Here is a 72,089-nt window from a genome sequence, read left to right on the forward strand (position 1 = left end):
GTTTTTTTATACTTTGCTCAATAAACGTGCTTTGAGAACCGACGAACTATGACAAAGAAAATCCACGGTAGCTCGCAATAAATTCGCGAGTCACGTGTGTAGCAATGAAAAATTCCAGCTCCCGCGGAGTGAATCAGCTGCCCCTTTCTTCTCACATGCATACGAAAGTGTTTCACATTCTGAAACAGATGGTGTAGCCTACTGACGTTTTGTTCATGTCTTGCCTTATGGTCCATCTTAAAATATTTATGGAACATCATCTATTCAAAACCATTCAGAGCGAACATAAATCATCGGCTCGAACGCATTTGTAATACGTGTAACTTTTTTGTTACAACACTAAATTGACTTTGATTGAGCCAATTTCTAGATTAACATCACGTGTCAGTGGCTCGGCATTGGATCAAGATATAATTATTTTTATTTGGTAAGATATTACTTTGAAAGAGTGTGTATGGATGGATTAATGTTTCCGCAACACACTCGTTTCCTTCCATATATATCCTGAAACCCAATTAGCCTTAGAACTTCACAGTCAATCTCTCCTATCTGATCTCTCAAACACGCAATACACGCATCCGAACCCAAACTTTTAATCCGAAACTAATGATGTACGTGGAATCTCACTAAGTTTTATTTTCGTTTCAATCTATCAAGTTTTCCCAACTCTATATATAATATAAAAGTATACAATCATTACTAGTGCTACATAAAATAATCATTATATTATATTGATAATACTGTTACATAAAGAATTCATACATTGCAATAAGGGTTTCAAGGAGAGCTACACACTAATTTTATATGTTATTTTAATGCACTTTAATATTTATTGAACTAAAATAAATTATACGAAGCAAACCAAATTGTGATAATATAATATTAATAAATAGGTTTAGTTTATAACAGGGCTGTGGAGTCGGAGTCGGAGTCGGAGTCGGAGTCGTGGAGTCGTGGTGTTTTGGCCGGAGTTGGAGTCGGAGTCGGAGTCGTGAAAAATGAGCAACTCCGAGCATTTTTTTATATTATGAAATTTATGAATTTTTAATTGCGTAATAATGAATGTGTATAGCGCATGAATATTAAACGTGTAGAAAAACACCAAAAATACCTTATAAAATTAAACTTTTTGAGTCGGAGTCGAAGTCGGAGTCGGAGTCGGAGTGGAGTCGTGTTGTTGGTAAATATCGGAATCGGAGTCGGAGTCGGAGTCGTGTTTTTTTTTAACGACTCCACAGCCCTGGTTTATAATATAAAATTAATATGTTAATGCTTTCTTAAAACATACGATTTTGACTTAAAAAGTCTAGATTTATTGTGTAAATTGATAAACAAGTCTATAGCAGTTACTTTCACAATGCAACTAAGCAAGTCACGAGTGTTAAATTTCAAAATACCAGATGCTCACTAACTTAACATACATACATATTATGATGTTAAATGCGTCTGCAATAGTTCTAATTGATTTTGAAAAGCTATGCCTAATTGTAAATATGCTAACAAAACGCGTTTTAAGCCTCGCATTTTTTAAAAATTTAAATATTTGTCTAGCAAACTGCAAAACCTAAGACACCGTGAAAATTGCTTTAAAAGGTTTAAAATGGTTGGGAGTGGCAAAAAATCTCGGGCAATACGGCGTAGGGAAAAGTTGGGTAGTAAAGATTAAATGGGCGGAATAATCAGAAAACGTCTCGCTGGCTGTGTACGATAACCGACATAAATATTGTATCCTGTACCCTTGAGTCTTAATGGCGCAAAGTTTTGGATGCTGCCGCACGATCATTTCCTTACGTATCATAAAATGATGCTAATTTGCAAAGAAGTTCAAGACGTTTTGCCTCTTATTGCAAGGCCAAGTGCCCTTACACGAGGACGCCGTTTGTTTGCCAACTTCAGTCTCTCGGTTACTGTTCTCTTGTAATTGTACACCATTAAACGGCAAGTGTTGTACATATTATTCTTATAGGAAAACGATATTTATATAATAATAAGCGGAACATTCCAGTTCAAAATAATAACAATATTTACATATACATATTTTTTAAATATGCAAACTCATCAAGATCAACTATGTAATTAATACAATGAAAAATACTTGTCACATGTATGTATTAATGTACATGCATATATTTATATACGGCGTGTAGGTATTAACGCCAAACTAAACAATGACACATGTTTAAATAAAACTATACGACAATTTTCCACTTCTTAACTGCAAAAATAAGATTTACATGTAAGTTTTTATAAGTAAGCTCTTGAAAATCTTTCAGCGGATAATCTCACGCTTCTGTTAAAAGTTATTATTATTTTTATATGTCCTTATTTCATTTATTTACTAGATCATTCATGCCGTAATTTTACGTTGTAGAATGCCCGCTTTGTTTTAATATTTCTATTAACTAATGGTTGCTATTTAGGTAACTGCTGTGAGGCTGTGAGACTGTGAGTCTGCCAGGAAGCAAACTCTGAAGGCTTAGTAAACTCGAACAGAACCGTCTGACAGACTGGACTGAGCAGTCCGATTGAACTAAACTAATAATAAATGATATGTAAACTGAAGTCTTGGAATGTAAACTATACTAAATGATATGTAAACTGAAGTCTTAGAATGTTTACTCTCTTCGCTAATGAGAGCAAATATTCCACTTATCCTCTTCTTTTTTCGACTAAGAAGACAAATATGACGTAAAATGCCGTACATATTAGTATATAAATAAAAACAGTTTTTCTACGTCTAATGAATTGTGTAAATATATATAACAATGAGCTTATTGTATTTTACTTGATAAATGTGCTGACCTTTTTAAACAGACAATAATAGCTCAAAAATTTGTTTTTAATTATGTTAGATGCCTTTGTATAAATAATGTATATTTTTTTGCCTGGCATCGTCTTTGTATATTAAACAACGCTGAAGACTTATAATTTTTTTTTAAAATCCTCATAATGAATAAAAATAATAGTACAATGCATTTAATAAATAAATTATTCATAAAATAAAATAATTTATTGCTGCGTATTTTTACTTTTTTTTTTTATTATTAGTGCAACTTAACACTAAGCTTTTGGGTTATGAGGCCAAAATTGTATGACTTTGCATGTAAATAGACGTCGGAAAAACTCCTAACACATAAATGACAACATATATAAAGACATGCAGGCGGTGAAATTGAAATGGCAGGTCTTGGAAGTTGGAGTGTCTTCGCTGGCGTGTCGAGTTGTATTATTGACGGCTGTAGTTTCGCTGGGATCCGTGTTCTCTGGGCGATCCGCTGATGTATTTCGTATCAATGCAGTCTCCTGGCTTGTCTCTGTCTCTGTTACTCCGTGGACTCTCTTCTTCTGCGTATCTCACCACATCTCTCTCTGTGTGACCAAGTATTACTTTGAGTGCAAATTTACAGCCAAATGACGCCGGAAAAGTTAAAAGCAGTTTATTTTATAAATGCTTATAAATTACTACTTATATAGAGAAATGTAGATGCTGCTATTAGGTGTCTTCGCCGGTTGTTGAATTGTATTATTTTCAGCTGCGATGTCTGTGGAGCAGCTAGGGTTCGTCGTGATGTTTTCTTGCGATGCTCTTTGTGTGATCTACTGTCTCTCATATCGATGTAGTCTACTGACATTTCTCTGCTCGTCTCTGCCGCGTCTCTGTCATCTCCCCATGAGTCTTCCCCATTGTAATCAAGTATTACATATTTCATAATACCGATTTAAATACAATTCTGGCAAATCGTATATGTGAACGTTTGTTAGTCAATTTTATCACATTTTAGACACACACCTAAAATGTGTTCACAGCTGAATATAAACTATACAGTTAACCATTCAGGCGATTAGTAACCAAAGGTTTGAAGGACAATACTCTTGTTCGCAAGATAGAATGTATTGTCTTGTATTGCAACAGTTATAATTACTCTGCTGCCTCCGGTCGGTTAAAGAATATGTCAATATACTTCTTTTGTTATTATAATTATTAGGTGTTAAATAGCACGCAATAAATTAAGAAACGGCAATAAATAACAATGAAAACTCTTACATGTATTAACTATCATTTGTAATTGACCGTTTCGTTCAATTTTATCGAGATTAGTTTGTCGTTATCGGAAAATTGATTTTACATATAGTTTTGCCCTTTTGATTATAGTAATATTTTTTTAACAAAAAGATGTGAAATTTTAGCTATTTTTGATTTTTGTTAAAAATTAAAAATGTTGTCATTGTAATGTTTTAGAAAGTATATTAATGAAATTATTTCGACTATAATTTATATATATTTATATTAAACAGTTTTGGTTCGCGTTAAAAAAAAACAATATAGAACATAGAAAATTATAATAGTAAAAAATTACCCAAAAATGCTTAATTACCAATGGGGGTATTAGTTTGCATAATATTAAAAAACAATTTAAAAATATAATATTATATAAAAAAAACACTGACGTATATTAAAAATGCGCTAAGCCGATTAGGGTGCTTAAAAATATTATTTTATAATTCACGTGACGTGTAAATTGTACGGATTCACAAACGAACAGAATAAACTACATGGAAATCCATCAAAAAACAAAAAGTATTTTGCTTTTTTTACGTGTATTTTTATAACCGAAGTACGATACTATGAATTTGCTTTTTCATTGAAGTCTACTAAAACAAAAGAAAAACTACTTATTCAAATTACGTACTTGAAATCCATTTTTATTGATTATTAAAAATCGATAAATATACGATAAAATATTTACCGATTTTTATTAATCAAGATTATCGATATAAATGTAAAGCCGTTTTCGAATATTTATACTAATATTTTTATTAAACTTCTATTTTATTAGATATTAAGCAATAATGAATTTTAATAATTAATATAAGTTTTGCCGAAAAAAAAATATTTCGAATCCTTAGAAAGTTAGTTACAGAATGAATAAAAAAACTTGATGTGTATTATATAAGAAATACACTCATGGTTGAAAAACAGATAATATCATATGATATTATTTATAATCTACTAATGTAAGATTACACTTTCATGGTCATATATAAATACATAAAGTATATCGTGTTACAAAATACCAGTTATGAGAAAAGATGTAATGCTAAAAAATTTTATATGACAGAATTTTTAAAAATTAAAATATTAATTTAAATTATCATTGTATATGTATTATATTTTATTAATACTAATTATTTGAAACCTTAAAAATAATTTTTAATATATAATATATATAGTCTAATTATTTAACTTAACAACAAAAAGTATTGGAAATATTAAATTAATAAATAAGTATATATTCGCATAGCATATTAATTCAAAAATTAAAAATATATTTTTTTATATATAATATATTAATATATTAAATAAATAATATGTAGTACATATCTTATGAATTTCTTCTTGAAAATTGTATTTTAATTTGTACATAAATATATTTATATAATTCGCGTATTGTACTACAGATTATTTATATCGCAATGTTTATAATTAAACATAAATATTTTACTGAAATGTATTTATAACTTTTAAATATTAAATATTATTTTATATTGGAAACGGAAAATTCTCTAACTGTAAATATCTCTAAATTGTAGTCAAAAAATAATATTATAACAATATTATTCTTTAGATGTAAAGTTTAAAGCTTTATTGCAACGTTATTAGCAAGACCTGCATATTGCTGAAAGAAGAGAGGCCTCAATCGAGGCTTCCTAAGATCACCTACACGTTTTTTTTCATCGTTTCTCTTTTAAGTTCGCGCTACCCCATCCTTTTGTAAAATATGACATCAGCCATTTGCTGGCGCGTCATCGAAGGTCTGCGCCCCCAGATAATAAAATAATTAATGTGAATTTCAATTTCAATAATTGTTCTATTTAAATATGAAATGGCTTGAATCTCGTTTGATTTACTGGTACCCACGATTCCGAGAAAATTTATTAAGATTCTGTAGTTTTTAGAATAGTTTTATTGAATTTAATTATAATTAGAGCGGTTATCGTGTCCTTGAATTAAAAACCCACATATATGACAAAAAAAACTTATTTTTTCTAAATTTGAAATTGTGTTTTAATACGTTTTTATATTTTTTTTTTTGAAATTGTGTTTTGATACGTTTTTATATTTTTTACAAAGTTTCAAATTTTAATTTTTCTTGCTAACCGACATTTTACAACAAGGTGGTTAACAAATTTTGATTTTTACGAGTTCTATTTTTATGAAAAGTTTCATATTGTTCTGCCGATCAAGCTTGTATTGTATATTAGACTAAAGGTTAACTTTCTCGTCATACTGATAACATTTACAACAACATGATTAATAACAAAGTTAATGATAGTTCATTTAAGATAGTTATTACTTATAACGATTACAATATCTAACACATGATTACATATATACATTAATAATATGATTACTAAAAATGACTATAACGATTTACTAATAATGGTTACATATGATAATTTGGAATGATACATACTAATACATAACTGTATTAATTTATATGTAACTTTTTTGTTTATCTTTGAAGATAATAGACCAAAAATCAAACAGGTATCTAATGAAAGCTTATTTAATTTTAGTTTTATCGTCAATATTATGTATTGTATTATAATAAAAACTTTGGGACGTTTAGCATATTTTGTTCAGTTGACCTTTGAAAATGTATATCCACTCTCTTCTACCATTGCGCGCAAGTGGGATAAAATCGCAACACAAACAAAAAGCACACTAAGAAAACTATTATTATATTCGCCTGATTTAGTATGTAGCCAGTTATCGCACAACATTGCTGGCGACCGGTGATAATGCTGCAATCTTTCGTTGGTCCAGTAGTAGTATATTTATCGATCGGTAAAGACGTGCGCGCATGATGTACGCGAATATTCTAATCACATCCTTGATCCTATGCAGTGTTGATTCTTTCAAAATATTGGGAATCTTTCCTCATCCTGGCAAGAGTCATCATATTGTGTTCGAGCCGCTTCTGTTGAGTTTAGCTGAAAGAGGACATGAGCTAACTATTATTTCTCATTTTGCTCCAGAAAAAGTGCCTAAAGGATGGACTCAGATATCTTTAAAAAACTTTGAATTTTTTCATAAGGAAATCTTCGACTTGAACGACTTTGACCAAGGTAGCTTTATAACGGCTCACGTGAGGGAGTTTTTATTGTTAAAAAACCTTGGACACAATATGTGCGAATTACTCACAACGACTCCAGAACTTCAAGATCTAGTAACGAAAAAAGCAAAATTTGACGTGATCTTAACAGAGCAGTTCGTTAGCGATTGTGGATTGATCATTGCTAATGTCATCGGAGGACCTGTAATTGGCTTTCAATCGCACTACATGATGCCATGGCATTATGAGAGATTCAACCAGCCAATAGATACTGCCTACATACCAAACATCTTTTTGGGCTACGCTCCTACCATGAACTTTTTCCAGCGTACTGCTAATACAGTCCTAACACACATACATTTATTCTTACACAAATATTTTGTAATAAATGAAGATAAAGCAATCATTGAGAAAAACTTAAATATAAGTCTTCCACCAGTAGAAGACATGATTAATAATATATCATCGATGTTATGTCATACACATTACATGATAAACGGCGTGAAACCTTTAGTGCCCGGTATTTATGAAGTTGCAGGAATGTTCCTCAAGACTGAAAATCGATCTTTAAATCCAGTGAGTATGGTAATTTTAAATGATGTTAAAAAAAATGTTAATTTCTTATGAAAAGCTAAACTATTGTATAATGTAAAAAAATACTTTTCATCAACAACATTATTTTTTTCACAATAAAATATATCTCAAAAATAAACTATGCCCTTAATATATGGCATTGATAACAAATATTTTAATTCTACATTACTTTTTATTAGTGTTAATAGTTCATGATATTGTAAATATATCAACATTTAAAAAAATACTTTATTTATGTATGTACATATCACAAAATGTCTAAGCATAACAATAAATTATAAAATTGATAGGAAATAGAAAAGATTCTAAATGAATCTGAACATGGCGTCATATTATTCTCACTGGGATCGATGATTAAGGCTCACACATTTTCTCCAATAAAACTAGGCTATCTGTTCGATATATTCAAAAGATTGAAACAGAAAATCATATGGAAATTAGAAACTGATTCTATAGCCAATCTACCTGATAATGTGTATACGATGAAGTGGGTACCGCAATATGAAATATTACGTAAGTAGATAAAGTTACTAAGTGTAAAATCGCTCTAGTGCTAAAATTATACGTCACCAATTTAGATCATCCTAAAACAGTGGCGTTTATTGGACACGGTGGTCTTGGTGGTGTTCTAGAAGTATTACACGCAGGAAAGCCATCTTTATTTATCCCTGTGTATGGAGATCAAAACCAAAATGGAAATGCAGCTCAAGAAAATGGATTAGGAGTATCGATTACATATAAATCTATCACTAAAAATAATTTAGAGGATGCGCTGGATAAAATTCTCTCTCCAGAGTAAGTATCAATACATATATATTATATATTTTTTATATGATACTGATCTATTTATATTCCAGATATCAACAATCTGCGTCTAATTTATCAACGGCTTGGCGTGAAATGTACGAAAAGACCCAACCATTAAAATTTGCAATAGAGCATGTTGAATACGTAGCTCGCAATGGTGGTTTGAGACGTTATGGTTCAGCGAGTAAACTAAAATGGTATCAACGTAATTTGCTAGATGTATATTTATCACTCGTAATTTTATTAAGTAGTTTATTTTTCGTTGTCTATAAGACTATTAAGATTATAATAAGCAAAATCACAGTTTCTACAACAAAACACAAGATAAATTGATTTTTTTGATATCGTGTTGTAATTTAATAAAATGAATTATATTCTGAAAAATAATAAATATTATAAAATAATTGTTGCTTTTTCACACGAGATTTATTTAATTTAATTTAAAATCTTTGTGTGTAACACTTATTTATGTGTTTCAGTGAATGTATCTATATTACCAGTGAAGTTATTAATTTTACTGGCGATTCAGTGAAATCATATCGAAATACATTTTCACTAGTAGATATTTATTTCTGCTAGCGAAAATTTAATTTAACTGATAGGAGCTAGTAAAATTATATGCTGCTCTAAAGCGACTATGAAACTTATTTTGACAGTTTCGAAACGTCCATTTGTTGTTTAAATCCAAACCTAAACGAATTAACCAAATTCAACTTGATATAATGTATATTTATAACTTGCTATGTTTTTTAAAGTTTTATTTGGTTAATTTGTTTCGCTTTGGTTTATGTTTAGTTTGATCCATTTTAAATATACTATTTTCTCGCCAATGGAAAATAAATTTTTTGATACGTCTTCAGTGGCTAAGTTAGTAAAATTTATTTATACTAGTGAAAATATAACTTAACTGGTAATACACATTCACTATAAGATATTAATTTCATTTCTTGTTATAATAATAAGATTGTATTATGTTATTTACCAATTAATATGTATAGTTTAAAAATGTTTATTTTTTATTGGCAGACTTTCAATAATCAACTTAGTGAATAATCTTGTGATTTAACGACTTTTATTTATAGAAATATTCATTTGTATAATTATAACTTATTTACTGTTATATTGCTCTGTATAGTATTTACATTATACATTAATGTTCTGTATAGTAGTGAAAATACCAAAAATAATATAATATATAAATTTATGATATTTGTATTTTAAACATAATAAAGATACGTATGTTGTGATATTAAATCCTAAAAATAAACAATAAAATTGCATTTAAACCATATGTTTAAATAAATATACAGAATTTTAATTTAGTTAAAATAAACATTTGACAGTAAATAATGAACACGTATTATGTATAAAAAATAGAATAACGTTCTGTCTCATAGTATTTTACTTTTTTTTTATTATTACCACATATTGTCTAAAATAAATGATATTATCAAATAGCTCATGAATTATTTTTATTTATTTTAAGGAGCATTTAGGTTCAACTGATTTGTAATTATTAAAAAATACACTTGATATAAGTTACCTAACACATCATAAATGTTCACTTCTTACACGAAAACACACAAAATATATACATAGTCACAATAAATATATTGTTAAAAACAGTGTCCTAAATTATCTCTAAATAGAATAAGGGGCGGAATTTTTAATTGCAGCTCTAATAGCAGTCGTCTAAATGTGCTGCGGAACGCCTCATTTCTCACTATAAAGTTATTCTAATTGCTCCCCTTCAATACATTTTCAATTTGTCATCTAAAACTGTATAGCCGTTCCATCGACATTTGTTAAGATATTTGATTTAATTATTCGTGAAAATATCTACAAATACCATCGGCAGGCGCAAATGGGCCAACAACACGGTTTTCGCCAGCGTCGTTTTTCAGAGTATTTGGACAAATGCGGATTCGCACTCTTTACAAAAGAATGTAAAAAACTACTATTCACATAAAATTACTTGGTAAGCGTACATGCAACCGCAGACACACGATCAAAGACCACTTAGAATTTGAGAACACTCAAAAGCATTTTGTAGAGCGGATGACATTTGATAATAACCATTATTTATTTAAGTTTATAAATGCTATGGCACACCTATTTTTTTCTGAACTAACTTATATTTTTGTTTTTGAAAAAACCCTTAATTTATTCTAGCTTATACGAGGTGTGATAAAAAAATACGCTGAATAATTTCAGCACGAACAACGTAATAAGCTTACATCAAATTTGAATTAATCTCTTTGGCTAGCGATGCACTTATCTCAACGTCGATTCCATGATTGGAAGCATTTCTAGAAGGCTTATTTTGGAGCTTTGACTGGCGTGTCTTTTTAGAGCGAGGAGAGTCACTCGTTTTCTATGATTTTCATCCAATGCAATTTAAAATGCCTTTAATTTATTACACCTCTTTTTCAGTTGTTTTAATGTCATCCGCTATCATTTTTATTCGTCGGACAACAGTACGTCTTGACAAAGAAATGTTTTCTAAGTATTTTTTTTTGTATTCGGGACATATACTTGCAACATCAAGCAGAAACTCTTTTACAAATTTACCTTTATGCAATGACTTTGTATTCTTGGCGATTTTTTCGCTTAAACGTTTTTTTAACATAAAACGCCAAGCATGTGTTATCAGCAAAACCAAACATGTTAATATACAGTTCTTGTTTAATTTAATAATTGCTATAAATATTATTTAAAATAAAGTTAGTTTGTACTAAAATTATTTAACAAAATAAAAATAATAAATATACTTGTTAAGTCAAAAAATAATTGAGAAGTGCAGGAATGTTCTGCGCTTTGACATAAATCTCCCGACGGCAAGCAAACAAATTGATTCACGATTAACACCGTCTGAAGCGTGAGGCACCTTGCCCTAGCTATTTCTCTCTATCACATGTACTTGTGATAGAGAGAAATAGCTAGGGCATGCAAATCCGTGCAAAATAAAAGAAGATATACTCACCCATATTTTTTTTGCAAAATTTTATGACAAAGCGGTATAGTATGGGCGTGTAAAAGTTAAATGTGTTGTTATTTCGGGGTAATACAGAACAATCCATGTTTTTAACATTATTTTTAAAGTTTGTCTAATATTATGACTTAATAATGATAAAAAATGATATTATATATTTTTTTGATTATTGCGTAAATACAATTATAAATATTTGACATTTAAAATTATGGCCGTAAATTATAAACTGATTAGGACCAACACTCGGGTTGGTAGCATTGCATGTCAGAGAGTGATGTGGCCGCAGACATGATTCGTCTTATATATTCATTTAGTATTTTGTTAACCTTAGTATTTACTCTTAATTATGTCGAAGGAAACTTACCAGACAAAGTGCTTTGTAACGACGAAAGCTGCAATGGTAATTTCATCGCCGATTTCATATAAACCAGCTTGGACTTAACCTACTTTCCGTGTTCAATCATTATTGTACCGAATAAATACATTTACTGCTTTCCTTATATATTAATACAAAAACAAAGATTCATATGTCTCATTACATTATAGTTGTGCTAAAATATACTTCCTATACATTGAATGGTTTAGGTGAAATTAACGAATGACAACTAATGTCATTGGCTAATAAATTACATTTCTTTTTTTTGCCTAATTATTTTATTATTTTTAATTCGATCGCTTAATTTATTTTTTGTTTTTTTTTATAATGCACATTATCATTTGTATATTACCATATTATAGTACTTTGTAACATTCCCTTTGTCTCACTGTCATTTCAGAGCCAATATCATGGGCAACATCGTTAATAACCTATAATACACCCCAAGATTTTGGTGTATCGTTCAAAAAAAACGTCAAGGTGCTGGTTGTAGCAAAACCATACATCGGTGCTACTAATACCGACTCTTGGGGAATTGTAGTAAATGGCGTATTTGGATTTGCCCCTTTATCGGCGCTAAGAGAAGGGACTGTTTTAAAACATCCAAAAATTGTCGTCAATATTGAAACTTTATGGAAGCGTTACCGGCATAAACATGGCCCGAAAGAAGAATCACAAACACCTCAAAAGAATCAACCAGCTGAACAAATAGATGCGTTGCCAAGTGAACCGAAAAAAAATCACAATATAGAGTCCAAACCGATAATAGACGTTCAAACTCCACATGAAATATCACAAAACCATGTCAAGACAATTGATAAAGCACAGAAAGAAGATAATTTAATAGATAAAACTAATCCTGAAAGTACAGAACCAGAGTTGGACGTTATTTCGAATGTAGTTACTGAAGACAAGATTAATAGAGAATTTAGAGAGAATTTATACACCCAATCGGAAGATTTAAAGGATTCAAACCAAGAGCCGACTTTGGATGTAATACCAAACAATTCCGGCAGACATAATCATCAAAAACCTAGTAAAAGAAATGAAAATACAATCGAGAGTGACCAAAATCAATCAAATAGTACTTTTGTCAATATCGACTATGTAGAAAATTCAACGAATGATCATATGATAAATACAAAAATACAAAATAATATAAATACGGAACAGTCTGCCAATGTTAATGATAGCGTAAAACCAATATTACACAATCATGAAGATATTCATAAAGAAACAATTGATAATACGCATAAATCAATATCACATAATCATGAACAATATTCAAACAACGATAGTATAAAAGAAACGACTTTAAAAAATCAAGATTCTGCCAACGTTGATTATAATACAAAATCGATGGATAATACTCATAATCAAGCAGAAAGTTCGACCAACAATCATGAAAGAGAAGCTACATTAAATAATGATTCAAAAACTGAACATTCTGTCAATGTTGATAGTGATACGAAACCAATTGCTAATATGCATAAACCAATAACAAACAATAATGATCATGTAAAAGAAGCTACATTAAATAATGATTTAAAAAATGAAGCTTTTATCAGCGTTGATAGTAATACACAACAAATCGATAATATGCATAAACCAATATCACACAATCAGGTAGAAAGTTCGACCAACGATCATGGAAGAATATCTACGTTAAATAACGATTCAAAAACTGAACATTCTGGCAATGCTAATAGTAATACAAAACCAATTGATAATACGCATGAACCAAACAATAATGCAAAAGAAGCTATGTTAAATAACAATTTAATAAATGAAGATTCTATCAATGCTGATGGTAATACAATACCAATCGATAATACTCATAAAGAAAAGTCAAAAATGTATGAAAGTTCTAACAATGCTGATAGTTCAAAATCATTGGATAATACATATGAACCAAACTCAGATAATGATGAAAAAAATTCAACCAATGATCCAAAAATTCATAATTCTGAAAATACACAATATCATATCAATGTCTATGATAACTCAATAGAAAATTCAACCAATGATAGTATTGAAGAAGCAAAGATAAATACTCCAAATGACAATGTAGAAAGTATTGCTATGAATAATGTCATTGTTGATTTTGATCCAAAAATAGTTGAAAGCCCTCAAATCGTTGACAGTGTTGATGTAGAAAACATAAACAATTTATATAGAGGGTTACAAGACAATAATGTAGAATCGCCTCCTGATCAAATTCCTGTATCTTTACAAACAGAATCGATTACAAACCAACAGGAACACGTATCAAATGAAAATGTTCAAAAATACATCAATGAACCTGTTGTGACAGAACAATCTGATAATGAAAACGAAGTGGAAGCGTTTGATAGCACAGATGTTCTGAATGGAATAAATTCTTCTGAAAGTTTCTCTATGGATAACAACACAGAAGACGATACAAACGAGCAAAAGTATGAGAGTCCGTATCACCAACCGCCATCTAGTCCGCCGATGTTTCATGGATCTACAGGTCCACATTTATTTCATTACCAACCTGATTCTAAAGATATGTTGATTGATAAACCACATATAGACGAGCCGGTTACAACTGAAGCATTACATGTAATCGATGAACCGGAAGTTGAAATAAAACTAGAGACATCAACCGTACAATATGAAAAGGATGAAGATAATGTTTTGGACGACGATGACAAAAAATCCAGCTTTGCTTCTTCAATGTTCATATTTGGCGATCTATACGACAGCATTTTACATATCTACAGATCAAGTGTACTCGGACCAAGTAACAACGAAGAATTGAAAAGTAATCTCAATAACAACGATTACACAGAAAACACTCATAGCTCGCAAAACATTATGTCGTCACTATTCTCAGGTTTGTGCAATTTAGAAAAATATTATTAAACTTTCTTATATTATGTTTCAAGCTTATTTTTATTATTTATTTTTATGAGATATGTGAAAATTAATGTCGTATTTTATTTTAAACATTCTAAATTGTTCTCTCTGTGGTTATTTATTTGTATAAATAAATAACCAGAGTATCAGTTTCCGTGTATTAATTTCTACCATGATAGATCTTAATAAATCTGATTGATAGTTATCTCTCGTCTCAAATATCTTATATGTGTATCATCAGCATTTCTTTAATGGTATCTAAGAATTATTTTATTCAGTTCATATTCTCATCCATTGTGAACACTATTAAGCTTTCCAAAACTTTGTATATGTAATAATAGGCGTTTTTGATGCTCTGCTCGTGACGTGTCACTATAAAATGAACAATGAGGGAAGCATCTTTGTTATGGTAAAGACAAGGCAAATTAAGAATCAAAGCCGCTTGAAGTGAAAAAACAGTTTGTTAAACGCTTCCGTCCGAATCCTTGCCCCAATAACATGTGTAATGTTTTCATAACAAACCATGCTCTTTTGTAGTTTTAATGAATTTAAATTTCTTATCATCATAATTGGTCTATCAAACCTTAGGGTTAGTTTGTACTGTGGTAATCCACTTGGATTCAAAGAGTTTAAGAATAACTGCCCTTGTCATTTAAATAAAATGTACCTGTTAGAACTTGCATCGTCTACTGAATCAAGAAATTTATTTTAGTTATTTAAATTGATAAACATTTGTATTTTATTGTGTTCTAAAAAAATTGATAGTATTTATATTATTCAGAAAACACAAATAAATATCTCTTAGATACCACAGAATAAATACTGATGAAACATAATAAATAAAAATATGACATTTTATATGCACCAATCTGATATATTTTATCCCAACTTTATTAGCCATGATAAAGTATCATCTAAATAAATCTTACCTTTTAACAAAATTATATCATATTACATAAATCTACTTTTGATAGATTTTAAAATGTTTAATCGGCAATTTTAGAAACATTGAAATGCAGTGCTGATGAAAGAGTTAAACCAACATGGTCAGAAGTATCGAGCGATTTGATCTTTTGGCTCGTAACATCCGCCATTAGTGTTTTGATGTTTACGCTCGGATACTACTATTTGGAAAATAGGAAACAAGACGGTAAACTATTGGCAATGGTAAATACATTGCAAAAAGAATTGCTTTGTTCAACTAAGGTGCTTAATATTAATTTATAAATTAATATTAAATCTTGAAAGATGTTGTTCTTACGTTTGTTTCATTTTAGGAATGTATAATACTCAAAGAAGACTTGAATAGAACTAAAGAAATATTAACCGGCATCGAAGACAGCTCTTTTGGATCGAACGAGATGTTCGCATCGCTTAAGCAGGACTTGGCCGGATCGCAGAAGACTATCGAAGAACTTGAAGAAAAGTTGGTAAATACCGAAGAAGAATTGGCCAATTCGACCGAAGCAGCATTCGAGCTTCAGTCAATATTGAACGAACAACTTGTGTCGAACGAGAAGAGCAGTTCACTGGCTTTCACCGTCACTCAATTGCAGACTCAATTGGACGATCAGCAAAGTAGGTTGATAAAATAATATTTATAAATAGATTGATGATGAATTTTAAATATTGTATATTGTTTCAGGCACTATGAATATGACTAAATCTCAATTAGCGAGCAAAATGGAAGAGAATGAAATATTGATAGCTAAAATTGTCAAAATCAACGATAAGAGCAGTTCTTTAGAAACAGATCTTATTCATACACAAGAGTCCCTCTCGCGGACGGTTAAAGAAAACGAAATCAAATCAAAACAGATAGACGAATTGACTTTGAATATTGAAAAGAGCTTGAAGCAAGCCGAGGAGCAGAAGAAACTAGAATTGAGAGAACTACAGAAGCAACTAGATCAGTCTAAAATTGAATTGATTAAAGAGAAAGCATCGTTGAAGTCACATAAGCATGAAATACAATCACTACAAGTATGTGTTGTATTTATAATAAAAATATTCCATAGATTGATTGTTAATTTTATTTCAGGACGGCTTAAAAGCTTTACAGTTAGATGAAAAAAATATCAATAGTCTTATAGAAGCGACGCATACAAATGCAGAGTTGGTTTTGATTGCTTCGGAAAAGACTTTTCTTTCCGAGAAAGTTGAAGTAAATTAATATTTCATAATTTTATATATATACGGTGTGGCAATTTACATCCCAGATTGTGTTTTTGTCAGATGTCATAGAGCAATGAATAAATATTATAATTTAATATGAATTAATTGAAACAAGCGTGTTTGAAGGTTGGAGATGATGCTAGATTATCCAAATGTTTTTAGAAAAATCATTAAATAAAGTAAAGATTTGACATCTTTTTTATGAATATTCAACAAAATGGTAGTTGTTTTTGTTGTTGTATGATTTCTATTGTTTAGATTTGACAACACAGACTTTTTCTGTGTTTTCATAAATATCACTGTATTGAAAATAGTTTCTTTAGATGCATTTACTGAACTTTTATAATATTGCAATAAGAGTATAAATAAATTACATAAATTATGGATATTTTCATGGGGTCAATCCAGGAATTAAATTGCCAACGCTTTATCATGTATGTAAATATCAAGACTAAAATTATTTTATTTATAGGCTGATCATGCAACAATAGTAGAGCTTACTGAAAATATCAACAGACAGAATGGTAGTATTACCGAAATGAAGGAGCAATTGGTCACAGCTGAAAGAAATGCACTTGAAGCTACAACTAGACTAGAAGTACTAACAAAATATTTCAAAGAAAAAGAAGCAGAATTATTAAAGTAAGAATAACTTAGAATGTTTAAAGGGTTTACTTTATTATTTACGATTTTTCCATCGGTGATTCGATGGTTAAATAATTTATGTGACAATATATTTTATATTTACGAAATTAACTAACAGTAGCAATTTGTATCATTTAAAATTCAGTGAAAAAATAAATTATATGTGTTTAATACAAACTAATCACTTAATCAGTTTTATAACAAATGTTATCATGAGTAGATAGGGACAGATGTGGTAAATAAATGAAATGAAATCAATCATATCTATAAAACTAGATTTTATCGAGCAAAAATAATAGCATATTTGAAACCATCTTATAGTTTTACATCTTATCTTTGTTGTGATAATTTTTTTGTACAGAGGTCTTCCAATAAAAATTTACTAATTATTTTATTGTAATATTCAGAGAATTAAACAACAAAGAGTCAATGTGGCTAACTCAACAAGGAGAGGCTATGTCAATCACCGAGAAAATAGGAGTGTTTCAAAAACAAATTCAGCAATATAAGTATGTGATTCTTTCAATAGATTACCCATATACTTAACAACATACAACCTAATTCATATTTTAGAGAAACTTCAGAAAGCTTGCGTCGTGAAGTAGCAGAACAAGAGGCTGCATGGCGCGCCCGAATAGCAGCTTTAGAGCAACGCGCTCATGATGAATGGCTAGCTAGAAGAGCTGCTGAACGGTCAGCTGAAGCTTCGGCTCGAGAAGCACAGGCTTTGAGACAACGGCTTGCTGCACCATCACCAGATAAGCGTAATAAAGATACTAATCATAATCGTCGAAGCACCATCTCTCAAATTAACCTCTAATTATTTATTACCAAAGGTGTAGTATCTCCATTGACAACTGGAGAAGCGATCCCAGATCCTGCTTTTATGCCACAACTCGGTAATTTGCCTCCAATGATGCCGCCACCACCGTTGGGCTTTCTTCCGAATCCGCACGGAGGACCTATGATGATGCCTCCACCTTTTCCACTGCCGCCGCATCGTCCACCACCTTTAGGAAGGCTCAGCAGTCCGCCGCCAACGCAAATTCCTCGTCAGGATAGATCTTATTCGCCAGATTCAAGGTATGCATTTGAATTAAGCTTATGATGAGTTTGATAATTGACTAGCTCTACAAGTAATACAAAGGATTATCGGAAAGTATACTAGATTATTTTACTCAATGGGCTACAATGCCGTTTCTGCTAGGATCCACGTAACATGTTACACTAGTAGCGAGTAAAATCTGTTTCTTCTCTGCAAAAGGAGAAACTGCTGCTGAAATTCATTGCCAACTTGTTTGTTTTGGCAATGTTGTTATAAATTAGCGAATATGCGTTAAAATTTAAACCAGGAAGAACTGAAAGGAGCAGAATGATACTCATTCAAAAACTAAAAAATGTTTTGTTCCACTTTATATACAATGAAAAATATTCATTACTGGGGTTTTTTTTATGAAACCGTTACCGAAAGATTAGAATATCGGAAACTCCACATGTTGGGTGCCAATACTGAGACTTCAACGCCGTTTATAGGCTCACCAAATGCATCATGGTCCATATTCACTATGTTGAAGAATAAATAAAGCTTTCGAAATATTTTCTAAGACTGCATCTCTGCTTTCTAAAATTTCTCATGTATATGAGCAAACTCGAAAATTGATATTAAATCATATCTAAAAAATAAATTAAAACGATTTATTTTATTGTTTCAGGTACAGCCCCGATAGGGATTATAGAGCGAGATCTCCAATGTCAAATCAAGATCGCAGGAGATACAATGACAGAAGATATGATAATAATAGGTTATACATTTTTATAGTCAATTACATATATGTATTCTTTTTTTATAACCCTAGTTATTTGATGCAGATACTATGACAGTGAAGAAGAAAGAAGATCTCGAAGATATGAAACAGAGACTGATTTTAGCCCAGTAAACACTCTTCCGCCTTCACCTATTCCAAATCCTCGCAATCATAAAGGCTAGCTTTTTTATTAATTCATTACAATTAACAAATCCATCGTAAATGCATTCTAATTTGTACATATTTATATGTTTTAGGTATAAGTTCCGGTTCTGGTCATTCGTTTGAGTCGTTAGAACGATTTAAATAGTTTATTCTATCGGATTTGTAAAATGCTTAAAAATGTTTATAAACTTAGGAATATGGAGTTTAAAATTGAGTTCAATATTATTTTTATATTTATTACAGGACATTTTAACGAATGCGTCGATAATAGTACATATTTTCTATATTGTATAATCTAATAATATATTATTTTGTTATGAATAAGTATCAATGTAACTATCTATCACAAGTTTTCCTTGATTTTTTCGTATTTAGATAGTAGTTAGTATTTTTTTAATGGTTCTAAAATATCCTTGGTGCTGATACAAAATGTACCACTTTCATATTTTACACTTTTTTGTACATAAGCAAATTGAATGTCACGGGGTTCAGCGTTTGCTTAAAATCGCACGATTTAACAAGTCACTGGCAAGCGTCGAACCTTGAACCGAATCAGATTTTTTATCTAAACATTGTGATATAGCCATTCGTATAAGTAAAATAATAAAATGATTCATTCAGACATCAAGATTTTTTTTTTATTTATGTTACATTGGTATAGATTACAAATTTTTAATACACAATGAGTGCCTATTTCTAACAACATTTTATATTGTCTGCAAACGTTCCGACGATATTCATAATCGACTTTTAAGAATAGTACAACTATTATTTTTAACAACAGTGATTAAACAAACGGTTAATGTGCATAGCGTGTGCAGCAAATGAAAAACATTGAATTAAAAAATAGTCAAACGAGGCCAACATGAATATAGCACAAAAGTAATGGAATGATTATTACATATGATTTAAATTAAAATATCAATTCACAACTGATTAAATATCATTATTCTTATATACATTCATGTTTGTTAATATTATCGATATATAAATGCGTCACAGATGGAGTAAAACGATATACAATGACGTTTGTATATATTATGTCTTAAACAATATTTATCAATTGACTTATATAACCATTCTGAAACATTAATTAATAAAAATCTTACAAAATACAATTGATCATAATACTCAAATTATATATCACAGAACCGAAATGAGATTTAAAAGTGTCGTCTCTAAAAAGTGCATTGTCATTAAATTGAACAGTATAAAATCTATTGCAGTTAAACAATGATTGAAATTAACTCGTAGCGTTTATGCGAAAACTGTGCTCTGTATGAATATATTCCATGCAATTATTCACAATAATTAACTTGTCTCATTACGCATACATATTTATTATTTATATATGTATATATAAATTTGTGCTCCAAACCAAATAAAACGTCTATACATTAAAAAGAATCAACAATTGCAATTTGCATAGATATATCATCTTTTCTTCTGTATATCATATAATTCATATGTATAAACAAAACTATTTTCACAATACATATTTATAAATATACATTTTAATCAAAATATCATTTTCAATAAATAATACTGAATTACAATTTTAATACATCTATTATACCTATCGTATAAATATCTTTCAGTAATAATCATAAAAATCATAAAGCTATTATAATTACTAGGTACATAAAATTATACAATTAATTTAAATAATATGTCACAATTATTTGTTCACGTTGATTACTATAAAAAAAATGTTAAAATTATAAACAATGGATAGAAGCTCAGTTTAATTTCATGATACGGTAATACATACCTAAAAGTAAATAATCTATTTTTATTATGATGGATTGCATAAATTGTATATTATATATTTAAAAAAATTAAAATGATATTATTTATTAACTATGATGTGATAAAAACTCAATTAATAAAATTCATAATACTGAAAAATTGTGATAAAAACTCAATTAATAAAATTCATAATCCTGAAAGCTTTGAATTCATCAACCGAATACATAAATGGCATTAAGTACCGAATAGCGATGCAACAAATAAATAATTTAAAAATCAATCAATCCATTAAATACTGCAGGTCGATTTATAATAAATATCAAGGACTAGTTTCCATAAGATTTTTTAAATACATAATTTTAGGACTTGGTACAATTTTCATTTAAAATAAAATAATTTATTAAAGCGGAATGTTTTAGTTAAAATGCAAGCTTGCGTGTAAATATTATTTCTTTTTCACTCAAGCTAAATTGTCACTATATTTTTTGTACAAGATTCAATAAATACAAATTAAATTAATAAAACAATAAATACATAATAAAACGTCTTTTCAACATAAGTAGCAATTTAATTTTTAATAAATTATGGCAAATAATTTGACTAATGACTAATTTTTCTATTACCAATTTACAAATGTAAACTGTGGTTCAGTCAAGGGGTTCAATCAAATAGATATTGAATTAGTTTTAAAAAAATGTAAAAACTCATTCTCTATATTATTCATAATAATACGGAGGAGGGGGGTTATTAGTAATTAGTAACAATCTACACTTCATACATCATTATTACATATATAATATCTCAATTATATAAACCGATGTGATCATTATATAATTGTGTTTAATTTATTGTTATCGTTACCGTATCGTATTTATATATTAGCATTTATTAATAACGTAAAATTTGACTAGTTGATTTGGTATCTAAGCAGTTGAATCTACAGAGTCCGTCTGCTTGAGATCGGCATGGCACGCTTGGCATACGCGCACGGGGCGTAATATTCGCAAGCGCGCCACTGGCGCTTCATATCGCGAGCAACGACCGCAGAAGATCCTGCCGCAGTTGCGACAGTGATGACGGCGATCGTACATGGTAAACTTTGCACTGCAGGCGGCGCAGCTCGCGACACCGGAATCTCTTACCCAATGGTCGCCACCTTTACCGGTAGCGTCGCACACACCCCACCGGAAAATCTATTCATACAATAATATAATTTTATAAAAATTGAGTCTATAATTCTCATAGAAAGTACTAAGGACCTTTCATTTTTGACATTAATGATTATAAACATGCTGAAGACCAAAGCGAAGTAAGTATAAAAGACATGATTATTACATGATTTAAATTAAAATATTTTAAATAAAAATCTGATTCTAAAGGCGGCCACACACGTTACGGTAGTACGTGACGTACTTGAATGTCTCGCGTCGACCTGTACAGGTTCTGACATGCTCTCAGTTCTGTTGTAAGCGTCGAAGTGAGACATTCAAGTATGTCACGTTCGCTGAAAAAAAGAAAAATTTTGCGGAGCGCCTGTGAGCTTGTCAACTGGTTTCCGGTCGACCTGTGCAGGTCTACCGTAACGTGTGTGGCCGCCTTAAGTAGTGAGACACCAGACTGAAATCAGTCTAAATCGGTGACATATATTTTATTAATTATGAATACAGCCTACAATTAATATATGCAACTATGACTACCTCGATTATATTTTAATTATTTATCACAATATTCTTCAATGAGATTAGGAAAATCGAAAACATCGATCGGAAATATAATTATAAAATAATCACTAATTCTGATCTCCCAGACACGAGACCATACAGGATTCGAACCTAAGTCTATCACCAACTTATACTACTGGTCTATTAAGCTGGTAATATGTAGAAGGTAATCTCATAAATTATGCTGAAGATAGCTGTATTACTATCATGTATAATTCCCTGAATCTAAGTGTATTACTAAAGCATAAACCTTCAATGTTTATCTAATTATAAAGGAAAGTCCTAGCAATGTTTGCGACTGGTACATGTAAATACAAGATTTTTTCATTCCACTGCAATAAATCAACCCCAATGAGATGAGTGCTTTTCTCATAGTCAATTTTATGTGGCAATTTCATGAACAGTTTCCAAAATATTTGACAAAAAACACCATCAATTATGTTAAAGGATACAGAATAACTGAAAACAAAATCTGGGCAAATATGGGTATAAAAAATAAAAATAATTTTCTTACACGTCCTCTAGCATCACCGACAGCAACGCCTCTGCCATTCTTAGCAGATGTGACGCAAGTAACAGAAGCTGGACTTGTATTATCTTTGCGATCAAACGCTGTGTGCATTGTGAGCTTGCTTCTAAATACAAGTTGTCTTTGCCACTTCAAACCTGTATTATAAATAATAAAAACAGCCCATATTTAATATCACAGATGACATCTCGAATCAATATCGTATATGTAATTATTTAATAACAAATCTACCATCTCTTAATTGAGTTTGTGTCTGCAGTATTTTCCTTTTCATACTTGAATCGTCAATTTGAGCGACGCTAGTAGCAGGCGGAATCACGACAAACGAATCTGTCAAACTAGTATCCGATTTGCTGGTTCTCATACCACCGCTCGGCTGCGGGTAAGTTATATCGTCTTGCAAAATACCAGTAAAATCTGAATGCACAATCGATGTCGGCAGAGGACTTTCAACCGACAAAGGCGCACCACCAGAATCAGTAGAATCGCCCAAGCTACTACCACCTAAAAATAAGCAAACAATCATAAACATGATAAGAATTTAACGGACATAACCAATAAATAAATATGAATACCTTCGCTTTTACGGAACAGTGGATTTCCTCTCGATTTTCGCCTTAATATTACAGCACCTTGTTTTTGAAGCTGCCTAGCGTCTTCCACGTTTGTCTCGTTATCTCCGGTGGTTAATTTTTCTTCATCTTGACTTTGAATCGATAACGTTCTATTCCATTCGATTCCTTCATCTTTATCACTGTTCATGCTCTCCAATCTGACTTTGCAATTATCAGGCATTTCGTTAGATGGATAGTCCCAGTTGTCTTTTTCGTATACGTTTTCTTCATTGTCACTACATGTCTCTTTTTCTTCGTGCCTCTGTGACGATTCTTTGGCACTAGTCGTTTCGGCTGCGTCTGATAACGAACTTTCAGATCCAGATTTCGTCAGAGCACCTTTAAGCATTTAATAATTAAGAGCAATATATACATCAAACCTGAATCAAAAGTATACCTTGAGTGACCTTCGGGCAATCGAGATAGTCACACTTGCATTTAAAGGCAAAATAACCGAAAATATTAAACAAAACTCAAGAAAGTGCAGCAGTATAACAATTAGAACATTATGGCAAATTTCGTTAAAAGCCTTCTCACTAACAACCAAAAAAAAATTATGACTTTCAGCTCTTTACCAGCTTCAAGATGCCATGATTCAAATAAACAAAATTTCAACGTTTAGAAGAAATCAAAACAAACATGTAGAACCCAAAAAAATGAGTAAGTTTTTAGCTATATATTTTTTTCCATGAGATTGGATACTTATTAATAAACATATGTACACATACCATCATTTTCAACAGATAAACTACTCTGCTTTAATAATTCTTCGACTCGCTTCTTTGCTTTGGAAGTGTCCAACAAGTCCTTGCTCTTGGATGTCTTTTCGCTATCACTCAAACTACATTCGCTCGATAATTTAGAACTCAGTCTACTTATGTTCTTGGGTTTTAGTCCAGGCGAAACCGGTATAATACTATTCGGAATATCTTCTTCATCAGGTACTTGAACGTAGTCTATCGACCACATCTATAAATATTAATAAAAATATTAGATTGAATTTGAAAATATAAAAACAAAACCATTATAAACTTACTCTAACAACACCGTCGGAAGATCCGGTTATAATGACATTTAAAGCGTCCCATTCCCTTGTTTGAGAGTACGCCACGCACAGAATCTGCTGCATTCTATCAGCTCTTCCAACACACGTATCCACAGATCCCAAAACATCACCGTTTATTGACCATACGTGTAACCAAGTTCCGGCACACGTCGCTATATCACCCTATCAATAAAAAAAATGATTAAAATCAACAATACAACTGTCAAAACAAATTAATAATACTTACAGTGAGATCATTGACAGTTACAGCCGATATTGGACCAGCGTGACCAGTTAGCTGTCGAACGAACAAACATCTTGATAAATCCCACACAATTGCAGTCCCGTCTCGGCTTCCACTGACGACAACGTTGTAAGCAGGACTGGCAGCCAAACAAGTGACAGCTTCTGTATGACCGTACAAGCATTGCTTCACAGTTAATAGCTTGCGATTAGCATCGTATTGCCACACTGTCAAAACCGTGCTAGTTCCGGAAGTAACCAGAGTTTTGGAAGATGGACACACACAGCAGACTATCTCGCCACAAGCTTGTGACACACTCTCACAAACAAAAACAGCCTTATCGTTATCGTAATTTCCTATTCGGAGCGAATGATCGGCAAAACCCCATGCGGCGTATTTGTTAAAAGCTGGCGGCATCAATATCTTATTCTGCTCTACTGCTAATATAGCCTTGTCGGTATATAAAATCTGCCCGACGGGTCCTTTGACTTCTACAATAAATAAAAAATATATATTAGAGATGAGCATAATCAGATATGGAATTTTAAAATAATAATACCTTTCACAGGATTTGAAGTAGGCTTCATGTTGTCCAAGTTGTGAAAGAATAGTTTATCAGGCGGAGTTATTCCTACAGTAGGATTTATAATGTTCGGATCTAAAATTGTAGAGCTTCTTTGTGACATCTTCTTGCTGGGATGCGCTTTACGGAACAGTTGCTTCGGTATCTGACCAAAGTTGTTGATGAAGCCGATGATGGCGTTCTTCTTCAACGGATCGTCAATACTATTAACATTTTAAATAATTAATTAACATAAAATATATGTTTAGATAATTTAGAAATAATGAGACATACTTGTATATGTCAACGTTTCCTTCATAGAATAAGTGATGGAAAACGTTCAAGCTATCAACTGCGGGTTGACCCTGTTGCTTATAACCGAATATGAGATCAATCCAGTGATGTAGATGATGTGAAACGTAATCACTTTCTAAAGCTTCACGGTGTACTCTAATGAACTCTCTAGGATCGTTTTTGGCCCACGGTGGTAGTACCACGTCGACTAATGGCATTCCCGACTGCTTACAACCTACAAATGAATATGTCAGATTAGTCAAGTTTAGTAATAATAAATATTGACATAAAGAGCTTGTGAGAAGTGGTGTCATTCTCTAAATGTTATTATTTAAAGAACAAGGTCATCGTAGTCAGTAAAAAATATATCAACTATAAATAAAATATCGAATATGTTCGGTTTATCAAGGGTAAAAATTGGAATGGGTTCAGCATCTTCGAGACTAAACACTTAAACATTTGACAATTCATTTGGTCCAAAGAATCCAACTTTGAGGCAAGTTTAAACCAGCTCTTATTTGTATAATTAATATTTTTTTAGTTTTTGGTGTTTTTTTATCCCAATGCTCACTCCAAATGGTAAGCATTTAGATATCGTCTTATAAAATTTGAGTGTCTAAATACAGAATCCTACAATTGCCAATGTAAGAAAAATAGGAGGTAGACATTACATCAGAAGAAAAAATTCATGACTTGGTGGAACATCTATAAAAAAAATGAAAGTACAGAGGCCTTTTCAGGCTTTCTAATGACAGTATAGCACAGAAAACTAAAAAATTAAGCTAAGCTAGTGAATCTCTATATACACTATATACATACCTAAGTCAAAGTTATTCGAATTCGATAGAAATTCAGGTAGATAGAAAAATTCCGGAATCAATTCTTTAACATCAGACATGTTGTGCCTAGAAGCAGATCTCCAAGACTCTTTCACAGAGCTGAACATCCGATCGGCTAAATCGAAATGTCCACCTTGCAAGCGTAAGAAATGCTGAGTGAACGGCTCCATTCGAACCAAATATGAACATACAATCATGGCAGACGAGTAATGCGTTCCATAATGATAAGGCGGTGTCTCACCGTGAGGATCGTCCCATTCCTGCACAACAAAAAAAATATTTCAGAACACTTTCATATAAATAAAATAAATAATTCGAACAAACCTTATATCGTTTTCTAAACTGTTCTAAGCGGTCAGGACTTTGAGCGCCCATTGGTTTCGAAAAGTCCCTAAAAGTGGCCGAATTAGCCAAGTCCAACTCATGTGAATCGTAATCGGCCAAAATCCACGGAAAGACTGGATACTGCATGAGATCGTTATAAGAACGCCCAGCTAACGTATTTAAATGCATTAGATATTGAAAGTTGGATATTTCTCCGCGCTGTAAATTAAATAAAAAAATTTAGTGTTCCATCAGATTTTGACTAAAAATCGAAATGTTGAATACTTACGACCCATCTTTGAGTCACTGATGTGTCACCGATGAGCGTAGCAAAAATGCTTTGAGGTTGTTCCACTGCTACCCCTCTACGTTGACCAGCAACGGAACCAGCGGCACTATCAGATATACCAGTTGCTAAAGACATGAATCTTTGATACACCTAAATTGAAATAAAGCATTAAAATCTACTAATATTATAACGACATATTTTAATTAGGAATTAATTTACTTTATTGCGAACTTTTCTTGGAAAAGAAAGAAGATAGTTTCGGCCGTCACTAGAGAATACTTCCAAAGCCATCGGTTGCAGAAGATAACGACGTTTATGTACTTCCCTGAAAAATATTATAATTATTAGATAATTTTAAATTTCTTCAAAATTCATATGAATCATACCTGATATCTTCGTATGAAAATTTAGAACACATTCTAGGGATTCCCTTGGTCGAAGAACACTGACTTGCTGGTAAGATCGGTTCATAATCAGCCGGACAACTGTCCAAATCTCTAATTTCTCTATTCTTTAAAAGAGTAAAGCCATCTATGACATAGCAATACTCTCTTCCGAACAATAAAAGTCCTTCCGTAGTATCTAAGCCTTGTATTCGAGCACATCTGAACATATGCGTAATCTAGAAGTATTATAAAACATTATAAAAATAACTTTAAACATTAAGCACATACTTTTAATGTATGATTGTACCTTTTCATGATGTTCTAATAATCTCAAAAGAGTTTGATTATCGGGAGATGGAGTTTGTTCTTCTTCATCTTCATCCTCTTTGCCTTCTTCGTTAGCATCCACAGATGAAGAAGCATTGCCTCTCAAATTATTTACGAGACTAGATGGAGAACCATTATTACCACAAACATCACTTTGAGATTCTTTAGTCCTATAAAATAATAATAACAATATTAGAAACAATATAATCTATTAAAATATTGCCAGAACTTACCCATTGGATTCTTCCGATGATTGCAAATTCTCTAGCGAAGATGTCAAATTCTCACTTCTCTCCATCTCGCCTAATCCACCGACTCTCCATTGCTGATACACTTTATAATATTCTTTACTATCCAAGCTATGAGCAACTTTATACTTTAATTGTTTCTGTAAAAAATAATAATAACAATATTTAATACAATAATCAACACATTAACCATATTATACACAATAAAATAAATACATTTTCAGGATTATCCATTTCCGGTCTGTACGGATAATGAATATAAAACATGTCGTTCTTCCTCATTTTCCTCCTCATTCTATTTGGTCCTTCAGTGCTGTCGAGCATCCATTTGTCTAAACGACCGCTTTTTTCTGGTCCCCAGAGACCTCTTTCTCTCGTCAATTCAGTTTCAGATTGTACCCATTCTTGATGTACATATCTATGAGTGTGCTGCTGTGTGTTTGCATGCTGAGTACAACGCCAACTCCACAAGTCTCTGTAAATAATATATAACCGATAAGCACATTATGATAAATCTATTATAATACATAATATGGTAAAACTATTACCTCACTAACTGTACATGACAATCTGTATAAAAAAAAGCTTGTTCTTTAGCCAATTCTACTTTAACTTTAGTCGTGTCTTCTTTCTTGACTTTGCTTCTGCTCGCTAGACGTGTCAGACCGCCAGTTACTTTCTGTATCTTAGACTGTATCTGATTGTGCAGCTCCCATGGAACTCGATACGATGCCTTTCTTTCAGTTTCGACGTAATGAAGCCAAAGCTTAGTGGCATTTTCGCAAAGCTGCTCTCTAACTGCACCGAGATCTGGAGCTCTTGCATTTCCAACTGGCGCTATCAGCGTAATCTTGAACACTTCTTCGATCGCCGGTTTTTTACAAGCGTACAACTCTTCCCAAACTCGACGTGCAGCTCCAGCCATTAAATTACGTCCTATTTTATAATTAAATTGTTACAATATTTTAATGATACAATATTTGAAGTATTGACATACCTTGATGTTGTGTCAACCGATCGTCTCTTGCTTCCAAATCGCAACTCGGATTCACGTGCCATATTGTACGCATATGGGAATCTAAGATTATCTTCATATCGGCACTAAGTTGTAGAAGACAATAAGTGAGACAACCGACGAATTCAAGTTCGTGATTTCCAGCTCCGAATATTAATAATCTGTTTGTTGTGAGTTTGTGTAAAGCTTCCAGCACTGACATTTGATCGGCTATAGAGTCGGTAGAACGCGAGAGTAAGAAAAGAATAGTTCTATTAAGGCAGTGGTGTAAGCCTTCTAACGAAGTACAGCTAGACTTTCTTTTTGCTTGAATTACTAATTTAACGATGAAGTCGAATATCTACAACAATATAAATATTAGCAATAATTCTGATATAAATATAAAAAAAATTTTACCTCATGTGGATCTCGAGATAGTTGTCCTTGCCATAGCTTATCGACAAGACGAGCCGATAAATAACATACATTAGCTACGTTCGATTCACTCGAGAATATATCCGTCGAAAGCAAATGTTCCATTAGTGTTGATAAAACTTCAGTTTGAAATTCCACTTGTTGTCCATTACTGGCATTTGGAGGCGAGGCATCAAGAACTAAGTCTATGACCGGCGCCTGTTTGCTAGTAACACTCAGCGGTAACGAATCAATAACTATGACTCTCAAAAAATCCATTACAAATTTTCTAGCAGGATGTTCAGTAAGACTAGCGGTATTTTCTTTGAGGTAATTGACAGGTGGAACCAAAACCGGCGGATCTTGCTCAGAAGCTGGAGTTGACGCACCAGAGCTTTCACAGCTTTCATTGACTAAAATTTATATTCCACATAAACAAATATTAAATAAACTTAATAACACAAATAATCACCTATTGGTACATCTTCAGTTTGTGCAGGTGTAAATAATGTTGAAGCCAATGCTGTGAGCACTTCGGCAGTCATGACGACAGGACCAAAATCAGGAAAGTTGTGATACAATGAGAACAACACCTATAATAACATTCGATATTAATCTGGCATTTAATAGTTACTTTATTCATATAAAATATGAACAACCTGAATAATTGTAACCGGATGATCTTTAATCCAATCTGGAAGAGTAGTTTGTTCTTGATGAATTAAACATCTGACCATTGATAATAAAACTATCATTGCTTCAGGACAGAGTGTTATTCTTGAAGCTACAGCTGCCATACTTTGCTTGGTCGAAGCATTTTGATTTGGAGCAATGCCCCATAAGAACGGCCACACAGTATCCATTGCCAATCGAGTATCGGCTGGTAAAAGTCGGACAGGTTGTCCTAGCATCAAACCGACTAGTAAAAAGTATAATTCTCCAACATGAAGATGAGCAGGCATCAACCTAAATCCACACCATGAATTAAATTCTTAATATACATTCTTAAAAAGTAATGACTTACCATCCTAGTGATTGAAATCCTGAAATGTGCAAAAGATCAGTCTTGATCTGACCACCGTTTCCAAGTGAACCACCCAAGACTACGCCGACTTGTTGAGAATGCGCCACCAATTCGGTATGCCTTAACCAACCGCCGTTACCCTGACCGTCTCGGAACCTAATTTAAAAATACTCATAAAATCAAATATTTTATTTTAATAATTGAACTTGAAACATACTTTTGAAGCAAAGGTGAAGCAGTTCCCTGTCCAGCGCACAAAATAACTAACAATCTCATCGACCATATCACAGTCGAAGAATGAATATGCACTTGCATGAAGCTCAACAGCCAATCGATTCCCAAAACCCTAGCAATCTCTTCGCACACAATAGCGTTCACAGTATTCCTAGGAGTGAACAGTAACCCGTGCATCAGATTAAAGCATCGGTTCCTCAACAATATTTGCTCTCCCTCCCCTTCATTATCTCCGTCCCCTTCACGTATATTCAGTTCTTTCTCTGGCTGGTTTGGCGGTGGCAAAGTTGAAGATATAAATTGTCCAAAGCATAGCAGATCATTTGGTCTTGGTTGTCCACCCAACAAAACGCTCAATAATTGCAGCAAAACTTGCTTTGTGCTGAAGTTTTTAACTTCTGGAATGATATGTAAAAGTTTAGTCACGAGCTGCAACTCCCTCATGGTCCTCAAATTGTGGGCCCTGTGCGTAGCCTCAGTAGCCAACTGTAGTAAATGCTCAAGAAGAGATTTGATAAGACCACCAGGTGCACCGAGCCAAACTTCTAATTCACATATTAAATCCTAAAACATATTAAATATATATAAAACGCAATTATCATTGATCTATGTAAAATAAATGGATAAATACCTGGAATGCCATCAAGTTGGGAATCGACGGAGTATCCTTTTGACTATCTACAGTTCCGACTAATCCAAATGTGAGATGCAATATATGAGAATTCAATAACTGCCTCTTTCTTTTCAAAAGCATTGCTAAAGTTTGATATCCTTTTCGTCTATCCATTTCGGCTTGAGCAGATTTATTCGATCTAACAACGCACACTAGAGCTTTGACTCCGGCGTATAAGCTTTCAACATCTTGAGCCATTGCTATGAGTCCCAAAAGTACTGAGCAACCTCCTACAGTATCAATCTAAAATACAAATTCATTAATGTTTACACATTCATTAATAGCACAACCAAATTTATATAATTACCATGATAGCAGCTGGTCTTGGGCAAAACACCCTAACACCCAAATAACCCACAACCGTTCCGCCCAAGCATCTAGCAGGACCCGATAAATGTCCAGCAGAATTGTGAAGTATCCTGATCGGTGTAGCATTTTCATGCGAAGACATGCCTAACTGTTTAGCAATTGCCTTATTATCCCATTTGCTATAAACCTTCCGTATTTTAGCTAATGTTAACTGTGAGACGGCTTTGGCGTTCAAGCCAAATATGACCTTTTCTTCCGCCACTAGTGGTGTGAGAGATTCTTGATTCGGTCCAGACACACTCGGAGATTGAAGGGTTCCAACATAATGAGGACCAAGTTGAAATATTGTGGACACCGTTTGAGGACTCAAGACTTCTTCTAATAACAAAGCGGGTCCTTGTCGCCATGTTAATCTTGAATATCTGCGCCAGGGAGGTGGAGTGCCTATAACTCCGTATACAGCACTAGCCACGCTCAAAGTTGCAGCTCCTCCTCCAGGATTTACGCTGATGTAATGCAGTTTGCCAGAATGCATATGCTGTCCGTCAAGATATAGCGAAAAAGATGAGTTTTTAAGAACGGCTCTGTTGAGCACTAGAGTCAAATGGTGCCACTGTCCTTCGTGTAATAGATCCGGACACCAAACTCTAGCCCCGCATTCACCACTACCTTCCGGCTCCCATTCTCCGACATCTAATAAAGAAAATATGTTATTATTAATATTACCCAAATACAAAACTAAATAAAATTGAATTGACTAGGTGTTTAGTCTCTATCAAATCCTACTCTTACTAATATAAGTGAAATTGCATTCCACCATCTTCCCCTGATATAAATGTGTATTACATTAATTGATATTAAAAAGTAACTTGAAGTATCTGAAGAAAAACATAGGTATATACATAAGTAAAAATTTACTGAAACAAATTAAAAATATTTTATTTAATGGATATGTATAATACAAATTTTTGAAACGAAAATACTATATCGATTTGATCATAAGAAATTACGATATTTTACTTATGCAGGGCAAAATGTGATAAATATTCTGCAATGTCTTGAGTTGTTTTTTTTTAATTCCCAGAACTAGAGACAGCAAAAACTCTTGAATTCCCGGGTTGTCTCGACACAGAATGCGGCAATTCTGTTATTTTAATTTTTTAATTCCGACGTTAGAATGTTGAGTGATATTATATTTGTGTACTCTTTCTGAAGAACTGGCTTTTAACGTATATAAATATAGCAAGAATGTCTCTCTCAAACCAATCACAGGTCTATTAGTGTTAAATCTTATAACTCCTGGTAACTAGTTAAATATAAATTATACACTGCATTTGCTTATACTTACTATGTGGAACATGAGTTTCATGAGTAGATACTATGATTGCTTTATCGCGAGCTGATAGTACGACGGCAAGACAGACAAGATGTTCATCTCTTGTGCTATTATTCAAGTTCCTCACGAGTGTCAAGAGTCTTACACAATGAGGATCAGTTCGTGGATCAGAAAATTTATCGACGCAAATCCATGTTGAATATGATAATCCAGTTTGAGGAGGAAAGACTCTATCGCCTATATATAAATAGAATAATTAATTAAGAGAATTATCTAAAAAGGAAGAGAATAAGTAAATACATTACCTGATCCTATACCGCCAGTTGTGCTATTATCTTGAGGACCTAATGCGTTAACATTAGCGGATTGAGGCGCAACACTCGGTAGATACAAACAGCCAAATCCTTCAGCCGACATATCAAACTCAACAAATGGCGGAAGGGTGCACGAACCATGAGATCTTGAATTATAAATTAACGTAAGTCTAACATTTTAAAAACTAAACATATTATAAATACCTGTAATCTCTGGGAGTTGTCATAGAAACAAGTGTTTTAATACGAGTTAATGGAACAGGACCTCCGGGCTTACAAGCAGCGCCTTGTTCAGGTGATACACAATTCAAAGGATTGCCCATTCGTAGAAACTCCCTTAAAATTTTGTAATATTAATTTCAGATTTTCTATGAATAAAATATAATCAAGAAGATCAAATACCGTAAGTCTTTAGGTTCGAGAGATTGTGCCGCTAATCTTTCTAGCATGTATTGTAACTGTGCGTGAATGCAATGCTGTTCGTCTTGCAAAGCAACCTTGCCGACTTCTAAAAGCACTCCAGTTAAAGCAGCTTCACACATCACTTGCTGATTCCTCTCACTAAATAATAATAATAATGCAAATATAATACATGATTTAGATAATTTTATTATTAGTCTCATTTTTAATTCATACCTTCTAACGAGTGATTTAAGCACATGAGCCAAATAATCTTCCATAGCTGTTGAATGAGGATGATTTGGATCGTTTGACACTGAAGGAAGAGATGGCAACAGTCTCATTAAACAAACTACGACACCACCATGAACCACCAACGGCTCAGGATTTGGCGGTGATAGATTGAGTGACGATACACAAGGACGACTATTATCCAATGATTTTTGCCTCTCAGATGTGACGGCATTTTGTCTAGCAAGATTTGGAGATCTCACAGAGAGAGTTCCACAAAACACGGGCTTATCAAACGAGTCCAGAGCCACATCGTACATGAGCCGTAAGACGATGCAAGCGTGAATCAAAATCATGGGAATCTCTTCGGGAAAGTTCATCTCTAAAATATTTCCAGTGAACATCGAATGCAAGGCGTCATAGTATTGAGGATCGACTTGATTGGTATTACTGTCTATGTAAATATTTTGAGTGAAGCATCCTAAGAGGCGCACTGTATCACAAAGACTCGTGGTGCATATCTATAATAACATTAACAATAAATAAATGTTTATAATATAATAATATAACTTTAAAATTATTACTTCATGGAAAAAGAACTTCGCATTGGCAGGCTCAAATCTCATTGCTGTGCTTATTGTGTGGAAGACGACGTAGAGTAGTGTAATCAATTCTTTATTCAGTTTTTCTCCTTCACATAATTTTCCTTCTAGTGATACCAAAACGCTTGTGACGTACACAAATCCTCCGACTTTCCTGAATACTGTTCTCGTTCTGTGAGATTCGCGTAAGCATCCTAATAAAGATTTCAGTATATGAGTTTTGAGCAATAATGCATTCGAAGGTGCTGAATGTAAAGTGGCAAGTACAGCTGCCATATCGTCTTCGCCTCCAATGCTTAGAATCAATTCCCTAACAATACCTAAAATGTTATTAAATATAATTATTACAGATAAACTGAACTATATACAACAATAACAATATTTAATCAAAGAAACACTAACCTAATGCTTTACTTCTGCAATCTAAATACAAAACCATACCGTGGACACACTTAGCGCCTTCGCACTCTCGAAATAAATTGCAGTTGTTTGTATTTGTGCTCAATAGAACGGTCATAGCGTCCATGATTAAGAATCCCAACTCTTCGTCTTCGCTACTATCTTTCAAAGTGTCATTGTATTGAACTAGCTTAGCCTCTATTTCTTTCCTCCTAGGTGGCCTTTTCACGTCGTTATTATAAATAGTCTTATTCGAATCTTGTCCGTTTGAATAATTACTCTCTTCCTTTTCGGAATCCCTCTGCTTGTCTTTGAGCAACTTTGAATATCGAGAAAGGCAAGTCACAAAAACTTCCAACATACCAACCTCTCGATACACGTCTTTAAATATCGTATTGTGTCTGAAAGTATTTATAATTTAATTATTAAATACCATACATACTAAAACAATAAATATTTAATACATACTTTAATATATTCAATAAAGTCTTCATGCATAATATGCTACAAGGTTTAGATGCGTTCGTCTTGAGCAGAATTGACAGTGATATCAGTTCTTTACATGGCACGAAATTCAGTTGAAACACAATAAACTCCAATAGCTCAAAAAACTTTTCTTGAATTTCGGGACTCTTCAGGTATATCTTTTCAGAAAATTGACTAAGAGTATTCTGACTCTCTAAGATAAAGTAATTGGCGTTATCTGCATGATAAACGCTGGATATTGCATCTAAGATGGTGCAGCACAACGCTGGCGAATTAGATTTTATGAAGACTGATTGTAGAACCTGAACAAAATTGAGTTATAAAATATATAGTGCAGAAATACCAATTTGATATATGCTATCATCAATCACCTGGAATGCCTGAACATTTCTAACAGCTTGGCCTCTATTTGACGGCTGAGGTAGTACGAATCCTTGAAGTTTAAACAATTCCGAAGCAGATGCGTGATGCGGTCTTAGTTCCGTATAACCGCATGAACAAAGCGATGACACCATCAAAACGAGATTTCTGATAGCGGCGTTTCCTTCTGCAGATCTTGTGCGCTCTTCTTCCAGTCTAATAAATTACAACCAATTGTAATATTCGGTCATAAATAGTTATATTTATATTTATTAGATATAAAATAAAAATCAACCGCAACCCAAAAAAATAAATAAAACTTACTGATCAGTTAATAAATCAGGAATGTGCGGTTTACTGTTTCTGTGTATGTAAAAAAGAATAGAAATAAATAAATAAAAATTAAAATACACAAAAAAACACACAAAAATAACACAAATCTAAAATCATATCACTCACTTCAGTAAAAATTCTGAAAGGAAATGATATCCTTGACAAGCTCTGAAATCATCCAGAAGCAGTTGGCTGACGTCACTCGAGTCCTTTAAAAAGCAAAACACAGCAACAAACATCTCAACGACTTCCAGAGGAGAAAGTTCAGGTACTCTTTGCATATTTTCAAGACATAATGATACACATCCTTTATCTATAAGATAAATAATATATTAGCATGCATTTTAATATGTAATCTTATACATTTTAAAGTCTTACTATGAATATATTGCACTACATTATGAGAGAGTCCATGCCTAGACAACGTCATCAATACTTCGGCTGCAGATTTTCTCCACATTACATTATGAGGCGGACAAAAAGACGTTATAGCCGAAAATAGAAGACTTAGATCATCTTTTCTCGCTAATTCTTCACACGGAAACGCATGACTGCACAATCTTACTAATACCTATTATCATAAAAAAAACAATTAAACACAATTCAAATTTTATGTTCCGATAATGACATACCTGTACAAACGTTTTTTGAAGAAGTATACGCCTTTCACGCGGAGTGAACTTCCTATTACTATCGTGGACGTCGGCTTCGGCTTCAGATAATTCGGGAAGATCGAAAAATAAATACAGACACTTGACTAACGTAGACGGCACAGCTGCAGTTGTCATGACCTATACATAGTAAGATGTTATTAAATCGTATATATACTAACATATGATTTTACATTATTATAACTGACTTGTACTAATGATTGATCACCGGAAGCTAAGAGGTTTAACGCTGACAATAACATCCAGCCGTTGCTAGACTCTTCGCTGTTCTCAATTTCTAGAAACTTGGCAATGGCACAACTGGCCGCCTCCGTGCTTTGATTCGAAGCTCTTCTCCTGATCTCGGTCACCATAAGTTTGGACACTTGTTGACAGAAAGCTAATATGTCCCAGAACTTTTCGTTCATATCGCTAGACGGAGTTGACTCGAATACCTATAAAAACAATAATCAGTTAGATGTATTTTGATACACCTGATTATTTCAATATTATAATTTACCTTGTAGAATAATGGAAGCATATTGTACAACTTATCGTCTCTCTCGGCATCACTCAGAGGATGTTGTGGATGCGTATATTCTGAGAACAGCTTTTTGAGATGCATTAGTCCAAGTTGCGTGTGAGGTGAGCTGCTTGAAGCCCCGTCAGAGGGTTCGGCACTGCCCATGGCGGCGGCCCCGCGCAATTTTCTCATTAAATTCATTTTCTTAAATTATTTTAATCTTATTTCAATTCTGGAAATATAAATGACATAATGACATTAACAAATCAAATATAATCTATAAATTCACATCTGAGAGATTTGATTAAATATGACATAATAAAAACTAAGGTATGTAACTTAATGTAACATAATTGTTCAAATAAAAAAATACAATGACAAACAGCGTATACTTTTAATCTTGTGGTTAACGTTATCAATTTTTATTAGGATATAATCTTTATCAAAATATAGTGACATGTGTGTAGTAAGTAATACACCACGGAAAAAATGAATCACTGATAAATCATAACAATTGAATGCTAAATAAACATTCAATATTTACATTGGTTCAATGTGAATAAAAATACTATAGAATATAATCTCTAAACAGGTGCACAGTGTAAACACATATGTATGACAGATTAAACAATCAACAATGATTCAGTCAAAGAGAAAGACAAATAAAAGTTAAATATTTAAGTAACTAATATTTAAAATAATAAGTATTATAAATTTGAATTTGCCATCATTTGTGCAGAAAATTTCGACAAAAGAGTGCGTATGTGCCAGCAAAGCCGTGGAGGCCATTTGCCCGATGTTATATTCCATAAATAATCCTATCCTATGTACTTCATGATTTAATAAAAAATAGCAATCTAGACTATAAAATGTGTTTTCTATTTAATTCAAATCTTGCGTTAATTTTGGGACACCTTTATTATATAACCTACTAATAATATTCTAAAACTATACAGCCAATAACAATTTATGTCATTATATACTAAATAGGTATTAATTACGCTCCGTTTAAAGTCAACTTTTGTTTAACAGTGTTTCAGTTGTTAAAAAAATTATCACTATTGTGTTTCTATAGTAAAATCGAGAGAATTAATGGCATTTACATTAAATAAATAATAAATCGATATTTATTATAAAAATTCCAGTAATGAATAATGAATCATACAAACAATTTTATCTGTAACCTAAAACATTAAAAATTATAGCACTGTTCATAATAACATAATAATTACGTAGTTTATATATTTTGAAATGAATCATATAAAAACATGTGTTATAATATTATAGCTATGCATTAGTTTATTAAATTAACTCGTGATTATATGTCATTGTTTATATTTTTTAAAGAATTTAACACGGTACTTAGCATTGGGAAATGAAAGGGCTTGAGTATCACGCTTTTTCTTTCTTTCATTCTCTTGCCAACGTTCCAACCTTTAATGTTATTTAAACTACGCCCAAGATGATGACCCCAACATTAAGGGTCAAAACGTCGATAAGAAAGATCAGAGAGAAAATGCGCGATACGTAAGTCATAGAACTTATGAAACATACTTTTACCGCTGAATATTTAGATTTACTCAATATATAGACTGCAAATTATTCTCTCTCAGAAATCAGAGAGAAACTTATGTACATATCTCACAGTTTTTAAATGTTAAGGACAATATGTGTTGTGAAAAAGATGGAAATTTATATATTTTGATTAGCCAATTCGTAAAATAATTGTAACCTATATACATATTTATCCCTAGCTCTAAATATGTCAATTGTGAAGAAAATGGCAATGACTATAACAAATATTGTTATGTCAAATCGGCTGACCTGTATATGTGAGAATCGTGAGAAAATCAGCTATGGTTATTACATAAATCGTTAAGGGCAAATTGGCTGGCAACAACATTGGGTGCACAGTAAATGTTCACTCTTGACAAATTAAAAAAGTTAAGCAAATACAAAATAAAAAACCAAAAAATAATCTATTTGTTTCGCTGATTCTTTTGACTATCCCCTTTTCTTTAGTTGACTACTCCAGCTAGAGAGAAATCGTAAGAATATATATTTATTTCATAGTAGTCAAGAATATTCGTTGCAGGAGAAAGTTAAGCCTGTTGGTTATATGTGGTTATTTATTGGAAAGTTCTTTGATAAGTAACCACACACCTAATTAGTAATAGTCAATTTTAAAAATAAAAGCTTGTAAAGTACAAAGAAATTAAAGATATGTTATTGTGAAAATCAACAGATTGACTATATTGTTAAGTATTCACACACTGATAAAAAATATTTGGTGCTTATACAACTATGAAATGAAAATTAAATTAAAATATTGATGATGCCCTACTTAATTATTTTAAAGAATATTATAAAAATATTTATAAAATTAAGCTTGATCTTTAATTCAAATCAGAAACACAGATTTTTTATTTTTATAGAAAAGGTCATTTACACTTAATATTAGAAGATAATCATATGGTTTATTTTTTTTTTAAATCATACATAATGGTTTTGGGAGCTCCAGCAATACAAGTTAGTGTTGAAAGGGCCTTTTCTAATTTAAAGTTTATTCTGTGAGACAATAGACAAAGTTTAAATGAAAATACATTAGAAGATATTTTAATAATTAGAAGGAACTTTAATATTTTTTTAATTATAAATATATATAACCAAAAATTCTGTATGCTTCAACGGTAAAAATACGAATTTGTTTCCTTTAATAAAGTATATTATTATCATATACCTTTAATTAATTAGTATTGAATCAATGCATGTAATATGTTTATTACAAAAGAAGGAATAAAATGTTATAAATTATGGTAGAAAATATTTTTTGATATATTTTTTTTTTATTTGAATCGGAATTAAAAGCAAAATGAAAAAAATAACGGTTCGAAATCATGATTAAAATAGTACATCTCACTTTTTCTCTAGTTGTATTCAACATATAATGAAATATATAATTAAATGTTTAATATAGTACAATAAAGAAATTACATATTTAATGTTTTAAAAGGTTCAGGTAATAGTTCCGTTTTTGTCATATGGTTTATATTTTATATAATATTTATTTCATTGTATACAAAGCTTTGATAATAAATATTTTAATCATCTGTACACTTTTACAGTGATAAGGCTAAAAGGTTTTCTAATAAATATTTCCACTATACACATACTTTCACCCTAAATTTCATTCATAGATAAAGAACAACTGATGAGTCAACTTTCCACATTAACATTAAATTAAGGATAAAGAGCATGTACTTGGAAAGTATAAAGCCTATCACTTTATTACTGATAAATATTAACAAAAGAAAAAATGCTCTAATAATTGCTGTGATTTCTGAATCGTGTGTAGTATATTTATGTTCAGTTCTCAATAAATTCGGTTTAGACTATATAACGGCAAAAATATTAAGTACGAAATAGTTGTTCAGCAAAAAATTATCTCCCAATCAAACAAATTGAATACATCAACATTTTTTTATTAACAAACAATAGTCGAGTAGTGCCAATACCACTTGTTGTTGTTCACTTGATCGACGATAAAGCATCCAAAACACACTCACATGACTCACACTGACAGTTTTAGGTCAACATATTTGACGCAAATTACGAACGAAAATGGCACAACAAATCAATAGCGCATCACACTAGTGATTCAAAGCAAAACATATGCGATTAAACAGTGTTTAACAACGATGAGCTAACGCGACTCGCAAGTCAAAAGTAGCTAATCAATAAAATGCATCATAGTAGATTAATTCGGGTCTAGGCACGGAATTCGAGGGTCAAACGATTTGCGTCGTCGTTTTTAATAGTTTTAAGCGGTGGGGGTGACAATGCGGTAGTTATATATGGGACATGGATCGCGTCGAATGTGACTATTGATAATTGCTAATTGCTCACCATCGCTGCGGCGTTTCCTTCGCTCGGGGACGATCGGGCGGCGGGCGAAGCACTTCTGAGTCCTATCGGAGACTCATTGGAGGCGCGGGGGGCGCGCGGCCCCGCGCAGAGTACTCAGTCGCGCACCTGACAGCTCGGACCGCATAGCACTCTCGTTCAATTAAAAACACTTTTGGCCATAACCCAGCGATTGTTAGCCAGGCATTGTGTAACTCGACGTACGAGCATTGGCCGATTTTTTATTTTTCATTTCCTTTTAAAACGTTTTAAATGAGATATAAAAATTAAATTTCAATTAATAAATTAAATACTAAAAATATGCTAGTAATTAAAAATTTTAATGCGAGGTTTTAAAAAATAATAGAAAAGTTTAAGAAAATTGGGGGAAATTTATAAAAATATGATTGCGAGAAATAAAATAAAGCTTAAAGATTACTTGATATTTTTAAACTTTATAATATTTATTTAATAAAAATGTAGCACAAAAATATTGTATATAATAAAAGAAAATCAAATCCTCGTATTCTAACGCAAGACCCCCTATCGCTACGGTTAAGGTCAGTGTGATAATGACCACTCCTTTAACGTTATCTACCAAGGTTAAACATTATTCCCTTTCTCCATTACTTAATACAAAATTATATATGTATGTATACTGAAAAAATATAACAAATATATCGTTACAAAAGTTTAAAAGTAAATATTTATCTCCGTATATCCCCAAAAATAAAATCGTGTCTTAAAATGTTTTTTCCCCAAAAAATGTCTAATGGCTTATTTCAATGTGTAATTTATTTTTTAATATATAAAACTTTGTATTTATACATAAACAAAAATCCACATTTACTTAAATATAACCATGTCATCTGCTTCTGGAATATTAGCATAACTCTCTAAACCCTAAATTCCGGCCTGAATTTATTATGACTCCATTTTTTTAATACCTAGCCTGTAGCCTGTCCATAGTGCATTGCCAACAGTTATTTTATCCAGGGCTGTGGAGTCAGAGTCGGAGTCGGAGTTGGAGTCTTGGAGTCGTGGTGTTTTGGCCGGAGTTAGAGTCGGAGTCGGAGTCGTGAAAAATGAGCGACTCCGAGCATTTTTTTAAATTATAAAATTTATGAATTTTTAATTGCGTAATAATGAATATGTATAGCGTATAAATATTAAACGTGTAGAAAAACACCAAAAATACCTGATAAAATTAAACTTTTTTGAGTCGGAGTCGAAGTCGGAGTTGGAGTCGGAGTGGAGTCGTGTTGTTGGTAAATATCGGAATCAGAGTCGGAGTCGGAGTCGTGTTTTTTTTAACGACTCCACAGCCCTGATTTTATCCCATGAATTATTCACGCCTGCTAGAGCTTACTAAGTTTTCACGCTGGTTTCTCCTCATTCTATTTTTGAATGTTATCGTTATCAATTATACTAATATATATGATACAATACATGTTATTGGATTTAAACTATTTTCATTTTTTCAATTTTGTTATTTGCTACAATATAATAAAAAAAAATATAATTGATAACGTTAGTGGTAACATTTAATGAGAAAAAACAAAAATCTTTTTACGATTTAAGTGAAAGAAAAAAGTAGACAAGTGCTAATCAAAATATTTTAGTTAAAGATCTGGAGCAATTAAAAAATGTTCTTCAACCTATAAATCAGTGATTCTCAAAGTGGGCGCTACCGCCTCTTGGTTGGCGCTAGTTCAGTCCAGAGGGAGATTTGTGCGCAACTGTGAGCGATGGAAAGATCCAGTGGCATAAGCAAGGTAGGAAATTTATGGAAAACCTTTCGTACTTGTTTCATAGTTGCATTCGTTGTGTAACATACAACTAAAGTCGTAGTGATTTGTTTTCTCCCCCAAATAAACCCAAAAATATAAGTTATAACCGATCGGCGCGGCGGTCAAAAGCACAAACAGATTTTAACCTGCAAATATTGGAATGCGAACTAATCAAAAAGTCCGCCATGCATTGGCAGAAATATATCTATATGAAATGACTTAAATATTCTTAGAACTCATTTTGTGAGTATTTAAAAACATCTCAGTTTTCTACACAGCTTGATGAGTCAAGCAATGTAATGAAGCCTTACTTTTAGCATATATACGATTTATAAAAGACGAAAAAATTACTAAGAGCTATTATAATTGGCTATAAATGTCTGCTCTCTTTTTCTGCATAAAGTCGCGAGTTTTGGACAGCTTTATTGAAATTGTTCTGAAACTTTTAATGGGGTTGTCAGTGCTAACGCATCTACAAAAATTAAGAATAGAGGTACAGCAAAACCTCGATATAACGGATTTCGGATATAACGAACAAAATACCCGGTCAAATGTGAAAATTGTTGAAAAATCTTGGTAATGATATACATTTTTAAATTCAAGTGTCACTGTTTGTAAACAATGTTCTACGCATGATAATCACGTAATACCTCTAATTTTATATCTATATACAAATAAGGCTTAGATTCAGAAAAAATATTTTCTAATTTATTTTAATTTATTAGAGTTTTTTATGAAATAGATATTTATGAAATACCTACCTCCCCAATATTTAAAATCACGTAATATTTTCAATCCATTTATGTAATCTTTACTGATAATATATCGTGCCATTTAATTTCTTAATAATAAAAAAAATATATAGATAAACTATTTTTATATAACGGACTTTCGGCCTTAACGGACACCCCCTCATCCGCATTAATCCGTTATATCGAGATTCTACTGTACTTCAATATTAGATGAAGCGATTGAACTTTATATCTAGATAGCTACAATAACACAACTTCTTTATATTAGTATAAAGGAATATTTATTGTACTGGCATTCTGATAAAAACAATTAGAAATAAATAATTAATTGTATATGAATATAAAATATTATGCATTGAATGTTATCGATTACATAAATTACTTATATTTTCGTTAGATGTCTCTCTCTTTATATATAATATGTACGTATTCCATTTATGCGTGAGTATTTATTTGCATGTATATGTAACATATATTTTGATTATATTCGAAAACATACTTTAGTTGATGTTTCATATTTTGTATAATTTTGGGTTTGCTCATTTTGCCGTGAAATTTTCCCATAGGCAATAATCAAAATGAACATGACCAAAAACGTGAAAAGCGACACATTTCGTGTTGAGTTGTCAGTCCGAAATGCTCACTGATAAGTTGTCACCGTTGGCATTGCTAAAGTAAATTTCTAAATATAAATCGGTCACGAATATCCACTCCGAATTGATTTATCACGATTGCACAAAACCCTGAACGGCCTATTATGGCGGCTAAATAAACTTATAACAATATTTATTAGTTTCAAGTCAATGAATATTTATCTAGATCGCCGTCTCTTCTGTCTATACATTTGTACCACTTGGGTGCTGATCGAACAGCTATCTCTATTGTGTACAGCCTAGATAGGAAGAAAGAAAATCGGCGAGAAAGAACAATGCGCTAGAAATGTCCAAGATCAATATGCATAAACCCAAATGTTAATAGTGGTGCTCAAAGACGTTTACGCAACAAATGGCGTAATGTATCTGGCGATCTTTAGAGAAACACAGTGAATACGAATGTGTTTGCAAATTGTTTCATCAACGAGTTACACACGCTGCATATTTGCACGTCAGTGACAATGTGCACTTTCAAAAAAAATGAAAATGACCTACCAAATGTGACAACCATGACGCAGTCAATAAGCTCTAATATCCGCTGTTGTTACAAGGATATTTTGCGAAAATTAATTAAGAATAGTGTATATATGAGTTTAAAATGCAAGGTGATAAAATATGATATAAACTAGCATCATAGTATTTGAAAATTCAACATAAAGCTAATAAATAAACTATATATGTAAAATAAATACAGGCTGTTTAAAGTCACAACCCATTTAGTTAACTAAAGAAAATGTTATTGTTATTATACAGTTTTAATAATCCAAATATGCTACATTTACAGAAAATGTCTTCTGTTAACAATAAATCAATTAATGAATCCATTGTTTACAAACATAGTAAATTATTCAAAGGATTTTAGAATATTCTGATTATTGAATTATATATTTCAAAGAAATAGGTCTGAATATTAAAAAAATGAGAGGTAATGTTAGGAAAAATTTCCAGCCCTAATTTGTTTTATTTTGCAACAGTAATGACTTATTAAGTACTAGGTTTTGCATTATCATGGATCAATATTACTTTGTTTACCAATGTCAGATATTTTATGGTTAGTTTTATGTGCATTATTTCCATTTCCCAATAATATATAATTTCGCTGTAATATTTTCACCATCGCCGTAATGATACTATAATCTTTTTCGGGTGCTAAATTGGTTTTTGCACTTTTTTGCTGTACAGCTATTGTCCTGATCACTTTTAGTTATCGTAGAGAATCCACTTCTTATCGCATGTTATGTTTAATTAAATCCCTTATTATTATCGACAACTAATGCGAAACAAACTTGGAAATGTTGTTTCGTTTTGCATGTTAGTAAGTTCGTGCGGTACTAATTTGTATATTTTTCAGCTTTACTAGACATCCAGATGTCAAGAAATGCCGCAGGTGTCCAAACAGTTGTTTGTGGATAAGTTTCAACGGTGTTTCTCAGTATTTTTTAATCAACAACAAATTATGATCTTCCATGGGATTTAGTTTCAAAATTATTATCGCCAATACGAATATTTTTGAACCAATGTCTTACAATTCTTTGACTAACAGTACCCTCGCTACATCCCAAATAGACATGACATGCGTGACATTACACGATAATCTTTTGTTGACATATATATTGATACATTTTTAATAGAAGTAACCACCTCTCGATTGAGTAAAATTAATAATTTGAGCAGTAAATATAATAAGTCAAGTCGTGCATTAAAACCTTTTAAAAATTATCAAACGCGGAGGCTGAGTAATTGAGACCGGTTTGCGAAACTTTTTTTTCCGTGTCCTTTTATTTCAAGTTGCTTATTGAGTCTGCTGTATGATCGATAATTTGTTACTATTTTATTTTAATAAATATTAAAAACACGTTCTTGATTATATGATTTAAAACAGTAATCAAATTGATCTCCTAGATATTTTTTGTTCAATATACATAACGCTGAGCCTTGAACCGTGACCTTCAACAGTTCATTTCCAATGACCTCTTCTGGTCTATTAGTTATTTTTTGCAGTATTTTTTTACATTTATCAGAAATAATTGTATCGTAATATAAATGAAAGGGTTGTTCATACCTCGTAGATATGCAAATGTCTTTGAGATTGGATATTATTATTAATCGGTTGCGAATCAGATATGCACCGGACGTACGCAACAAAGCGGTCATATCGACTTGTTTCGAACGCAACTAGATATCGAACGAAACGCACAGAAAGAAGTATTATACATTTATTATATTACTAGTTCATAATGAGATCATTGTTGGGCAACCGATCATACTCGACGGGTCGAATGTTGCACAAAGCTACTGGTGGTCATTAGTTGCATGCAGATGACTCCTTTGCCCACGCGAATCGAATATGAAAAATTATACCTAAAGAGCAAAGAGGTAGTGTGTAGAAAGCTTACTTAAGTGAATGTCGTACATATTCTTATTCATGTCTGATTGTTTTGAGTCGTGATCCTATGCTGTGTTATTGAGTACAAGTAAATCATTTTATCTCTGAGCTAGTCGTTCCATCTCTTCTTATGTGAAATGTAAAATAAATCGCTTCACGATTTAAAAACATGATGAACTCTTAAATCAACAGTCTCAAATTATGGCAGCTTTACGAATTTTTTCTCAATTCTAATAAAATGAATATGATTTTATCTTGTTGACACAGAGATGGTTTTGACGATAGCTATGAGAAGCATATCCCTACAGTGTGTACATATATTTAAATGTATGTACATATTCATATGTATTTTTATTTATTTATTTAATTATAATATTATTTATAAAAAAATATTTACAATAGTAAATTAAATTTATTTATGTATATATTTTAAATAAATAAATATATGTATATAAAGAAAGTATGTAAGATCATAATGTATCACAAAGCCCTTATTAGTGTGGCGACTGTTTGCAAAGCGAGATAAGAACGTTTCTTAAAACTAAATTTTGAACTACTTTTCAAGAAAGATGAGATTGCAAGATTAAAGCATTTCGTTGAAAATCGTTAATTTATTAAGAATTTCTGTGTTTGAGTGTTTCCAAAAAGCACTCTCCTTCACCAAGTGGCAGGGATATTAGGAACTCTGAGCCACACCGTACAGTTGATATTAGGTCGGCAACAAGAGCGGAAAAGTTAGCGCAGTTTATTTTATTTGATCTGATACTGCGTTTATGTCTTGGCTTGTCAGGCCTTTGATTTAATTTATCTTAGAAGGTCACCATTCGTTAAGCTTTCTTTATTGGCCAGCCATTAAAATGCATTCATAAAGCATCCTAAAGGTTCTCCAACGGCGCCGTCCGTATAGGGTCAGCCAGAAATTTACACCCAGACGGCGCCCTCCTAAGACTGCAGCCTACAGGGCTGCATCAATGGAGTGCAGCCAACCTTAAAGAGTCTGACAGTAGCCACTTCATCTTCCTGAAGACAATGATGACATCTGCATGCCCCATTGACCAACGGTCCTAAATGTCGTTTCGCCAAGGGTCTGTGCCATCGGATAATGTGCTCCGTTTTTCTGTGCTATATATAATATAATGTAATTTTAAAGTTGTAATTATTAAAATGTTCTGTTCAAATTTAAAATGGCTTAAATTGCATCTCCAGCAACAATTCAAAATCCTGCTATTTTGCAAATGCAAATTAACTGATATTATATTGATAAAAAATTTGTAGAGCGCTTTCCTCATTATGCACGGTGACTTAATTACTTTTTAAATGTTATTATGCTGTAAACCATAAATGATACAGATTAAAATAAATAAATAGAAGCAAAATTTAATTTAAGCCCTTATTTCAAGGACACTCTTCTTTCTTCAATGTATTTTTTTAAACCTCTAAAATATCATGTTTACAAGAAGACACTTTTTGATAATTTTATTATCATATTTTTAAAAACGTGGTATGTTTTTTTAAACTACATTCAGCTTAATGAGCGTATAGCGTTTATTGGTTTACGAGGTGTTAAAAAGTTATACATTTTTTAAAACTGCTACCGTCTCTATTACAATGATGCCATGGCCTTAATTTAAATTTATTATTGTTTTTATAGCAATAACGGTCAAGAAAAAAATATTGAAATTCTTATACACGTTAAATGACATCTTTTTACATTTAAAAATAGTTTCATGTAGGATTTAATCCATTTTAACTGACTCTTTTGTGAATATACTTTACAATTAGAAATCATTATGGTGCAATACCAGATATTAATATTACTTTTTAAGTATATAAATTATAAATTAATACGGGGGTTACTGCTTACCTGTATATATGCAACTAATGAGTACTACTATTGAAATTTTGATACAGATGAATAGTTTTGTATAAAATAGATTAAATAATTCAATGGATAATTAGTAGCAATATAAATTGTATCTTATGTTTTTAAGGAACACTAAAATTTATTTTAAGTATACATTTGCGTTAAAATATATATTAATTAATTAAGTTACAAAGTTGCGTTTATTAAAAAACGTATTATTAATTGCATGGTATAAAATCCCACGATAAAAAATTTTAAACATTAAACATGCGATTTTCATAGAAAAAAATAGGATGTAATTTGTTTGTGTGGCATTGTAATAATACTTAAAAATAACATTAATAAACGTTTAATGTTATTGGTACTGTTGAGTTTATTTCTTGTAATCGGATGTAATTCCTTACTTCATATGACTGCATTATTAAATAAAGTCTTCCATTTATTATAGCCATTATAGATTAAGACACTTATTTCGTAAATTGCTTCAAGTTAAACAATAATAGACGATTGTTTACGTGATATTTCAATATAATTTGTGTCTGCGCAAAGTAGGCCAAGCTCTAGAATCTTAAGTGAAATTAATCAACATACAAGAGCATTTAGTAACAAAACTGCTTTTCACGCAAATTATTCGCGAGCGTTCCTTAAACAAAATTTGCTCTGGAAATTGCCTTAAAATTACTCAAATCCATCAGAAAAGCAATTTCCTTATCACTGAAAAAATCATAAGTTGAGCGACGCGACGTTATGGAAATCGTTTTAAGGGCAAACGTTTTCATTTTTTTATTAAATATAGTTGAAATGTTTTATTGATTATGTCGTCCATTGCTACTCGTTCATCCATAGTCGTGTCATTGTCTATTTTATTCAAACTTTGCAAAAAAATCACTTTAGCGATACATATTAGACATTTAACAGTTATGAATTGCCATTTACGAACGTCAATGGACACATTTTTATATATGTATAATTTAGTTTTTACTACTGAGATTATTCACACTTAACGATGTCGAATAACTGCAAATATAATTATGCAAAAACGACAATAATCCACTGTTTACCTTGACGATGAACTACTCTAATTATTTAGTAAAGATAATGGAGGTTTTATGCGAATTGACATAATTTCTTTCCTTCCACGAGGCAATAATCAATTTCTCGAACGTCCTTCTGGTGATTCTGCTAATTAAATTATTTATACTTAACATTACAAGAATGTGATAAATGGAGTTGCATAGCTAATGACCGCAAGATAGTATAAAAAATCGGTCAGTGTACGACCTTGCATTTGACTCATGAGAGCTTGAGGCTATATTAGATATTGAGAATAATTAAACGGCACTTGTATCCCAAGAAAACATTAGATTATTATTTATAAAAAAATATTATAAAGTTACTTTTCATGTATTACATTTACACGATATAGAATGTTATTACAACTTGAAAGTAATGGCAATGATTATGTTATAGTTAAGTATATTTTTTGTATATTTTTAAATTTTTGCTGACCGCAATATATGACAGTATGTGTATAAAAATAAAAAATTATCCAATTTCAGTTTCTGAAAATTTCAATTTCAAAAAAAATTATCAATTAAATAACTACCTCTGGATCATCCTTACGATGTAATTTTAGATAATTTTCTCGTACATTTCGGGCGGTATCTCGGCTATAACTTGGCGGATGTTGGTTTTTAGGTTCTCAGACAATTCGGGTTTTTTGGCGTAGACATGACTCTTTTAAAGAAAACCGTCCACAACTTTTACAAAAAATCCAACAGCGTTAAATCACATGATTAATTCAATTTGAGAACTTTTCATACCATAATTATAATCTTCCATAATCTTAATCAGTAAATTTCAATACACAGTTCCTACACATTGTTATTTCTGTAAAAAAAATTTAACGTTTTGAGCGTAGTTAAGCGATCCATTTCGTAAATATGTTGTCGCAAATTATCATTTGACACTTTGATCACGCATAAAAATGTGCATTTTATTATTGTACATTCACCCTAAAATAACAGAACACCAAACTTATTATTTGACGAATCATAATTATGTGAGTTAAATTTAGTCAAGGTAATCAACATGAATTGTAATTTTTAATAATTTTTGAACTAATGACCTATACGGGTATGAACTTTAACTTTTCAACAAGGTAACTAATATTAAAATAAAATAAACGATATGAATATGTATGGATTAATTTCAGTAAGATTTTTCTTAGAAATATTTTTGATAGGTATTCAATCATATTTTTTAATTTACTTTATTTTATTTATAGATATTGTAAATATGTGGCACCCATAAACATAATTCATATAGAACTTCCCGTTTTTTTAAAATCCCTATTAGCAGCGTAAAATATACATAACAATACGAAAAAGCTTTTTAACATTTTCAAACAAGAACCCAAGATTCTCTTCTGAAATTTCTCGATCGTACAAAATCTAGTTATATTATGTCTTTAACACTTGCCGCCCTGTGATGGATAGTGAGTATCTAGGACTTACATTTTATTTAATTTCTCCAAATATACTGATTGCAGGGTATTAATATTTTAGTATTCTTTATTAAAAAATTTGAAATATGTTATTATACAAAATACACAATGTCATCTAGCTTCTTAATTTACGAGGATAGTTGATTTAGTTGTAGTAATCTTAAATTATAGCCCGCAGTAATAATATTATAATTATTATTAAATAGGATATTATACTTTGGAAATCTTTAAGTTACTCTTTGTACATTCAGTTACAGTTATTTTATTTTTGTTTTGCCATATAACGAAATACTAAATTTCGAAAGAATAAGTAATATCGAAACTGTCGATACGTGCCGTACGTGCGAATCACGTGTAGTAATTGAAATTTATAGACATTATAAAGTACAATAAACAAAAAAGCACGCATGTACTTCATTTTATAGTATAAGATTGCGTATGAAAATAAGCAAATTTCAACGAAATTTTCCGTGCCGTTTGTAAGATTTTATTTGTGTTAAGGTCAATGTGCGCTTTTACTTTTCTAATTAAAACGAGTGCGAGAGGAAAAGCCTTTGTGTCCTATAAATTTATAATTTTCATTGCTTAATTTAACCTAGAATGTTTTAAGATGGACGGAAAAATAAAACAGATAAGTACGTAATAAAATTACAATATGTTTTATAATAAGTACTTATTCTATTTTTTAATTATTTGAGAAAGTAAAGTTATTTTTTTGAATAATATAAGCATGACATTGACATTATCTAAAGTAACGTTAAAATTAAATCAATTAGTTAATTACATTGATTAGAGTTAAAACAGGTTTAAAATGTTTTAAACTTTAGTTTCTTATATATTCTATTTTCAGATTATATTGTGTAATCTTCTTAAGTCGTAATTAATAAAATCTTGAGATTCTTTAAAAAATAAAGTACTAAAAAAAATAATTAGGAACTACATTATTTTATGCATATGTTTATGATAAGAATGACTCATTAAGATATTCTCAAAGTATTTGAGCGAAATATATTAGTTCGTCAAGTACAAAAACGATAATTTTTAAAACGATATAATACCTCTACTTAAGAATCCATTAATGTTTTTATTGTTCAATAATGACATAGAAACTATATTTATTATTATATGCTGCTCACTTGAAAATTTTCAAAAAAGTGCAGTCGATATCAGATTCCCTCAACCTGCAGCAGGATCTCAGTTCTTTATGGAAGTGTGCTTTCGATAGTCGACCACCTTTCAATGTCATGAAATATTACACATTTTAATTTTCAAGGTCATTGATTCCGGCGGAAAACACTTATATTCCAGACTTGCTTTTCTTTACTAAGAATCGTTTCTTATACATTGCAGAGACTTACAGAATATAAGTAATAAATAGTAGTTCATAAAAAATAGCATATGCACTGTATTTATATTACAGCTACTGGTAAAAAGGAAGGTAATGTTATATAAAAAATATTGCTACATAAAACGTTAATAAATAATAAAAAATCGTAATAATCTATTTTGAAAAAGAAATCAAAGCCTTTCAGATATTTTTTGCATGACTATATGTATATAAAATGGTAACATTTTTACATAATTGATTGTACTTTATTGTTTAACGTTTTTACAGCATATAACACATTACCAATAAGAAAAACGCTTAGTATTTTATTGTTTCTTTAATAAGTTTAAACTATTGCGAACTATCGATAAAAAAAGATCAGCCAAATTATATGTACTATTTTTATCATTTTCTTCAAACGCTAATATATATTAAGTTTCAGACTACATTTATTGTAACATATTAGTTTTTTTTTGTTAAAATATTATAGAGTAACCTTAAATTAATCATTTTTAATTTAATCTATTGCTGTAACGTTAACAAATTGAGAGCAACAATATTTCATTATTCATAAATTTGTTTACATTTTACTGGCATTTTCATTGATATAGGTCAAAATTGTTGACGACCTTTAATAACGACCTTTCTTTATATAGCATTTTTAATTATAAACGTTTATTTTATAATATAAAATACTATATATTACCATAAGGAAGTGTACTGAATCATATCTAGGTGTAAATTCTGTATAATGCTCGTGTGCTTCGTGAGGTACATTTAAAAAATCTAAGTAATACTACAATTGTTCCAATATGACATGATAAATAATGTATAAGTTAATTCAATGTCAACTGTGTTTGTTTCATTTACGCAAATTAACAAGATTTCAGTTTTTACATGCGTTTCTGAAGTTTCGCTTTTTTCGCAACGTTCGTTGACAACAACCATGCAAAAGTTCGACATTTTGCGGTTTTTGCGACCGGATTGTCACCGTATATGGTTTATATGGCAATTGTGTATTTGTTCGGTTGTCTATAAGACATTCCGTTTTGTCAGTGCCTACGTGAGAGATTCGAGGTTAAATTCTCCGTCCGATAGCGTGCGTTTATTACTTCCACCTCTTTTTGTATCGCTAAATCGTACACGCCTATATAAGCGGACAGGTAGTACAGCTATACACTGATCATAAGCATCGATTGGTAATGATATTTTTTTATGTAAAAGGCTCGTCAATGACATACAAACCAGTGAGAATGAATGAGATGCTATTAAGTGCCATTTTTTGCAAGAATATCATTTTCAATGGTTAATCAGCGGTCTGTTGATATTTTCTCTTTGATGATAAAAACAACAATGGAGAACCTCGTTTGGTTACATGCAAGGTATTGGATTTGATTAATGGAATAATTTATAGAACCTTACTGATAAAAAGATCAAGACATATTCGGTTTTTATTTTATTATAATAGTTTTATGTAGGTCACGATTATTAATAATCATTGAACTAATATTGAGATTGAGAGACTATTTTTTTGTCATGGGACTCATTTCACGTTGAGATAATGCAAACACTTGAGCTTTCACTCTTTGAAATTTTTCAAGTTCCGATCACGTAATTGATACGTATGTATGTATATGTACATTGTATATAATATATTAGATCAACTATGATATTAATTGCTAATTATTTGAATAATATAAGCAAATAAATATTTATGAATTACTTAAAAAAATATTTATCAATTATTATTTTAATTCTCTTCCTTGTGTATCAAATAGCTATTAAAATGGTTATTCATTAGAAACGAATTAGATCTGGTATTCTGCGGCCGTATAGACAAATAAATGAGAAGTGAATTTTTTAAAGGTATAGTAAGTTTTAAGCTCTTAAACATTATTTGTTATTGACTAATGTTTTGGTAATTGTGATTTTATTATATATGTAATCTTAGCTGATTATTATTAAATAAATAATCGTTTTACTACTTAAAAACTATATATTAGGAATCGTTTAAAAAATCCGAATAGATTGTTGATATATTGTAATATAATTGAAACTAGTTTATTTTCTGTAGTAAATTATGTGGAAATCTCTAACTTAATTTTACGCATGTTAGCTGTATTATTCCATAAAAAACACGAAGCAAACAAACATAAATTATCGTTTTTTAGAAAACTTGCTAAACGATGTTATTGTTAATGTTTTTTATCGAGCAATTTCTATAAATGATTTTTATTACTTACTAACTTTTCCTTGTATACATAAAAGATCGGTTTTATAAATGGTCAGTAAACTATTTGATAATATCGTACACTATAAAATAATAGAAAATATATCACTATCCTGAGATTAAATAGTAGATAATCTACCACTATCCTTAAATTAAAAAAAAATATTTTAACAAATTTATTTTAGAGCCATTGAAATATGCTTTCGGATTTGCAAATTGCAACTTATATTATTCGAAATAAAAGCTTTTTTAACCCTTTCACCGCGAATGGCTTCTATAGAAGTCATGAAGAAGATCGCCAGTACTCACTGGGCACCTAAAGGTGCCATAAATCTTTGAGCCTAATAATATGGTTATTTAGGATAATTTAAGGCTATAAATTACTTGAATTTATTAAACATAATATTTTAAAAATATATGGCATGAATATGTGCCACATATTAATAAATTTCGAAATGGCGCGCAAAATTATCAGCCGCGGTAAAAGGCATTGCAGTTTTGATATGTCCATATCGGTCATGAATCAAAATTATTTTTCACCAATTTTTTTCGTTTTCAGTCGTTTTGATTACTAACGATTTATAGCTATTGATGTGGTGTGATATGTGGATATTTTTTGTCCATTTATCACAATTCTGTTTTTCAATTTATTAATATATCTTGTCGTCGAACGACTACGACGACGAAACACAGCACGCACGGACATTCATTAATCACTGGGTTGTATAGACGCGAGTAGGTACTGATAGAATGGAACGGTATTCGTATTCCCATATATTGCTAAATTAATATATTAGAACATGAATCATCAGTCTATATACTGACTAGGGTTGCAGGGTTACTGATTCTTAACCAATAGTAACACCCTACCTGCTTTCGTTTATACAACCCCAGACCTTTGGCCTTAGTAGAGCGAAGCGCGTAATCGAGTAATTATTGAATAGGCAACCTGTTGCTATCTATTAGTATCTATATAATATATTGCTATAGTATTTTTTTCGATACATCACAAATGTGATCCATCGATCAATATATGTCTATGCGATCCGCATATTAACATCGTCGCTTAACGACAAAGAATATTTTTATTGAGCAATACGTACAAATATTGAATATTTTTATACAAAATTAATATCAAGTTAGTGACAGACCTTGAACTATAGATATCTAGAACATCGATATGATTCAATGCTCCAACCCTCGATCTAATTATTCCGCAAGAAATATGATAGCGTATCAGATAATAATACAATAACCAATAATATATAATATACATGTCCTTTAAAAGTATACGCACCTCGCTGATTTCTCAACGCTCGTTAATTCAGTAGGTCGTATCCGTCTTTATTCATTATTGTCAATATGCATAAAATTTCTGCAATAATATTTCCATAATGCATTAAAATCAATAATCTTATTATAAGCATTGCGGGTAATGAAATTTAACACTTTACGAGTCCAACACATTAAACTTGTAATATGTGGGTATACAAGACAAAGTTGTAATTAATTTGTGGACCTTCTGTTCGAGATGGTCGTTGGTCGTCGTATGTCTCATTTTCCACAAGGTCGATTTTGATCGAAATAAACGGTGGTGTGCCATTATTATTTTCATTGCGAATAGCTTAATTGAAGGCTGGCTGGCAACAGGATTTTGAATGGAGATGACTGTGTTTACTTTTCTCCTCCTTGGGAATTCCGATAATCCCAAATTGCGTCCAACGAATCGAAACTCATATTCTCTTTGTGTCAACTCGAGGCAATTGAACGTCTATTCTATAAATGACAATCTTTCAGCTATTGACATATTTATATATGTATGTACACACTTATCTTTTCATTTAAAATTGGTTTGTGATTTTCAAATACCTAGGGATTCGAATACATTTAAATTAAGAGCTTATCTTATACGTAACGTATCAGAACTTTCATTTGCTTAAAATGCTTGCCTTAAAAAAGCTTATGAAAAAAAATGTATTTAAAATTTTAGATGAATTTTTATTTAATTAATTTTCAAGAGTTTACATTCACCAGTAGAATCAAATCAAGTAAGTCTTAATTAGAAACTTTTATCCCCGAGAGACATTTTTTTTAAAAGACGAATTTTGGTATTCAAGTTTACTATTTGTATATAATTAATAAATAATAACTGTAATATGAAAATATTTTTTGAATGACTTCGGTAAAAGTTTAATTTCTTTTAATTTCCAAAATTAGTTTCAAGAATATACTGAAATATTGTAAAACGTAGATAAAATTAAACTATTTTTTTCAATCACTGTAGCTTTTATTTATTGTAATTATTTTTTTATAAGCACATAATGAACGAATAAAACAGTGATAAAATACTGTTTTATTCGTTGGCTCTTGAAAGTGAATAAACTATAGCTACAAGTATTTTTATAATGTATTACAATACTACAAATACAAAATATTATCACAAAATTCAATATATTATATTTTACTGACATACATAGTATAATATAAAACGGATTGGACAGCTTAATACCCACTTAACATTTCATTAACTTTAAAATTACAAATTAATTATTTCAACGGATGACCTTATAACGGTCAAAGCTCCAACTTTTCTGGTCAATGGCTCGACTGTGCCAAAGGCTGTTTCTTTTCGCTGAACCATAAGTGGTTGTCTGACATTCATATCATTACTTGTAAGAAACCGAGGCTAAGAAGTTAAGACCTTGATTATTTTTTCTATATATCAACAAAATATGTATAACACATAAACAATCGTAATTTATTGCTAATTTGTAATCAAGCGTACCCCTAAAAATACGATATAAATATATTAAGTCTGTTGCTAAGTGTTTTATTAACGCCTTGTTTGTATACATTTATACATATTTTTTTATTGTCAAAAAAATAGGATAATAAAAACTGGTTAAGGCGTGTACCGCTCTAGTTATGTAATCGCTTTTTACAGTTCAGCAACTTCTCCGTAACAATTGTTCATATATTGAAGGGCAAATATAATATAATTATTATCTAATGGAATCAAGTACATTGTATAATATAATCTCATCCTTCAACTTTTTTGCTTTAATAAGAAATCGAAATAAAGTGTTACAATTCATATTTTGAAGGTCGGTTTTTTATTTGGAGGAAGGAAAGTGACATCACATCCTTAATCCGATAACATACATTTTGAAATATATTTACTCAGCGAAACGTGTATATGAATGATGTTTAAAGAATGAAAGCAATGGTGCATTACATTTGCATTTTTATTAAAAATAAAAAATAAGAAGCATATAAATATATACGTAAATAAATAAAAACTTTAAAATATTGATATTGATCATAAACAATATCCCATTGTCCTGTACGTTGGCAAAATTGTTATTTAAGTAGTGTAGCTGACAACAAAGCACAACACTTGGTTGTAATACCAATAAAAATATTAAAAAATAGTATTTATGTTTCTAAAAAAATCATCAAACTGTTTACAATACATTTAGAAAACCCGTATATTAATTTTTCAATACTGTCACCATTAATCATAACGGTATTAGCATAATTTTATTGATTTTAGCGAGAATTGTTGACTATTTTGCGATCTTCTATCAGACGAAATATGGTTTTAATGTGTTACAATTTTTTAAATTGTACCATCTCCGTCGAAATGGGATTGACAGGAATTTTTGGTACGCCTGCTCTGTTGTTCAGCACCTTACCAGGAAGTTACTGATTGCCTAATGTTTTTTTTTAACAGTTAAGAGATGAAATATATTACAATTATTTGCCGAATACACTCCTATCACTTCCGCAAGTATACTAGTAGTAAAAGTCCTGAAACGACGTGGATCATGTGACACTATCGAAAACCGTGTCGATTATAGGAATCTCATTTATGGACAATTATAAGTATTTCTCTCTTAAATAAATAGTACTTTACAATTACATCCTTACGTGTATAATCATACTGTATGTCATACTACGAAGAAAAAGTTATTCATTTTGTACCTTGAAAACAATTCGGTTTAATCTCACTTATTTGCAAGTTTGCAAGGCTATTTAAATGATATGATATGTAAGATTATTTGAAATATTTTAAAATACGTACATATTAGTTATTTGCATTTGTAAGTTTAATGGTTTTTATTAAAATCTGGTTAAATTAAAATGTATTAAATATTACATATTCTAAATAAATACATCTTAAAAATAATATCTTAATAATATAAGAAGTCCATAATTTTTTGATCATTACCATGCAATCTAATTTAGACAATTTTTAATTAAAAATAATTGTAAAGATATCTCTTAACTTTTTATATGTATTACGTAATGCCAAAATTAATGTCGATTTCAATAATAGTCCTAGATGTGGGAGATCATAAAAGATTGACGATGATGTCCAAGCTTCAGAAATGGACGAAAATCCTACTTAAACTGAGCTGGCCGATAAACTAAACTAGTCTAAGTCAATGCATAGACACATTAAGAAGATTGGGAAAGCGTGGAGACAATGTGAATGGGTTCCACATTAATTTAACAAAAAAAAACAAGTCGACCAATATCTCAAGATGTCAACTGTAAAAAGCATATTTCTGTGTATATGCTAGATTGCAAAGGGTCTGTGCATTATGAAACTCTTAAACCTGGCCTAACAATAACAACAAGTCAGCTAAATCGTTTGCACGAGGAAATAAAAAATAGCATGCGCTTACCAATATAAGTAAAATAGTTCTACAATAGACTTGATAAAATCAAGGAACTTGGGTGGAAGGTTTTATCTCATCCACATTGATGCAAGACTTTCTGTACTGAAAAAAATCCAGAATGCTGACGATGGGAAAAGAGGGCTATCGGAATATATTGAATCAAAGTCTCCAAGATTTTATGTTAATGAAATTAAAAAAATAAATAAGTGGTAGGACAAGGTTATATGTATATTTTAGAGAAAATTAAATATTGAATCACAAAAGTGATTTTTTAGCTCTAATAAAAAACGATATTCATGGTGTGGTCACCTAATATATTCTAAATATGTACTTACTTCTAAAAAAAGAATACTTAATAACATTTTTTTTGTATTAAAATACATATTTAATTCAGTATGAGTATAATATTTTTGTATTAAAATATATACATAATAATGGTTTGATGCTAACTAATTTGGACAATTGTTTTATAAATAAAATTGTAAAGATATCTCTGAACTTTCTACATATACTATTCAAACCTTTACATCTAATAAACATAACAAGAAACCCATATGCCTAGGCATTTGATAGAAAGTTAGTGTTTATATGATACAAAGATTTTAATAAATTTTAACGATATACGATTAAAATATATATTCTATGCAATACTATCCAAGATAATTGAATGATAAATGATCAATTTACTTACAAGTTGCCCAAAGAGGATTTAAAACTTGCACCTGAGACCTATAATTTTTAAACCTTAATTGCACCTAGCCACACAACAACAATCATAATCCAGACTGTGTAGAAATAACGATTAAGGTCTTTATTATAATTTCTCTAAAGTTAAACTATGTATGTGTGTTTTAACTATATAAACTGGGGCATTTTGCAACGAGTCCAATTGCAATGCGAGGAAGTTGATTTCGTTATTAGGAAGGATATTTGTACAGTCAACCATGAACGTCGAAGTATTAATTAATATTAAAGTCCAATACATGAGATATAAAAATTATGCATAATTCGACACGTTATTGCGATTACGATTTGAATATCGCGGACTTAAAAATGTTCGACGATGTGGGTCAAGATTTCGTCTTATAATTGCCATGAAAAAAATCGCAGTGCTCGATAATTCGCTTTTTGCAAGTTCAAAAAATCGGTGAATGGGTCGTTAAATAATTGGCACAATGACAATATTCCTTTTTTTGTATATTATGTACAAAAAAATAAACAACGAATATTTTTTTAAAACAATGCCTGACGTAATTATTTCACTTTCAGATAGGATTAAATATCAGTTTTAAAGTATAAAATTTATTAATAACTCTAACAGTATACATATGTGTCGAAGTGTTTCATTGAACAATACTGAAAGTATTAAAGATAGCAATAAAAAAAAATACTGTTCATATAATTATTGTAAATAAATATTGATCTATTTTATAAATATCAATATAATACTGATAAATATTCATTTGAGCTTAACATAATCAGATAATTATTTAAGCCAATTCACACTTAGATAAGCCTATTTAAATGATTATTTTATAAATGCAGTGTTCTCTCGACTATCTGAATATGGATTATCATTTAACTCAAAACCAAATGGGTTCCTGAAGTGAGAGATTTAAAAAAAAAGTAAAGGGTTGCCACTGAAAACAGTTATTAATTAATAATGCTCCTTCATATCTAAATAAAAGCATAAGAAAAACAAGTAATGATCTTATGGTTGTATTTTTTTACCACCTAATGTAACAAGTTTATTTCAAACCATGTACCAAGGCGTTATCATCAATGAAACGGCTTTACTGAGCTTGTTTTCTCAAAACTCTTGCTGAGAAAGATGATGCAATAAATATTTTTTGGAAAAAATTACCTTATTTAATTCTATACATAGAACAGCACAATCTTAGTCAAAAATAAAGCCAGTAATACTAGTTCAAAGAAAGATTATTTTACCGTGGAAAGAGATGTATTAGATCTGTAGACTGAAGAAACTGATATATATCTGAATTATGCAGATAAATGGAAAATTCAAAATGCTTTGAAAATGTCGATCGGGAAAATATCGAGGAGTGGCTTGATCGCGATTTAAATGATCCGGATTTTTAATGTCACTCACATAAAAGATGGAGGGAATGATAGTGAAAATGCAAGTAAAGAAAATTCTAACATTTATATTACCCACAAGATGGCACTGAATTCTGTTTAAACTTGACTGGACTATATCGACTAAAGCGGATTCGAATATAAAAATATTACAGCTTTTAGAAAAAAAATCGTAGTGATAAATCTAAAATTATTGAGAAACTCTCAAAAGTAAGCAAAATCGCATATAAAAATAAATATTATCTGTATAGTAATTTTTTTATACATTTTTAAAACCAAATAAAAATCGATTGTTCGAATTATCTGTGCCCTTCCTCCACAGCATTGTTAGCCTGGATATTTGAGAGTATACCGTATTATATTTATTTATGTTATGTTATGTTATTATATCTTAATGTCTTTCTTTATATGTATGCATAAACTCTGCATTAAAATAATATTTTTTTAGTACTGTTTTTTAAGCAGTCTCTTCATTCATTACGCATATTATATTGTAATAAGAATAAAAAGGTCTCAGATTTTTGTATACAAAAAGTAGTTTAAAAATATTTTATATTATAATATACATTTATTTAATTTAATTATTTCATTAATAAAAGTATTATTGATAATTTATTAAAAAAAAAATTAAAATCTGAAATTAATTTTTGATTTTATGGATTAAGACAAGACAATTATAGTATGTAGATGTTAATGTAAATATGCATTGTATGCTATTTTTTTATTGCTCTCGATTACATAATGCCAGTTCTTCTTTCTCAACAATCATTTTATAGAAAAAACTTTAAAATCTTACATAATTCAAATGTCAATTCACTTAATTTAAGAACATATATTCGCGTTATTTACTGAAATTTGCTCATATGACACATATTTAAACATACAATATTAATAAATATATGCATATATAAAGTCATATACACGAATAAAGCACATGTTTTACTCTGATGTATATTCTGATGAGTGCTTTTAAGAACCTATAAAAAACATTGATTTTTCTCAACATCGTTACTATAGCAATTAATACTGTTACATTACCAGTGTTTCGCCACACACAATTTAATTATTAAAATTTATTGCTTAAATTGATGAAATTCTGAGCAATTACCACCGACAACGTTTACAAGAAACAAATGGGTCAACATATTATAGTTAGATAAAATGGAAATAGTTTTGTTAGTAAGTACATGTCGGACCTTTCTAATACCTTTCCTCCATCCGAACAGTGGTTATAAATTATTAGCGCAAATTATTCCGCCAACGCTTAAATCAAGGCAAAACTTTTTTTTATTCTAAGGGATTTTTTTATATATGTACTGCTTTGTTCATAACCGGAATATAGAATAAATGTATTGCTCTTCAAAAGTCAAAGGTTTACACTATTGGAGGTCGTTCGGGACAATCGAGTAAGAATTGTAATAGTTGTGTTGCTTAGCCAGTTTTATTCGTCGATGATTTGGCGTGAGATTTATTTTAATCAAAATTAGAACAAACGTGCGAATTTAATATTCAATTCTTACGGAATTGATACAATTCTGCAATATCGATTTTTTGCAAAAAAAATGTTTTGCAAGCTTCTCAACCTTGCTTTTAAACGTACATGTAGCATAGGCTTTCCTTCAGAACAGTTTACTACGTGAGAACTGCGGCGTAAGCTCCGGTCAATGAAATTGTTTAAAAAGTCATTGTCACAGTGCTGCTTAAAGTTTATTGTGATCCACTTTTTTATTTTGGAAATTCTACATTTATATTTTAAGATCATATATAAATTTGAGTTCAGCGTTTATAGAATAATATTTAAAATACATAATACAAATTTAGATCTTTACATTAATTAAAGTTATTAGGTTTATCTAGTATCAATAAACGTGCAATAATTTTGAATCACGTACATTCTGTGTAATTCCTATAAATACGTGTTGTTCTCGTAGCATTGTAGCTGGAACACAGGTGGCGTGAAAGGGAAAGTGGTTGCTTTCTCGGTTTCGGTCGATGCTTTAGGGCAGCTCCGCTTGATGCGAGCTCGGATGAATAACTTTAAAAAATGAATTCAGAATATTTGCTCATACACCTTTTTTGCTTCTGGTGTATTTTACCTCATTCAATCTTAACGCGTGTATCAGACGCATTGACTTGTTGATGGAATTTAGTTTGCTGTCTTTATTTGTAACTTTTTAGGCGTAAGAGGCGGGACTTTTGAGTCAAACAGACGCCAAGAACTAACAAATATTTATTTTTATCAACAATCCGTTCCAGTAAATTCCGCTATGAAGCGATGAAATTAAAATGGTAGGTCTTGGAAGTTAAAAAGTCTTCGCTGAAGTGATGAGTTGTATTATTGTCAACTGTGATTTTGTAGAGCAACAGGGATCTGTCGTGATATGTTCCCTGTACGATCCGCTGATCCATGTTTCTTGATTCAATAGTCTCCTGGCTCATCTCTACTGTTGTGATTTCATAGCGCGTCTCTCGTCGTGTTTCTCTCTCTCTGTGACCAAATGTCACAGCTTTATATATATGGTTTAAGACAGATCTAGAAAATTGCCAATTATCTTGCTAGTTGAACACACCCACGAAATATGTTCGTGTCTTTAAAAATTACTCAGGTGATCGGTTATCAATGGGTAGAATAAAAATAATATTATGCGCAGGATAGAATGTTTTGTCTAGCGCGTCCTTTCCAAAGAAAGAGTAGTTTTACGGCGATACTTATAGGTGATTAACATGTCGGGACGAATTTGCTATTAGGTGGTCCGCGCAATATTTATAATTATTAACGCAGTTGTTTGGTCACGAGATCCCTTTTCTATTGCTGTGTGAAATTCTTATGTGCTTTACTTTCGAGATTTGTTGATTTCTCTTTTCATTTGTTCGAAATTAAAAATTATAACTAATTGTGCAGGCGGTTGAAACCTCCCACAATAATTATCGTTAACGTGAGTTTAAACAGGTATAGATTTGGCAACACTTCACTTGCTGTTTTTCATACCACCTGTTGTTGGCCAATGTCATACCATTATTTTGTGTAGTGGCGTCAATGCCAAGCTGTTGTTAGATGTTATACCTCAGATTAATCAATCACGTCGTAAATACTAATAGCATTTTGATTCATTGCGCTTCCAACGATTATGCGCAAGAATATTTTTTTAAAAAGTACATTTTAACTTTAGTGCTCACCAATGTTAAAATTTTATTTTATTAATGAAGATAGTCGTCAAAATATTGCTGATTTATTAACCCTTACCATGAACTTTCATTTCATATTCAATTTATTTATAACTTAAGCCAAGTGACAGACCAGCAATTCTTGAATATTTATATACAATAAATTTTAATCCTAACGAAAATTATCCATAAGTCATAAAATGACAAAATTACATAAATAAAACTGTAGATTGTAACAAATAAATATTTCAGCAACAGGCTTTGAATTAAAAACAGTAAGCAATAGAATGATTTTAATACCGAAAATTCACATTAGTGGTTTCGGAGTTACCATATTCGACTATGGTCAATTAATACTACTAAGTAAGTAGTATGGTACAAGTCAGTAAATAAGTGACATATATTTTATTAGCTGCTTACGATAAATATATGCCACATGATTTTATTTTAAATATCCATCACAATATTTATTCGTAAAATAATAAAAAAATAGAATAACCACTTTAGGATAGTCCAGTATAACCTCAGATAACTGTGATAATAGTTACACTAATTTAATTTATTTAACAGACACAATATAAATTTCAAAGTACTAAGGACCATATAGACTTAAACCCAGATCTTTAAGATATTAGTCGCCAACTAATTGTTAGTAAAAAAATATTAATAAAAAAACAATCTGTAATTGTGAATTACAATTATTGTCACTCTCGCTTGACAATTCCTTCTCTGGCTAAAATGAACAAAAATATATTCATACTAATAATAAACAATAAACTCTACAGCACTATGTAAAACATGACAATATTATAATCATCTTCCATTTTTCAACCGAATTAGTAAAAACGAAAACATTTATAAACAAAGCAAAGCTATTTTTTATTTATAGAACATTGATCTATTATAGATATAATTAAATTTAATAACGGAAATTGTTTGATTTTTCTTAATACAATTAAGAGTTCTCCTTAACAGTTGTTTCGTGTGTGGTCCTGTTTCCTTTGTCATAATTTAACATGTGTTATCAGAATCAACATTATTTTTAAATATAAATAAAAAAGTTTATAAATAAACTTATTTAAATATCATGTATCGCTCAGTGGGAAAACCAGTTTTATATTATCATTTATTTAACTTTAATCACTAAGCTCTAATTTATTTTTAATTAAAGGTTTAGGTTTACCACTATCGCGTAGTGTAAACATTTATGAAAATTATTAATTTTACCCACAAAAGCCACTTGGATTTCCAATTTAATTAGAACGAACATTTTTAACTCGCAAGTAAGTCTTATTAATTAATATTATTCACAGGGTATACAATCTAGTAACCCTAATTCAATTAGCATACTAATATTTAAACCATATAAAAAATGTACATAGCTTATACTAGAAATGTAAACCACGTAGCATTAATGCATATAAAAAACAAATTTATGTATGAACCGTCAGTCTATAAATCATAAGGCGTTAATTAACAAGCTCACCACCCACTCCCAGCTCAGATTCACTTTTATTAATAAACTATTTTGCAAACGGTGGGATGGTCAGCGGCCAGCCTCAGGAGATCACTGGCATCCTCACCTTGACCATACTCACATGCAGCACCTGTCTGCTCACCTGATGTGTGTGTACCGGAGAGTCTTTCCGGGTACGTTCGCCGAGGAAGGCCATCCTCGACCAGCTACCTATAAAACGAACGTACGTGACTACAAAAATTATTCACTCACCGCATCCACGACGGCTAGCAGCTATTTAGAGATTAAGAACAAGAAAAATAGAGTTGGCAGCCGATCCTCTCGGTTGCGAAACAATACCCAGTGGACACAAGAGCGACGTTATCACCTTCGAGTACTACCTCCACTCTCCGCTACTTTGTCCGAGCTGTGCAGCACGGAACTCAGAAGATTTCCAACTGACCATTCAGTTTCTTCCAAGTGACTACGGGTTCAACACCTGTGATTTAAAGACTGTCCTAGTCTTCGCGCGGAGTGTTCTGTGATAAAGTGTGATAAGAGTCCCAAGAAGCTAACAAGATGAAAATTGTAAGTTCCACTCAGTAATTTTGGATTGGTGTTATTTTTACAGTTAATGTTTATGAGTAGTGTTTCATTCTAAAAAAGACATTTTGCGATTTATAACTAAAGAATACTTTTAAATGCACAACTTGAGTGTGCTATGAATATACAAGTGTCATAATTATATATTTGACTATTTACTTAAAAGCTTGATATTTCTTAACCATAAAATAAACATACGAAATCGATAAACTTAAGTGTGAATTTAATTACTAAATTTTTAAATAAAAAATTACCTAATATTGCCACATATTAAATTAATATCTCACACCTTAAAAAGTATAACTTATTTGTCATTGAAAGCCACACTGAAAAATGTTTAAATATATGTTATTCGCTGATCTGTCTTTGAGGAAGAACAATAGATATAAAAAAAAAATCTAAAAGACTTATACTATAACTTATTATAAATTAATTAATATACACAATGATTATTTTCCCTAAAAAATAAACATGTTAAGAGTTTCACTTCACTCTTAAGATCATCGATATAAGACTAGCTTTATCATTGTTAGTTCAGAGATCATTGTAATTTTGTAAGCTAGAGAAATCTGAGAATATATACATATATCTGCTTTGAAAGTAAAGTATCTATTAATTGAAAAATATTAAAAATAATACACATCTCAATATTTAGATTAGATCAATTATATTTGTCGCTTAGTGGAAATCAGTTTATTTTTATTTCATTTTATTTTAATTAATTTAAATCATATAAGATAATTACAAAATAATTGTATTTTCTCTTCTAACAATAAAAATATCTCAATTGTATAATAACCAGAAATGTTTCAATACAATTACAGATTCTCTGTTTGTATAGAGATAGAGTGCATCTTCCATTATATTATACATAGTCTCATTATGTTGGAACTATCACTTTCACTATTGTTATTTGGTTAACACGTCAAATTGGCTCGTTTTCGCGAATTTGTATTAAAATTATAATTCCAAAAATTAATAATAAGATATTCTTAGTTCTTGCATTTTATACCGCACCCGGGTTTATATAAATATAATAAAATATTTAGTCACTTCTTTAACTGCATATATAAAGTTGATACAGTTAACGGATAAAAAGTTATAGGCTGTATCTGCTTTTGTATGAGTTCATATATGTTATCTACCACAGCTGCGGTTCTCTGTTTTGATCTAATTATATCAAAAAAATACATTGATTAATTACATTCATCGTTGATTGATATGTATATACAAATAAAAAATGGTCTGAAAAAAATAATTATGTTATACAGCATTTTTGTTAAATAATATTAATAATTAACGTCTAGTTACAAACAATAATCATAGTAAAGAACTGCATTTCATATATAGTGCATTTTTAAAATAACTTTAAATAAATAAATTATCTTTAATATCGCTACTATTTGGATATCACAATAAAGCAATACTAAAATGTGGTACATTAGTTTTTAAAAGTATTGAGATCAAAATTTTTGCTGTTAAACATCTTAATACTGAATAATAATTAGTGAATCAAACATGCAAGCATTTGATTTTTTTTATGGTTAATGAGTTATAAGGATTGCTTTTTTTTATAATATTTTACAATATTTGTTAATATCGAGAACATCTCTTTGAATGCGATTTTATATATGTATCTATTTAATAGATTACTGTTTAAAAATACAAATGTACACTTATTTTGATTCAATATTTATTTAACCATTATGTCTTTTGGGTATACCTGTATATTCCATATGCACATATACGGAAGTCCGGTATCATAACCGCGACGGTTCCGAGATGAAAACGAAACAAGACTCGTTTTCGTTTCAAGGTTAATTATTCTAGCCTGCAGCTCTTTAACCACGAGCACCGTCAGACGGGTCCAGTATTTTGTATGCCGATTTTTATAATAATTACACTCTCGTCTTCTTAAAATTTCACTTTCTTACCAAAAAAAACAACAATTAATTATCACGCTCGATTGTCGTAGAAAGTTAATTTTAACTGTTATTTTAACCGCCTACAATCTGACGTCCTTTGAATCGTATTATAATTTGAATTAAGTCATTAGTCTATTAAATCCATTAGGCTGCATATTAGCTTCAAGGCACTAGTGATCAAAACCAGATTAATCAACGTCTTTGTAATGCAAAAACTAATAAATATTGAGTTCTGCAATGCAAATTGTCACGCAGTCGGTCTAGGTGCGTTCAGGATACATACCAGGGGTTCAACCTTGTGAATTCGAGGACCAAAAACCGGAATAGAGCGGCCGGTAATTGGACGTATTCCGTTATTTTGAAACGTTTTAGAAAACGTTCCAAGTTTCGCAACACTATGACTTTGTTATACAAGGCTTACTATGGAGCAGCACTTCCCGACAATGCTGCCAAGAGGAAAGTTACCCATACCTAACAGATCGATGGTCATTGATTATCGATTAGAATCTTACAATTACAATTCGCAATGATATTTGCATACACACACAAAAGAAGCAATCAAGACCTAGATTGATTCTGATCGTTGCTCAACGTGCGATTAATTATTCTAAATATGTATACACATAAAACAAGTCAAAACTTTGACTTTCGAATTTTTTCAACTGTAGAATTGTTTGAGCACTTTTTTATCGCTATAACAAATCGTCTACATAAATTTTAAACTCGAGATTCTTTACGTACTATTTCGCAATATTAACTTTCTTCTGGTTAGCGCTTAACTCGCCGTTACGTTTTAACGTCAATAGTATGCGATATATCTCATTGACTAACGTTGACATTTCAAAATAAATAAAGACGTACGTGATATTACCGCTGAAATCACTCCAGATATTCAACTAATTAACTTTCCCTCTTATCGTCACAGTCAGACCTTGAAATTTTTTTTTGTCAAAATTAAAAATAATCAGCACGAGTTCAGCGAGCGTGAAATTTCGAACCTCCAGAGCGAAGGTAACACTATCACGAATAATTGAACGTCTAGTTACCAAACAAAGGCTTTTATGTTCGAACAATTACGATCAATGTTATGTTGTCGTAAAATTGTCGCTTGATGGCATAACGATCTATGTAGGTATTGACGATAGCAATTATATCGTGAAGGTTATATCACCGCAGATTACATCTATCCGTTGATTCGAGTGTTTAATTTTAAACAATTAAATATTCTTAATAGTCTGGGAGAGATGCTTATTAGATTGTATTGTATTATTATTATGCATAATTTAAATTAAATTTATTATTTTAAAGAATACCAATATTTTGAGGGCCAGATATATAAATTATGTCGAGTTGAGTCTTAAATTAACATTAAATCCCCTTTGCTATTTTGTAAATATAAATTAGGCAGCGAAGTATAAATTAAGTTTTTATTACAAATTTCATAAAAATAAAATAAATTACAAATTATTTCATCCAATTGAAAAAACATAGTTAAATTCGTTTGTGATACAAAGAAGAAGAAAATATATTAAATTAAATTATTATTTAATTTTATTACTTATCGATATATATAGAATTAAAACTTATTAATGCAATATACTTTAGTTGTTTGACAGTAAATAAATTAAAAAATATTTTATACGTTACTTTTAAATTTTAAAAATAAATACTAATCGATTTTCTTAAAATTAAACTGACCACAGAAGCGCTGGAAGCACTGCTTTCGTAATTTTACTTTCCTCTCATAGTAACTTTTATATCAAGGCATATAATTTTTTGTAAATGAGTTTTCGTTACATTATATTATTGTATGTACACAAATTGTTGATAGGTTATATGGCAATGTTATTTTATAGCTTGACAGAAAAATACTACGGTAGCAGCATTTTTGGATATTGATAAAGCTTTTGATCGCATTAAATATAAATTTATTAAATACAATTTTACAGCAGCTTTAGTAAAATTAATAAACTCGTTTATAAACGATGAAATCTCTCAAATTCAATTTTTAAATTATTTGTCAATTTCCAAATCATTAAATTTTAAGATCCTTGTTATTCACAATATTTACGAGTGATTTCCCAACTAAGCCTTATAGAAATGATATCAACGCATTATTCGTTTATGTCACTGCTCTTTTAAGTTAATTTAAAAATCTCCACCGAGCACTAGACAGACTTCAAAACAAAATAAAAGTTATTTAAAAATCGTTTGACAAATGACTAGTCACTGTAAATCTCATTAAAAGTATCACAGTAATGTTTTCCCGTAAAAAGAAAAAAAGCTTTCGCTGTCAATATATTATTAAAAATTGCAATGTATAACAATTTTCTGGACTGTAAAAATACGGCTAAGAATTCAAACTTTTGTGGAAATCTCATATAGACAAACTAATTATAAAAATTAAAACAACCAGAGCAAAACCAAACCGTCTCTTTTATTGCATAAATACATATCAACAAAAAAAACTTATTTATAAAGCTATAAGACATGCAATTTTGTACGCTTCCCCGGTATGGAAATATATAATTAATACTTTTTTTTTTAAATAATTTAAAAAATCACTGCAAACAATAAACATTTTTAAGAAAAGGTGTTTTATATATAAAAACATCCATGGCTATGAATTGAAAAACACATTACATACTATGATAAATTACTATTATTTTTATTGAAAAAAAATAAAAACTCTTACACTTTTATTTAAATGAAATAATTCAGTTACAAAGATAAAG

The 72,089-nt window shown here is 30.9% G+C and overlaps 4 protein-coding genes and 1 long non-coding RNA gene across 6 annotated transcripts in view; 4 read left to right on the forward strand and 1 right to left on the reverse strand.

Annotated features, from left to right (window-relative positions):
- Nucleotides 1-6,763: 6,763 nt before the first annotated feature.
- LOC148227412 (UDP-glycosyltransferase UGT5-like) lies at nucleotides 6,764-8,977 on the forward strand. The gene is made up of 4 exons (XM_088202652.1): nucleotides 6,764-7,694; nucleotides 8,003-8,225; nucleotides 8,291-8,507; nucleotides 8,570-8,977. The coding sequence occupies exons 1-4, from the start codon at nucleotides 6,867-6,869 to the stop codon at nucleotides 8,850-8,852; spliced, it is 1,551 nt and encodes a 516-aa protein (XP_088058778.1). The 5' UTR covers nucleotides 6,764-6,866; the 3' UTR covers nucleotides 8,853-8,977.
- A 2,779-nt stretch (nucleotides 8,978-11,756) lies between these two features.
- On the forward strand, nucleotides 11,757-20,188 carry Tango1 (transport and golgi organization 1). Its single transcript, XM_088202651.1, has 13 exons — nucleotides 11,757-11,911; nucleotides 12,288-14,747; nucleotides 15,774-15,976; nucleotides 16,048-16,348; nucleotides 16,416-16,753; nucleotides 16,812-16,934; nucleotides 17,418-17,587; nucleotides 17,998-18,099; nucleotides 18,164-18,354; nucleotides 18,427-18,673; nucleotides 19,303-19,392; nucleotides 19,460-19,572; nucleotides 19,653-20,188. Exons 1-13 carry the CDS (start codon nucleotides 11,773-11,775, stop codon nucleotides 19,703-19,705), a joined length of 4,530 nt encoding a protein of 1,509 aa, XP_088058777.1. The 5' UTR covers nucleotides 11,757-11,772; the 3' UTR covers nucleotides 19,706-20,188.
- bchs (WD repeat and FYVE domain containing 3 bchs) lies at nucleotides 20,177-42,108 on the reverse strand. The gene is made up of 42 exons (XM_088202650.1): nucleotides 41,919-42,108; nucleotides 38,010-38,244; nucleotides 37,699-37,944; nucleotides 37,472-37,630; nucleotides 37,218-37,410; nucleotides 36,966-37,152; nucleotides 36,831-36,869; nucleotides 36,518-36,722; nucleotides 36,129-36,448; nucleotides 35,664-36,061; nucleotides 35,244-35,581; nucleotides 34,666-35,180; nucleotides 34,432-34,590; nucleotides 34,234-34,365; nucleotides 34,021-34,175; nucleotides 33,728-33,952; nucleotides 32,378-33,072; nucleotides 32,029-32,313; nucleotides 31,381-31,961; nucleotides 31,164-31,319; nucleotides 30,799-31,105; nucleotides 30,612-30,732; nucleotides 30,143-30,552; nucleotides 29,729-30,086; nucleotides 29,280-29,667; nucleotides 28,948-29,206; nucleotides 28,717-28,871; nucleotides 28,464-28,653; nucleotides 28,157-28,392; nucleotides 27,990-28,095; nucleotides 27,771-27,920; nucleotides 27,482-27,700; nucleotides 27,138-27,417; nucleotides 26,319-26,553; nucleotides 26,022-26,248; nucleotides 25,466-25,953; nucleotides 25,210-25,401; nucleotides 24,902-25,142; nucleotides 24,135-24,512; nucleotides 23,791-24,063; nucleotides 23,545-23,696; nucleotides 20,177-22,502 (listed from the first exon to the last, which is right to left on the reverse strand). The coding sequence occupies exons 2-42, from the start codon at nucleotides 38,211-38,213 to the stop codon at nucleotides 22,233-22,235; spliced, it is 10,827 nt and encodes a 3,608-aa protein (XP_088058776.1). The 5' UTR covers nucleotides 38,214-38,244; nucleotides 41,919-42,108; the 3' UTR covers nucleotides 20,177-22,232.
- LOC148227415 (uncharacterized) lies at nucleotides 22,477-25,054 on the forward strand. Of its 2 annotated transcripts, none has more exons than XR_015812063.1 (3): nucleotides 22,477-22,618; nucleotides 24,741-24,833; nucleotides 24,917-25,054. It is a non-coding gene; the product is annotated as an uncharacterized LOC148227415 (long non-coding RNA). The 2 variants fall into 2 exon arrangements; XR_015812064.1 differs by lacking the exon at nucleotides 22,477-22,618 and adding an exon at nucleotides 22,809-22,945.
- A 24,905-nt stretch (nucleotides 42,109-67,013) lies between the features above and the next one.
- LOC148227416 (uncharacterized) overlaps nucleotides 67,014-72,089 on the forward strand; it is an 11,270-nt gene continuing 6,194 nt past the window's right edge. The window contains exon 1 of the mRNA XM_088201779.1: nucleotides 67,014-67,414. Within this exon, the coding sequence (XP_088057905.1) occupies nucleotides 67,406-67,414 (9 nt within the window). The 5' untranslated portion in view covers nucleotides 67,014-67,405. The remainder of the gene's footprint in view (nucleotides 67,415-72,089) is intronic.

The sequence above is a fragment of the Plectrocnemia conspersa genome, unplaced genomic scaffold, assembly GCF_051122295.1.
Source record: "Plectrocnemia conspersa isolate PC_06_02 unplaced genomic scaffold, ASM5112229v1 ptg000013l, whole genome shotgun sequence".
Taxonomy (NCBI): Eukaryota; Metazoa; Arthropoda; class Insecta; order Trichoptera; family Polycentropodidae; genus Plectrocnemia; species Plectrocnemia conspersa.

Excerpts from the sequence above, each read along its gene's own strand:
- LOC148227412 (XM_088202652.1), top strand. The coding sequence starts at position 6,867 with ATGATGTACGCGAATATTCTAATCACATCCTTGATCCTATGCAGTGTT. Across the intron at positions 7,695-8,002 it reads AAAATCGATCTTTAAATCCA|GAAATAGAAAAGATTCTAAA; the intron begins GTGAGTATGGTA and ends TAAAATTGATAG. Across the intron at positions 8,508-8,569 it reads GATAAAATTCTCTCTCCAGA|ATATCAACAATCTGCGTCTA; the intron begins GTAAGTATCAAT and ends TTTATATTCCAG.
- bchs (XM_088202650.1), bottom strand. The coding sequence starts at position 38,213 with ATGAATTTAATGAGAAAATTGCGCGGGGCCGCCGCCATGGGCAGTGCC. Across the intron at positions 36,449-36,517 it reads GAAATGTTCAGGCATTCCAG|GTTCTACAATCAGTCTTCAT; the intron begins GTGATTGATGAT and ends AATTTTGTTCAG. Across the intron at positions 31,320-31,380 it reads GCTTCACCTTTGCTTCAAAA|GTTCCGAGACGGTCAGGGTA; the intron begins GTATGTTTCAAG and ends TTTTTAAATTAG.
- Tango1 (XM_088202651.1), top strand. The coding sequence starts at position 11,773 with ATGTCAGAGAGTGATGTGGCCGCAGACATGATTCGTCTTATATATTCA. Across the intron at positions 17,588-17,997 it reads AAAGAAGCAGAATTATTAAA|AGAATTAAACAACAAAGAGT; the intron begins GTAAGAATAACT and ends TGTAATATTCAG. Across the intron at positions 18,100-18,163 it reads AAACAAATTCAGCAATATAA|AGAAACTTCAGAAAGCTTGC; the intron begins GTATGTGATTCT and ends TTCATATTTTAG.